A 72,089-nucleotide genomic window follows, 5' to 3' on the forward strand; every position below is an offset into this window, starting at 1 on the left:
TATATATATATATATATATATATATATACATATATTGATAACTGATCAATCATGTACAGTAAATTATCTAGGAAAGTGACAAACAGTATCTGTTTCCAGTTTTTTTCAGTTTCATATAATTGTAAATTGAACATATTTTGTTGGCGATCTGAAGACATCATCTTGGCATTTTTCACTATTTTCTGTCTATATGGCATTTTGTAAACTCAATCAATCAATCAAACAAATAACAGCCAAATTAACTGAAAATTAAAAAGTAGCCCGAGATTGAAGAGCATCGTATTCTCTTTGACTCAAGACTGCTCCTTCATCAGTTTGTCTAGAAAGCTGGCTTATTTAAATTTGTGTAGAGTTTTGTGCTTGTGAGTATGCATATAATTAAGCTAGCTAATTTGCTGATATTTTACCCAAATAGAGACAAAAATACAGATAAATAAATCTACAGATAGAAAGTAAAAAGTAGCAGAGACACAGTAAAGTTTAATTATAAAATAAATAATAATATAAGAAAACTCACGGCTCTCTGCTCAGGTTGAATTTAGACGGAGTTGTCCTGGGAATTATGTCATCAGGTCATCAAGCTGCATGTACCATTAAGAATGATAAAGACGCGAGTTGTCCCTCCCAAACAGCTGCGACCGATCTAACAGGAGAGAGGGGGAGTTGTTAATCAAGCAGAGTCTCTACAAAGAAGAGGTGTTGTTAGGCACAGTGACTGAACACACCTGTGCAGGTATAACACGGGAAAACAAGGACTGAAATATTAATACCATAGTTGATTTATCAATTGGCAAACAGCTTATGTTTGAGGTGTCTTGTGTTTAAATGGACACCTGCCAGCTAATCAGAAATGAGTGTATATGAAGTGATTTATGGAACTTGTATATTGCAAATATATATATATATATATATATATATAAATTAAATTATATATAAATTCAGATAACACATATTTCTTTCTTTTTGTATGATTGTTCCACAATAGTTTCTGACACGAATAAAGACACAACACAGTTTGCTCTCTCAAACTCTCAAATGTGGCCAATTACGGTGTTTCTGTGGTTTAAAATGCATTCAAAAAGAAAGTCTAGAAGAACTCTAAAAAGCTTCTAACAGTAACGTAAGTCTACTTCTACTTTCTTTCAGTCCTTCACAATCATGTACATATGTTCTCTCACATCAGATACAACTGTGGAGTAGCAACTTGTTTTGAAGCTTAAATACCATCTCCCAGAGAAAAAGATGAAGTTTCCATTGCAGGTCCCTGGATGAGCTACTACTCATCGTGTTTCACCAAACGCCTGCTGGTGTCTGTTTATCTGTAGCTCTGATTCAGCAGCACTGATTTATAGCAACAGTTGCGGTGCTGAAGAGAGATTGCTGATTCTTCCAACTCTGTGAAGTTGGCTGGTTCAGCAGCTTGTGATCAGTGCTGAGTCACACACATAATGCTGCTCTGGTATCCGGCATCATCTGACATCTTGTAACCATTTGGTTTGGCGGAGTAGGCTATTACCTGTGCCAGCTGACAACCTACTTTGAGGACATACGATGACACGTTCTCATATCATCCTTTATCAGCAATCAAACAACACGGTTATTCACAATGACAGATGATGACAATGATACCCTGATCTTTGAAAATAAATCAATAACGTCATGTTTATCTACTCCCAACTGAGTCCAGACCAGATAACGGCAGGTCTAGTTACTGTCAGACTGATTTTCTCAGCTACACAAAAGATGACAACCAAGTGACAGGGCCTCGCCCAATAAACACGAAACAAGCAATTAACCCAACTATCACCCCATAATCATGAATCAACTGTGGAGCTAGCTGGTTCCCGCTTTGCTAGCAATCGTCCCCCATTTTGGCAGCAGAGCCTTTTGGAGGGAAAACATGGAACATCTGGTGGAAGCAGACAGGGGCTGGCGCTACACGATGGGAGAACAAGTGCCTGAAAGCTTCATTATGTCCCAGCTGTTGGGCTTGCTGTTGCCCTCAGCAAAAACAACCTCTGCAGGATGATGTTCCTGGCAAATACTCTGCAGATTATTTGAAGCAACCGCTTTTTATGTGGTGTTTTGCAGGTAAACGTGAGCTTTGAGTTTTTAAGGAAGCAATACCAACATGTACCTCAACATGGACACCCTGACGAGGGGAATCTCTCTTGGAACGTTTCTCCCATGGTTTCTTTCTTTCTTTCTTTCTTTCTTTCTTTCTTTCTCTGAGGAGTTTTTCCTTTTTTTCCCTGGAGCTCGAGCTGGTCAGGAGACCATGTTGTGGCCCTGTACTGCCCATCGAAACATTGTGCCATAGCTATGTGAAATTGTTAGGCTAAACAAATAGTCCTGACTTGACTAGAATAGCTCAAACTACTTTTTAGAATCTTAATTCTTACTTTATCTCTTAATACAAGATATTTTAACAGTTCTAGTGGAAGTTAACATCAATCTGTCAGTTGGTCCACCACTCGGTCCTGACTAAAATATCTTAACAATTGGATGCATTGCCATGAGTACAGTCATTCATGCTCCCCTCAGGACAAACTGTAATAATGTCTCATCAAGCTTCTCATAATCAGGTCCAAAACACCAATACTTTGGTTTATGACCAAGTACCAGCAAGATTAATGATATTCTCATCAGCCTCAGCTGTGTTTAGTGCCACTTAGAAAATGTTAGCACACGCTAAACTAATGCGGTGCACATGATACACATTATACCTGTTAAACATCAGCATGTTAGCATTGTCATTATGAGCATGTTAGCATGTTGAAATGAGCATTTAGCTCAAAGCACCGCTGTGTACAGCCTCACAGAGCTGCTAGCATGGCTGTTAGCCTTGTTTTGTTATCTATAAAACAGATGATTGTCTCTCTGGGTTCATCTATCTATCAAAGATGCTGAGTGATTGTATCAACCTCTAGCAGACTCTTTTGCTAAAAATCCCAGCAGGACCACAGCCAGAACTTTAGAAATACTGAGTTCATGAGTCCAACAGTCTGTAAATCTTTTTTACACATATTTGTGTGAAAAATGTGGAAATTAAACTCCTCCTCGGGTTGTTAAAACCCCCAAATTCCAGCAGACAATACTGAAGACGTGTCCTCTGTGTCCTCATTGACCCTGAATCCCACAATGATTCACCTTTAAGATGACAGCTATGTGACACCACAGGTGTCAATGATGCCGCAAAATGATTGATTGATCCGCATCTGAAATGTACTGCTGACTACTTGAGTAAACTATAGCTTGTGTATTATAGTCAGTGATTGAACAAAGTGATTTTGGACACAGCGTGGAGTCAGGTCAGGTGTTCAGAGTTCAAAGGTTGCGATGTGAACCTTCTTACCTTGTTTCCCATTTCTAACTTTTCTTATTTCCTCTCCTTTCCAGCCCGGTGCTGTCCCGGCAGCAGCAGAGCCCACTCTCTCAGGTTGGACAGCTTGTTCAAGTCGAATGCTATTAGTTCTAGGTCAGCGCCTGGGCTTTCTCTACACCCCAACAACACCTTTTCACCAGGCAGGGATTCCAACAACCATTAATCAGAGTGGTGACAGCCCATGGATGTCAGTAAATATGTTTCCCTCACTGCCTCTTTTTCCCACCACTTTCCTTTCCCGCTCTCTCTGCTGCTCCTATGATTGTTCTTTCCTCCTGTTCTTTGGGGTTTAATGTTGACCTGTTCTTGCTTTTGATCTTTATTATTAATATCCGGATTCAACAATGGAAGCATTCCACTACACATTTAACTTAGATAGTTTTAGGTGCATGCTTGGTTTTGGTATGGAGAAAAACTGAGAACATATTGACAGGAAAAAAAAACTGCCCCAAGGAGGTGAAAATTGCTTTGAGGGGCAAAATTAAAGAGTTTGGCTTGTTCCCTGCTACACCAAACATTGCCTTACAACCAGCTTGCATTTGAATATTCTATATGCATGTTTTTTTGCACTGAACATAAGTGTTGGCCAGGTGCTTATGAATGTTGTCGGAACAAAACGTCTACTCAGTGGAGACGGTGTGACAGTTTCCTCTCCTGCACGGGTGGTAAAGCTGACAAGAGGAGGATGAGTGTTGGCTAGCATGGTGGCTGGTGTGTGTGTGTGTGGGTGGCTGACATGCAGGCAGAGGGCCAACGGCAGCCAGTTGGAGAAGTGGGTGCCCATCTCGGTTGGCATGCAGGGCCGGGTACCTGCTGCTGTCCAGAGACAGCTGTAATGTAGCCACCCGTGGCTGTGCAATCAGGTTGGTGGCTTCTGAATGCTGATAATGCTGCAGTCTGCGCTTTTCTCTGCCTGGCAGACGGAGCTGCGACCAACCAATGACAGGCATTCCTCATGAAAATAACTCTGGCTGGAGCCAGATAAGTAAACAGAGAGCAGGAAAGAGCAGGAAGACAGTGGAGACGTAAAAGGAGAGATGAGGAGACAAAGAGAGACAGAAAGAGAGGGAATGCCTTAAAGCGAACGGTGACCTTTCCAAAGATGGATTTGTTTACCAACAAATGTTCTCACTGTCAACACCTGCTCCAGAGTGACCTTCACGCTCAGACAGCGCTGACGGCACTCATCTGTTCATCTTTGTGCCCACTCCTCAACGCTAAGTCAATCGATGCATGTCGATGCATGGAGCCCTGTCATTCCACTGCATACAGTCATGTTCATTTAAACACTATTAGCTGTAATCACGTGGCCCAATCAGGCATCGGGCTCATGGTGATAATTCACTTAATTTATGGGTTCAAGTGATAAATGCAGGAGACACTGAACCTATTCTGTTCTGTTCTGTAACAAACAGAAACAAAGTCAAGTGTTCTGTAATCTCTGTAATGCTAAATGAGTTCAATATTTGTGCAGTGATTGAATCTGCACCCTAATATTATTCATTGTACCATAAAGTGGTGTGTGTTGTCTTTACTTTTGCCTTATTTAAAGCACTTGCCCTCTTTGAAAGGTGCATTTCAAATAAATGTGCCTTGCCTTTAAGGCCAACTGGAGATTTAATAGTTAACTTTTAAAGGTCTTGATCAGTTTAACTAGAAAACACTAGAAAAAACTGCCCATGTTTACCTAAAATACAAGAAGACATGCCCTCATGTAAACTGTGTCTGATGTTTATGTGCATCTTTTGCTGCATGGACTGTACGTGCAAACAGGAATACTACTGAATTTCTGTCCTGTTAAAGTGCTACAAGTTATAGTCTTACATTCAAACTAATAATAGTGTGGCGTCCTGGAGGCCGATGGGTCTCAGGTGTTGACACTGTCCCATGTTAGAGTCCAGTCAATAAATCCTCTCTTTCTGCTTGACTTCCTGTCACCACTCTAGTGTCCAATATCAGATAAAGACACTGTGCATTATCGCGTCAGTAGAGTTCACTTTGTGTTGGGCCCATCAGTAATACCTGCAGCCAGCAGATGGCAGTATTGAGCTAAAGCAGCTGCTGGTTGACATTTACTACTTCTTCAATTAGACCAAAGTGAATGATGGTGTTACCAGAATGGGAGCATTTATATTTAACTGAAAGTGATGAAGACCAAACAGACACACATATACTTTTGATTGCACCTCCTCTGTGAGTTTGTCTTTGTGAAAGTTCAACAAAACAACTGACAACTAGCATAAACTACAGTAATTCCAGTATGGTTATATTCATAGGATGATGCGGGCAGTTATGAGGGTTTTAACAGAAATGATGAGTGAAAACATTTCAAAGTTAAAATGATTATAGATGTACTTAACCTGAACACATGAACCCCTCCCTCCGGCTCTCCACTCATTTTTATAATGGTTTGTGTCTGGATCTGGTCTGTGTGGAATAAATCACGAGGCCATGATTTATAAATGATTTTCAGTGAAGCTCGCTCAGACGGGACCACTCCCCAGTTTCTACGAACAAACAGTATCTACTATCTGATATCATCTACTCCTTGATTGTGATTTATTGTACAAAACCATGGACATGATGCACCCAGTTCTTCATTTAGTTTAGTGCATTAACCAGAAAATATCTTATATTTACTATCTTGAGCTATACTTCAGAAGAACATGACTTTCTGACTAGGAAGTGTTTACAAAAAGCTTCAAAATGAAAGTTGGCTTGTGCACCTTGTTACTGTAAATATGTTTCCATGCTTAATTACGACTAATAATCTGCCTAATATAATATCTGCTGCTTTGAGCAACAAATCTGCCTCCTATCCTTTTTTACTGGGGCAGCTCCAGTTTTGATGTATACACATGCATAAGTACACATATTCATTCTCAATCAATGATTCATATTTACCCTGCGTTTGACTCTCCTGGAAACCGCTGATTTAATTATTAAATGCTTGTGTTGTCTGGAATGAGGCTCAGCTCTAACAGCAGGAGACATAATGTAAAGCTGTCTGTGTAGAAGTCGCTGCTTCAGCCTTTGATGTCATCACACAACAGAGGCACTCTGTCCTACAACTATCTCACATAGTACAAAAATGTTAAAATATTCACGGTGAAGACTCTTGCTATTGTATTGAACCAGCAGATGAAACACCATTTGGCTTTGATGCTGCCACCCTTCACTAACTAACAATTGATTCTCTCATGCACCCAAACTATTTGTCACCACAGTGAAGTGGTTTCTGAAGCGCCCAGCAGGTTGTTCAGCCCTCTTTACCTTAAGGGCATCAGAACAAAGCCTGCATTCATACTCAAAGCCATGTCGTGCCTCTGTGACAGCACAAATGGTTATGGTTTGCATTAGCGTGTTACGTAGCATTAAGTGAAGAAACAAGAGAGTGTCTGCTTTGGGCCTGTAATTACTGTTTCTGTCTGCTTCTGAGGACAGCGCCAAACAATCCACCACAGACGAGGAAATCCCCAAACGACAGAAGAAAACAAGAGTCTAAAACCTGAGAGGCCTGTAGAAACTGCCTTTAAGTACATATAATGCTAACAAACCATGTTGAGCTATAAAATCAAGTTAGTACGGTAATTCTGATTTCTGATGTTGAATTATTCCATATTTGATGCGTTATGCTCAATAAAGTGAATCAGAGTGGATACAAAAATAACCTTGATGGTTACCAGATTACAGATGTGGTTTGACATTGAAGATTTGTACCAGCCAGCATCGGTTTCCTTTCTTTCATGGCATGTCGGCCCCAGTATCACCACAAGATATATATTTTATTCATAGACCAACAATAATAAACAAAAATATAAAGCATCACATCAACTTTTTATAGGCAGAGAAAAATAAAGGGTATAATTTTATACAAGACATCTAAAAAGACCAATTCAGAGCACAAAAACATGAATCACGACTAATAATAACGATTAAACAATTGAACAATTTAAACAAGGGGAAAAAGCACAGGCATTATAACTTGAAAAGTGTATAAAAATGACAAATTTGCTTGCAAAATATTCACTACTGGGTAATTACATTGACCACGGGGTTAAAGAGTCCATTAGGATCAGGACTGCTGCGCTGAAGGACACTAGAAGCTCTACAAAGAGCTGTCTCGTCTCAGATTGGTAGATGCTACTGTTTCTGAAACAATCCCACACTACAAGTTGAAGGTTTTAAAAGTCATCATCATTTAACAGAAATCAAAATCTACCAGCTTTGAGAGTAAAATCGTATGGCTTCGCGGTTCTCTTGTGTCCCTAAAATGTTAAAGATTAGCACCACTGGGCTGGCATTAACATCAAAAGCTGGCTTCATGTAAATAAGTACTGTAAAAAGATTCCAAATATTGTCCATGTTCACCCACTGTGTCTTTGTCTTGTGTTACAGAACCAGAAGGAAATCGATCCACTTCCATCACAGTGGGCGGCTGAAAGGAAACGGGACCAAAGCTGAGACTATGCTTTTCTATTTCAGCAATAGCTTCTTTTTTTTTGTGCTTCCTTTTTTGTTCTCCTGTTTACAAAACCATCAACATTATAAAGGTTAACGGTCACGTTATAACACATGTATGTACTACATGTACATACACCTAAAAAAATAGGGACATCAGATTTAGAGAAGCTACTGTTATTTACATGCCTCTATCTATCTAAACGTTTCCCTTTGTAAAAAGCTGTGCTTTGTACTGAAACTGCTTCGTCTTCACAGGCTGAAAAATACAAGGTTAGCATCCTCAGACCTGCTAGCAGTATTTTTCTGTCATGTCATGCAAAAACACTTGGAGTGGACAAAGTCGTCACCACGTTGTCACCTTATTGTCCTATAAAAATAATTGGTAGTAAAACAGACTTTAAAGTCATGCGTCTGTCCTTTTCACTGGTTTCTGTACAGATTTTTTTTTTTACGGTCCTGAGTGTGCAAAAAGTCAATATTACTGATGGCTAAAAATAAGACCAATGTTATGGACTGCTGAGAGAGAAAATTAAAAAAGCAAAGGCATCTTCCTGCTCTCTTTACACAGCCTTCTGCAGAGTACTCATATCACACACACACACACACGTATTCCGACTGTGTGTTTGTAATTTAACTAAAACGCTGCAGAATAGTACAGTATGTGAGATGTTTTCAAGTTCTGTGTAAATGCCTATTATATACTACCTACTACACAATACAATGCTGCAAAAGTATTTTGCAAATTGGCAAAGCTTCCTGAAGTTAATGCAGGATATATTTCATATAACCCTCTGACAAGAACTATGGCAGCCGTGAACTACAACTGCCATTGAATGTACTTTGCTAACATCGTTTTACAAGAATATTAACATTTTACAAAAGTGCATCCTCCTCCTCATGACATTTGATGAATGCCATTATCTTTAAGTACTTATATATGGGTTTAAAGAGATGTGCCTCCTGTCTGCTCTACGGTATCCTGAAGCATCAGACTGCTTTGTCAGATAATCTGGCCCACGGTTCAAATCAGTGTACGGTTTACAGCTATCAGGGGGGAAAAGTTTTATCTATAGTTTAACTAATTCCTTTCTTTATCATTTGTTACTGTCTGAAACTCAAATGTTTGTCTTGTCAGAGTAACATAGGCTGCATAAAATGACAGTATGAAAACCTAAACAAATATTCATGCTAAGCTTACAGTATATTTCTTCACACAGTGTTTACAAATGGAGGTTGAACATTTCCATTACATCATCACTGGGTCACATTTGTAAATGTCTTCATAACCTATCAAATGCCCAAACAAACAGAAACAAAGTCAAGTGAAATGCATTTAACACGATCTTACACCTGCTTTACAAAACTCTTATTAATGCTTAAAAAATGTCATTCAATTTTGAAATCCACTTTAACATCTGTACAAAAAAAATGTTAAAATCATGAAAAATAAGGAGAAAAAATAAGAATCTCGCAACAGCCTTTCTGGCACTTAGATGCCAAAGATTAAAAAATTGCCATCAAAACAATTCTGGACAAAAAGTGGAGATCATACTAACATGGTACTGCTTTACTGCACTTGTCCCCTTTTGCCACAAACAACATGTATATAAAAAGTGCTACTGACAGCTGGTGGGGAGGAGGGACTAAGTTACAGATTGAGGATTGGCTGAACGAGGGTGGGGGGCTCATCATCTTTCCGTACTCGTGTAGCCGTTCTTGCCCGCATGCAGCCTGTGTATGTTTAGTCACTGACAGGAGACGTGGTGTAAAGGAAGTGGGTGGATGAAGGGTTTTCCCTAAGAGACGCTGGAGCAGCGGATGCTGGGGGAGCCCATTTGTGTGAGCACCTTGTCGAGCCACTGCAGGGGGCCGTTCAGGTGCAGCTCGATCCAGCAGGGGGTGCTGGTCACCGTCTGTCGCCTGGGAGAGACACAGGAGAGCAGAAACAGATGTTAGGTACACAGCTGTTTAGAGCAGGACTCATGTGAGTAAACTTGTGAGTCTGGTTTCAGAAAAGTTAAACTACTCTGCTTTCAATTTAGCCCCCTTGTAAGGCAGACGCAAGAAGCTGGCCTCAACAAAGAAAACACAAAAACTCTCAGTGAGTTCCACTTTTAACATGTCTTAATGCCAGTTAGGACATCATTTAAGATCAGTTTAATCTCAAATAAGCGTAATAATAAAGTGTAAACTGAACTGAAAAATCAGCCCTCTCTTTTCTATACATGAAAGACCTGATCTATATTTCATGTCTACAATCATTTTGTTTCATATGGGTCTATTTTATTTATTCAACCTCTTGATCTCGATATCCTTCATACAAAAAGACTTACTACTTTTCCCAGAGAGAAGAGGAGAGGCAGAAGGGTTCGAAATAATATAATGTATGAGTGTAAGTGGAGTTGAGTGACAGCTCTTATGTGTAAAGTGCCTGGTGAAAGACGGACATCAGCTGCAGAAAACACTGCAGACACTGTATTACAAAAATGCAGTTAGTACGTGCTTTAAAAAGAGGGGTTAGATTTCCAAAAAGATTCTGGTTTCAGTGTGCCTCACCCAGTGAGAATCGTAGTTTTTGCCTCTGTGCTCTGCCACTGACTCCTTTGTGTTGTGCTTTTTTCCCCTGACAATTCACATTTGACACTACAGAGTTGTGTGGAGTGATGTGTGGACATGGCAGCAGGTTTAAAGGAAAAGATCTCTCAGTCAATGGCAACAACAACAGCAGGCAAAATGTATCCTGCATGTTGTCATCCATCTAATTTATGCATTGGCAAGCCAGATGAACAGAGACACAGCTGCATGATTCCCTCTGGTTTCTGTGGTTTGTTTCATGAGTACTTGAAATAACCTTCTGTCTGAAAAAGAATTAGATGCAACAATCTTTCATTCATCTTTATATTTACCTGTTTAGATTTCTATTTTTTTGTGAATTAAAAGAGAATATGTAAAAGGGACAAAGGAGTTAAAAAACAAAACAAAACAGCTACACACCTACAGTCAGCGTGGGAAAAGACAGAGAGGGTGAGGTGTGGGTGGAGGTAAAGAAGAAGGAGGGCCTGGAGGGTCCAGAATCCTGTTTTTAAGTGTCTCCACATGTCAGCATTTGGTCTGGACAGGACTGGTGAGCAGCTCACAGCACAAAGGTTTCCCCCTAGAGGAAACCTCCCGGGCAGAGCAAACTTTCAACCAATCATCTGCTCCCTGTTTCTTCTGTCTCCTCCTGTCTTATTATCAGTGAGACTGTGTGGAAAACAGGGAGGGGTGGAAGAGGGAAAGTCTGACATCTCTTTTTGACACAGCACATGTGTGTTTGTTTAAAAATAGTCTGGCGTGCCAACTGGGGCCTTTTTCTATTGATGAGGCCTTGGCGACGTCATACACCGGATTCACCAGAGTGTGTGCAGATGCCTGGGAGCGGAGGTGGCTGGATTGTGGGATGTGATTCACATTCTGTTTGTTTCTATTGTCTGCGTTTACACAAGGGCTTGCTAAGGACGCTTATAATGTCGCTGACAAGTTGGTTGTGGGTTTTGTCGTCTGCTAGATTTATCATCATCTGTTAGGCCGTTTAGGAAATGAGCGAGTGGTTGTCATTAACCCAAAGCTGATCTGTGAGTGCAGTTTACCTGTACTCGGCTCCCCAGCCCTTAACGAAGCTCATGCGGATGGTGCACATCCTGGTGAGCTGGTACACGGCCTCAAACCCCTGGTTGACTGACTGGGCCAGCAGGGCAGCAAACTCCTGGTTATTGAAGATCTTCAGGTTACATCCTGGAGGGAACAACCAAAAGTCAGGTCACAATCATTGTGTCACTGTATTTAGAGATGTACATAAGACTGGGAACATCTTTTTGGGAGGTTTGGCTCAAAGGCCTTTGGGAGTACTACTGCATATGTGAGAAATCACATCTGAAGGAGGTGTGTGTTTATCAGCGACATCCACTGCTGCAATTCTATATTCCTGCCCTAAAGACTACACTCAGCTGACAACTTCATACTGGACTTTTTTTCACGAACACACGGGAAAAGATACATTCAGGCATCTGCAAACCAATTTTGTTTTTGAATATGTTTGCCTCTGCCTTTATGGTAAATGCCTGCATTTATATAGCACTTTAAATTCATAGACACAGAGCTGACAAAAGGAGCTGGGGATCAAACCGCCAACCCTGTGATTAGTGGACGACCCACTCTACCCCCTGAGCCACAGCTACTCTCCATTTCCCGTTTTGACTTTCGATTTTTTTCTTTCTTTTTACCTCCCTCACTCCTCGTCTCTCCATTTCTCTCGCTCTCTATTCTGTCCTCTCTCCCTATTTGTACGTCTCTGTCCCCGACTTTCTCTCTTTGTCTCCGTCGGCTTGACACACACCTGGAGGGATCTTGCAGACTGTGGCAGGGTGCCAGCCGTAGCGTTGGTTACAGTTGGGGCTCTGGACAAAGATGGCGCTGTCGCTGAGACACTCAGCAAACACTTCTCCTCCGATGTAATACAGCCGCACACCACGACCTTGAAGAAAACAGAGACAGAACAACAAACTCTTCAGATAAAACTAAATGCCAGAAATTACAAATGTAGAGGAATGCCTTATTTGGTATAAAAAAGCAGTGTCGTGATTATAAATGAATTATCATATGTGCAGAGCAGTTCTAAATGGAGTCTTACCAATATGTCTGCGTGTTAACTCCACAGCTGCGTTGCGGTTGACGTTGGACAACAGGCCCAGGCAGAAACGCTCTGAGTTGGACGGGTCCGTGAAGCCATCCACTGTCAGCGAGGGCTGTGAGGCGTGGAAGGTCTCTCCTACTCGCTGGTTCAACTCGTAGTAAGAAATAGAGCACCAGAAGGCCGGCTCGCAGTATGTCACTGGCTGAAGGTCTGACACAGAGAGAAAGATGCAGTTGAGTAAATAGAGAATTGAGTACAATACTGTAGCTGTGAATAAATGTGAGGATGGATGAAATGCTTATAATACAGGAGTAAACATACAGTAACTGCAGACAGGAGTCAAGGTTAGAGGGATAAGAAGTGGGTGCAAATCAGAGATATAATGGTCAGAAAACAGAATAGATGGGAGAGAAAACGGTAATGCAGCAAGTAAGAGAGCAAAATGGGTGAAGTGTGGGGAGAAAAGGGGCTGAGGTGGATGTAGAGGGGGAAGAAAAACTCTACCAAAGTAAACATTAGGACCGAGCTTGCGTCACAAAATGTCAAACCCATACGTCGTTTCCCAGAAGCTTTTACCAGACAAAATGTGGAAACTCAACCCTCACTGGTGGGACGCTTGAGCCAAAACGGTCAAATTACAGGCTTATCCATGATCATTTTCAGTAACTTCAACTGGTTCTGGTAATTTGCTCTTTTTTCCCCTCAACATGACCACTCTCTAACAACTTCAACATTTTGTCCTTGGCTTTGAAGTCCAGAACAGAGCTGGACAGCACTGCCAAATGAAGCTGGTGTGATTTTGTTATTTCACCAGTAGCTTTCCTGGCCAAGCCCCCTGGCGTTTTTCCATCCTGATAGAATAAACGTAGGATATTGTCATTGATGTTAGTGTGGGCTGAATGGTATCTTGGCCTGTTCAACAGCTCACATGGTGCAGGGAAGACAAAGGCTTCTTTCATCACCTGGTTTCCTCTTACAAAAATGGAGTTAAATCAAACAGGGAATTCCCACTGGGGAGATACACTATTGAAACATTTGTCTGTAAGTGAAGGCAGACAGACAGAAAAGTACACAAACACACACCCACACAAACACACACTCACACACACACACACACACACACACACACACACAGTCCTTACCTAAGTTGCTGTGTGTGGGTGAAACGGGGTTAGGAGACAGGTTTGGGGAGCTTGTGTCCATGCTGTGGGTCATTTGGTGATCGCTGGTCTCTCCATCCTCACTGAGGTAGCCTGGTGGTGGCGTTTCTGAGACACACAAAGACACACACACACACACACACACACACACACACACACACACAGACGACAACTCATCACATTTGTGGCAACGTTCTTGAAGATAGATCAGGAGGAAATCTCTGCTGTATACGTTTAGTAGCTGATTGAAACACGACACAGGAAGAGAAAACAAATCTTTACAGTTAATTTCAAATACATCACATTTTCTCACTTGCTCACCTGTTTGTCTCGGTTTCTCTCATTAACTTGTTCTTTTTTTAAACTACTATGACATTAAATGAAAATCTCCTCCCTAAAAGAAACATGTGGTCACGTTTCATAAAAACATCATATCACTGTACATCTGCTCTGTAATATTGAAGCCATGTCGGATAACAATTGTTGACCCATTCAGATCGACTGCAAACATGTCTCACTGTGTCAGTCTGAAAGGTGCACTTAGCTCTAAGAACCACCACCATTTTCTGAATTTTGACAATACGTAGGGCACAAAGAGCTTTGAGCAATAAAGTGACTAAACAGAAACGTCAACAATGTAATGCTTTCCCTGACCTATGCATATGTATAATGTTTGTCAGCTTGACACTGGGATGCTGTGGATAATCGGACTTGGTATACAAGATTCACATACCAGTCTTGGGTATGAAAGGGGTATCTGAGTGTAAGTCATGTAAGGAAGCATGTTGGTACCTGGTATGTAGTTGCTCTGGGGCTCAATGCCAGCAGGGAAATTGGTGTTTTCAGGGATTGAATGGCTGTAGTCATCCAGAGGTGGGAACTCACTGGGGATTTCTGTGTGTCTGGGCACCAGCACAGGTGGGAGTACTGTATAATGGACATAAAGACACACACACACACACACACACAACAAGTAGTTTCTTAGACACTAGCAATAGTGATTTGTTTCATGTCTGGATAAAATAAATAAATATATTTGTAACACAATTTAATAACTAAACAATAAAGTTATGCAATAGAACAATAAAATATGACAAAGATATGTGCAATAAATCACAGGAAAAATATTGGATAAGCCCTCTAGATAAAAACAAGCCTATAAAAGTGTGCCTTGGAAAAAAGACGTATCGTTCCGCAGAAAAGGGCCCTGACAGCAAAGTGAAAAAAACGTGAAATAAATCTGGACAAACTGTAAAACTTCTTGGAAAGTTTTACTTTCCAAATCTTAACATCTGAAGAAGAGATAAACACGCTCCAAGCTGGAGTACCTGGCGTCTCTACTCTCTGGTAGTGGTACGGGTTGACACACACTTCATCCTTCTTCGTGTGGAAGGCATACTCGCACAGCTCCACCGCCCGCAGCTCATGGTGGGACTGCAGGTCGGGCCAGCGCCACAGACGGCAGTAGATGACGTGGGGCAGACCTTTTCTGTGGGAGACCTGCAGACGGCCATCCAGAGACCTGCAGAGGGGAGGAGAGAGGTTTGTCAAAGGATGTTTTTAACAGTTATTGATTGTAATTCTCTCAGGTGTTTTGGTTTGTTGTTACTGCCTGTGGCTTTAATATCAACATGTTATGTCACATTGAGGGTCTATGGCCAAAATGTTGAGTCTCTACTAAACTCAGTGCTGACATTGTATGTGGGAATACAACCTTTTCTTTCACAGTTTAGACCAATTAAATCATTTTTAAATTGGTCATATTAGAATTCAGCATACACAATTCAGTCCTCCAACATATCTCCAACACTAGGTGTGGTGTTTACTATTGTTGTTAAGACTGGGCTCTGACACTACCTCCGACTGACGAGAGTCCCAGATGTGTGTGCACTGGCTCTGAGGTCATGTCTAATAATAAACAACCCAAAATTACATTACAGTATGTATCACAGGAACTTCATTGTGTTGTGCAACATCTGCACTCATCTGCTATACAATACTGTTGGCAGGAGGATGATTTAGGCTGCCAGATAGTAATGAGCGGTAGTTTGACGCTGCAGATTGTCATAATGGGGATGCAGCCTGTAATCTCTGAGCACAATGACCCATGAAAGAGAGAAAAAAAAACCCATGCTCATCGTCTTATGCAAGAGGCAACAACCCCATATGTCCCTTCCATCTCTCTGTCTCACCCACTCACTCTCACACACAAATACAGAGTAAGGGTCAAAGGGAGTAAGCTAAAGCCTTTTAGAAGGACAAATGTCTGTCCCCAAATAAAAACAAGGCTGTACACGGTCCAACTACTGAGAGCTCAGTAGTGCCCCATCTGGGTCAACCATTGTACATCCAGCAAGCAGAGAATGGGGTTTTAATTTTTCATGGCAAAAGCCTTCATTCACTGCCTCTGTACTTTAAAAGGGGCTGGGGATTGTGTGTGTGTGTTGGAGGGAGGGGGGAGGGTGTCTTGAATTTGTAAATGGTGTCTGAGTACTTTGTGTGCACTCAAGCATACAGAGCCGTACAGTTGAAGAAGCACACTGTCACAGTAAACAAAAAAACAGTCGGACGAAATGACAGGACAGCAAAAAGAAACACTCATGACGATTTGTTGCTATGGTGACATCTTATTGTTTACAAAGAATGCAATAAAACATATTTCGCCAGAAGTAGCTGCAGAGTGAGCTCTCTTTGCTTTCACGCTGCCCAGGGTGAGTCTGAGTGAGATGGAGGCAGCGGCCCGTTCTGGTGAATTTACAGCTAACCGCAACTTAATATGATATAGGCTCTGGCTTTTGTTTGATATTTAGATTCGGCAAAAAACGTTGTTGCACATTTCCGATCCGCTGTTAGCGTAGTTAGCACACAGCTCGGAGGGCTAACTTGGCTGGTTTACTATATTACTGAACGTCGGTGTCACCCTGAACGTCCCGCCGAACCCCATTCAAAAATCTGGCAGTTCAATAAAGCGTTGCTTAATAGTCTGTATGGGGAAAAAAAGGAACAAATAGTCGAATATTCGTATTGAACAGCCACAAAATTCTGAGTCGGGTACAGCCCTAGTGGTTTGCAGCCTGAATCCATGTGAATGCAGCAAAAGAGCTGGTGTGTTAATGCCTAGCTGATGCCTCACCACAAATCTGCATCCAAAAGCCTAATAAGAGACCAAATCTTGTAAGAACATGTCGATATGATTGAGTCCCTTTATAGGCATCTACTGAATTTAGTTGCCGATATTTTTCACGGTTTGTAAAAAAGCAGCCATTTCTGGGGGCGTTTCACCTGAGCAGTTCAGTAGCCACCATTAGAGAACTGAAAGTTAATAGCAGAGCTGTCCTCAACCATGAAATGCCTACTCAATCAATAACACATAAAACAGCAAGTTTCTTCTTCATACATGTCACAAAAACAGAAATGGTGTCTTGCTCGTTGTACAATCTGATTATTATGTATTAAAGCTTGACCTTAGCAATAAGTCATCTTTCAGAGTGATTCACAGCAACATCAAGCAGGTTATCACTGCTGACACGTCAAAAAGGAAAGTGAGCAACATAATATGATTCATAATAATAATAATAATAATAATAATAAACATACTACATCATGACTAAGAGCGTAACAAAGTAATATGGCTAGAGATGGCTCATGATAACAAAGGCAACATAGACAAAAGTGTCTGATCAAAGAACTCCCAGACTTCAGGCTACTTCAGGCTTTTAAATCATGGACAAACAGCAGCGCTCTGCCCACTACTCAGCTTTTGATCTTCGTGTTGAGAGAAAACATTCAACAATACTGAGAGATTTGGCTGCTTCAAAAAGTGATGATCTGGATGTTTGCACAGAGTAGACAAATAAACAGGAACACCTTGAGTTATCATGCAATCAAGTACAAACTACTGCAATATATAATCTTTGTAAATCATTATCTTGTGATAATGTTCATTTTGTCAACATTTCTTAAGTTGCGTTGTAGCTTGTAGTGATGTTAAGTTAACATTTTGCATTTATGTCTTTCAGTTGGTGTCGTTAGTGTCACTGTTCCTCTTTTTCATTTCAGTTTTCCTGTTTGGCATATATTGTCATGATTTATTGAAGCTGTTTCCCCTCACCACGTTGCATAGTTTTGCTCTGTTTGTGACTGATGCTACAGCAACTCAGGCCTTTTGGTACCTCTGTAAGTTGCCTCAAACGTCACTTATTAAAGCTAATTAAAGCTAATTCACATCTAACTCACTGACTCACTTTGCAGCCCTGTTTTACAAGGGTTGACCAAAATAAAAGACATGAAGACAGTTAGTAGCTTTGAAGTAACTAGATTGCAGCTACAAAAGTGGATCATAGGACATTTTACCAAAATCCATGATGACACGAGGGAAGCACATGAAAAGATCATTTGCGAAGTGGAAAAGTGATCACATGTAGACACTCAACACGGACTGAAGGAAGATAATAATATAGTATAATAACAGCGCAAACTGTGCAATCAAAAACAACCATACAGTTGGAACACCACCTCTCTGACAGTGCATTATAATCCTCAAAGAGGTGGTATTTAATGCAGGGTTATTGTGATCATACTGTAGGGTGTTCCCTTGCTCTTCTGGAGCAGAAAAGGTTAAAAAAGGAAAAAGAAGACACCCTTTTTCACATGTGCTAAATGGTCAGACGGCGCTGATCTGATGTCAGTGGTATGTGTGTTAGGTCCCTGCTGCCGAGTGGGTGTTTGGTGGGGCTAGACTCTGCGTGGGCTGAGACAGACGTACACAAACTGCTGTGGCATTACTGGATATTTGGTGTCCTACAGTAGGTAGTGTCCCTCTCGTTGTCCCCTCGGTTTTTTAAAGAAAACAGTTACAGTAAAGGTATGATATGAGTCACACTAATAAGTTCAGTAGCTGAACTGCACATGTGCAACACAACAGAGGACCTACACTGAATTCAATGAAACAATGAATATGACTTCATATAGCAGTGATCACCAATCCTCACGCAGACAGCCATGTTGGGAACACAAATGCGACAAGTTATATCCCCCACTTGGCCTTTATTAATTATTCAAAGTTAATGGAGATTCAAATCAAGTCAAGTATTTAACACTGTATACATGCAGTACAATGTCGCAGTGGGGTTTGTAAATGCACAAAAAACTACACTGTGTAAACCAGCCAAAAATCTCCACGAAGACAAGAAAAAAGTACCCCAAAACCTAGGGAATATGGGAACAAAATGGCAGACATTTGGGCAGAGGTTGATTATCTAGAGATTATCTATTATTTAGTGAGTGGAGGTTTAGGATTAAAATCTCCAACCAACCACTCGACTGAGCCTCACGTTTAAACATGTTGGATTTCTGTGACAGGAGCCTCGACACATCTTAAGTTTTAACTGACTTGATGTGTGATGCAGAGTGTTTTCAGTTAGGTTTTAAAACTAGTTTGTCTCAAAGGTCACCTGTGGTGTTTTCTTGTTGACAAACAAAATATTTCCATTCTGTATTTCTTAGCAAAACAAATTGTGTATATCCTTGAGGCCTAACAAACATGTTGAGTGCATTTCCTTCCTCATAAAACATTTAGAAAAGCCAATTTTTAATATTTTGAATAGTTAATTAGGGCTATAACGAATTATTATTTTCATTAAAAGATTCTGCTGTTCTTTCTCAATTAATCAATTAATCATTTGGTTAGTAAAATATCAGAAAATGGAGATAAATGCCCGTCACAATTTCCGAGGGAACCCCTTGTAAAAACTCCACAGCGCTACTAGTGGTAATTCAGTTAGTAATAAAAATAAATAATATACTCTAAAGCATATTACAGAGGCCATGCCAGTTTACTCTCTTATATGGTAGTTTTATTTTAATCCGTTTACCTACAGAAAAAAAAGAAAAGAAAAACAAATGGCAACAGTCAAAACATGTACCCATGAAACATATAGACAGGTCCAGACACACACAATACCCTTCTCAATGTGAATTACTCACTTTATTGAAGGGATTTATGACGACACCCTGAATGAGACTTTAATGAGAAACTCCCTGACAGTAAAAAACACTCCTGCACCGCCATCAAGCCTCAGCCTGTTGTTTAGAGGAAGAGCCAGTAGCACTGTCCAAACAGTCAGATCCTGCAAAACACTTTAAAATGATTTGGAGCTCAGAGGGCTTCAGCTATGTAACAGGGGGAGGCAGAAGGGGGGAGAATCATGACCCCAAATTCCCTGCTGTGTGTGTGTGTGTGTTTCAGACAGAAGATTTGAAGGACATGGGTGGGATCTGAATGCTTCCAAGAATTCAGGCCAACAGTTTTCAACCTCCAGCTCCTCCCTACAGCACCAGAAAACTGGTCAACACACAGACTGATTTATTTACAGATAAAGTCACGACTCACCCTGAGAAATTAGATGGATACAGATGGCAAAGAAATAGCTTTATTTTATTTGCAATACTGACTGCATACTGAATACTGTGAAAATAAATAATTAAACAAATTTGGCTTTCAAAAAAGTAAAAAAAAGTACAACCTCAAAATTAATAGTGTACAGTTTGAGGCTGGAGAAAGTCAACTTCAGCATGTGTAGCATGTGTGAGTATATCCAGTAGTGTACTATGTGGTATAAGGACTGCTACTAACTAAGGATCAATCAGCCGATTATTTTCTCAGTTCATCAATTATTTGTTTTTTTTCAAAACAAATAATTGTTTTCTCTTCAAATGTCTTCTTTTGTCAGGACACCTGTCCAAAACCAAACGATATTCAGTTTGCAGTGATTTAAAACAGAGAAATTAGATTAATTATTCAATTAAATGATGAATTGTTTGGTCCATAAAATGTCAGAAAAGTATAAAATGTAGTGTCACGTAAGACAAATAAAAGCAGCAAACTATCAAGAGTCTAGGACTGAGGAACATTTGGCATTTTTGCTTGAAAACTTTGATTAATTATCAAAATTGCCAATTATTTTTCTGTCAGCAGAGTGATAGACTAATCGTTTCAGCATTAGTTAATGCAGACAAACATTTTCGAGTTTACTGCGAGGGCCAAAAACCTGAAAAGGTCAATCAAACGAAAAACGTCAATGCAAGCAGAACTGCACTAGCAATGACCTGATGCCACAGAATAAATAACATGAAGAAGCCTCCAAACCTCCCTCCACTTCTGCAGGCCTGCATTGATTTTTATTTCCATCTGTAAGGACAACGTGTCAGGCTAGTTCAATGTTCTAGTGTGAGTTTCAGGTCATCTTTATTCCCTTTCTGATTGACAACAAGACCCAAAGCGCAAAGATTTCTCTGTCAAGAGACGGTCAGAGAGAAATTGATGTCGAAAAATGAAAGGGACAAATTGGTATAGATTTTTTGCCAAAGGCTAAATTGTGTCAACATTATTGTGTTCCATGACCCGAAGCTGAGGCTGAACCTGACCTTTACACCCAACCAGCTCTGTTTGTGTGTGAATGGTAGGGAGTGCAATCTGTGCACACACACGCACACACACACACACACACACACACACACACACACACACACACACACAAAGGTATGAGCGAGAGTGAGATAAAATAACTACACTTCCAAGGGATTCACACATTTAGTAATCATTGTGTCAAGGGGTGTTCGAATGGAAAAGGATGTGAAGATTGTGATTGTGAAGAGGAGTAGATACACACGTTTTAGATGTATGTGTGTGTGTGTGTGTGTGTGTGTGTGTGTGTGTGTGTGTGTGTTTGGCTGACTCATAAAACAGACTCAGACAGAGCAGATTGAGCTTCACTGAGCTGGGGAGGAGGAGAGGGGGGAAAACAAACACTCTGAGGCATTCCCAGTTACGCTCAGAGACACAAACATATACACTGTGTGTGTGTTCAGGCTGGCGATGGTCCGAGCAGTGCTGAACCAACACACACAAACACACACACACACACTCTCTCGCTGTGGGCTCAGACCTTTTGACATGGCCTTTTTACAACTCTGTGCCAAGCTTCAAACTCAAATAAAAGTCTAAGCGGACTAAAAAGATGCCAGCAAACACTGCATCAAACATCAGAGATGGTCCATCCAGTGTTGGTCATTAGGCTGCAATATATAAACTTATATAATATAAACTTTATTTAATTGAATTAAAATATGATTTTGGACATTTTAAGTGCCTGCAAGTGCATGTAAACATCAGGACCTCCAGTCACAATCTGTCCAATAAGTGCATGGCGGGGGGAGGACAAAGTGGGATAAAGAAAGGAGGGTGGTGCTGGACAATGGGGCTGACAGACTGTCTCAACAGCTCAGGGCAGCTCAGAGTGTCTGTGACCGGGCCCCTAAAAACCCCCCTTCCCTCTCCTCCGTCTGTCCCACTGTCCCACTATCCCGACCGCCCTGCCTCCGTCCAAGTACTGAGTGAGGGGCAAGGGAGGTGGGGGTGTAGGGCTGAAATGGCCTTTGTGCCTTTCATAAAGTCTGTGGCCGGTCTGTCCAGCCACGACCAACAGGGCTGCAGTCCAATGACATTTAGCAGAGCTGTCTTCCAATAACAACGTGTGAAGACACAAATCATTCACTAATTCTGGAGGAAGGGCTGCATCAAAGTTTTGGTTTTGAAACCTGACACACGGCTACTTCACCGATCTGTGAAGTTCAATGCGTTTCAGGAATTAGTTTGCAATGAAGTGTTGGAGAATTCATTTTCCCTCAAACTCCTTCATGCCCTTCTACTGCAGCTATCCCCTTTTCATACAGGACACCTGTGTCTCGCGCAGATGTGCACTGACCCTTCAATTCTGTCACTGATGTGGGTTTAATCCATGTCTGAATTAACAAATGTGTTCAGACCAAAAACAGCCAAGTATTAAAACAATACAAGGGGCTGTATTGATGGTGGGGACAAGTTGTTTCAGATACCAGTGAAACAATTAAATAATCCAGAAAAGCCAGATTAGTGAGTTAGTGAGTTTTAAAGTCTATCAGAAAGTTTATAATAGTATGAGGCAGGATTTTACAACATCCTACATCTACAACCATTTCATTTACAATAAATAACATTTGTTTTTGGCCAATCCAACAATGGATGGATGGATGTTTTAGGCGCCCCATCACAATGATGCAAAAATCCTGCAAATCAAATATTCCTAAATGTCTTCTTAAAATATCACAACCAGAAACATTAAAGAGATACCTTTCTTAGCAGAAAGTCTGGTTGACAATTTTCATCATCTCACTTTATATATTCTCAAGTCATCCAACTCTACTTAAAACTATGTCTTGGGGTTGCATTGCATTCTGGTATAGCACATCAGTGGAAAATTGATTAATTAATGAATCTCTTCTGGTGCAAAACCGTAAGACTAAAAAGTAATTTCAGACATTTTTCAAGCAAAAACTCCAACACTGTCCTCAAAATATGTGGATTTGCAGGGTTTTTTTGTCTTATGTGATATTTAACTGAATATCTTTCAGGCTTTGGACAAAATTAAGACTTTTTATAGACCAAACAATCAAACGATTACTTGAGAAAACAATGGAAAAGGCTAATCAATAACGAAAACAATAATTTGTTGCAGTCCTGGAAAGACATCCTGGTCTTTCAGGTGGTAAAACATTAGTTTTATTTTCACATGGACCTTTTCTCAAAAAAACCCAAACATCTTTTGTTTCCTATTTAGATGTTCTGGTTTACTGAGATATTTCATCATTGTGGGCCAACAGCGATCAACTTGATCACAAAAACAAAAAGTTCAAAGTGCACAAATCTCGGCTTGTAAGTACATTCCAGCGTTGGTGCAGCTCACACAGAGGAACATATTCCACACACACACCTCCCACTCTCTCTGGAAAAGCCATCAGACTTCTCTTTTTCTTACAAAAGAAGAGGGAGGGGGGGTGAAGGAGGAGAACCAAGAATAGAGTGTGAGAGAAAAGCAACTCTGACTGTGGCCCACAGGTGATATCATAGGGCTGGAGTGTGCTGGGACCAGTGAAGGAGGGCCTAATGTGAAATGAGAAACCAGCAGCAGACAGGCGACCGGCAAGGCTAGACGACAAATAACATAGTCTGGACTCTGGGGGGACGATAGAGGACTGGGAACCATTCGTTTTACTGCTAATAGTCAATGAGCTGAGCAGCCTGTCTCTCTCTTTATGAATCAAAATGATGAATGACTGAAAATATTCCAGATGCAAGTCATCAATACTTTTTCCTCCACAGTCCACAGTCTCCTACAGTAGGGCAGAGCGCAGACAGGTCTACTAGTCCAGTGAAATTAATTACTTTTAAACAGACGTACCATCCGCCACCTGGGTATGAAATCCCACAAAGTGAAATTTCTACAATCAAAACAACCTACATGTTTGCAGTATGTTTGAGAGTTGAGTGTGATTTGATAAACAGCTGATATTAACAAATTACAGCTATTACTTACCATGTAAGTACAAATTTTGGCACATTTGTTAAGGTTTCTCCATGCTTGATAATCAACCACTCCTGTGAATACTAAGACCACTATTGTTGACAGATCAACAAAAAATAATATTATTATGCTGCCTCAGTTTTCCCATTCTTATTATTACTTTTATTGGGCGAGCATACAAGTTTCTCTCAACTGCAGTCAGTAAACAATATTTGTCTCCATTTTCTAAACTGCTTATTCAGTATTGTGGGGGTCTGGAGCCTATCCCAGCATGCACTGGGAGCGAGGCAGGGTATGTCCAGGACTTTTATCGGGTATCGTTTGAAATTGTTTGATCCTTGTACTGATTTGAATTGAATCCACAAAAGCTTTTATTCATTTAACAAAAGAAGCCAAGTTCTCAAATGTTAAATGTTGCTAAACATAAGCGGCCATACAAGAAACTAAAAAAGCCTTTAAATTGCAAGACTTGGATTTAAACCAGGAACTATCTGATCAAAGAACAAGTAAACAAGATTACAAATCTAATAACGAACTGATAACTGGACCTACATCGGACAGGTCAACAGTCTATTACTGGGCTAACACGTATAGACAAACACATCCGCCGTCACATTCTCACCTTACGAACAACTTTGAGTCTCCAATTCACCTAACCTGCATGTTTCTGGACTGTGAGAGGAAACCGGAGCACCCAGGGTTCCCAGCAGTCCATCCAAAATAAGGCACTAGCAAATATCACTACTACGTCACAGCCTAGAAGTTGGCCCATTGGAAGAATGCAATGTATGCAAATGTACATTACAACAGTTAAATACTACACAAATCAGGACAAACTCGGTTACTGAGGTTACTGAGATCTGGATTCGGATCCACGGTCTTGTGTGTTGCTATATTTGGTGTCCTTAACGGTAAAGTGTCTGGGGAACTTGAGTTTCTGGTTCCTCTACTTTGGCTGAAGCGGTGCTCTCATTTTAAGAGTAGATTCAAGGATGAATATTCATGATCATACATAAATGATCAACAGATGATGCCCTTTTTAGTCCTGGACCTTTTTGGTATCTTTAGTGGTGGACGCTGCTTATCTCAAACAATACCTGCCAACTTTTACCAACCTTCTCAGCCATGTATCGCTCTCTTTCTGTATTTTAAGACTTTCACTTGTACTTGTGGCTTAAAAGTAATATCCCTCTCTCCTTTTAAACCCCTGCTCCTTCGTGTCCTGTTGTTTTCCCACACATATCCAGCTGTAGACCAGCACCGGTAGCAGCAGCAGCGGTGGTGGTGGTAGTGGCCAGTGGAGCACAAAGGCAGGCTTGTTGTCTGGTGAATGTGTCTGTGTGCGTGTGACTGACTGTGTGTGTGTGTGTGTGTGTGTGTGTGTTTGTGCGACATGCACGCGCACTCCCCCGCAGATAGTGAGAAGGAAGGCCAGGGCCAAGTCGAGGCAGAGCTGTCTCTCTAACCCCCTCCACCCCTAATGCAAGCCGAAAACCAAACAGCAGCCCACGCCCTCCTCAAGGCCCCGGCAGGCAGAGAGAGCATTCCTCTAAGCTGACTAACCACACACACACACACACACACACACACACACACACACGTATGATGACATAAAATCCATTTGATATTAGTTTCACTAATCCCCTTAGTGAAGCGGCCTGAAAGCAGTAATCACATCAAGTACATAATGACAATATGGCTTTCATATAGAAAACAACATGGTAAAAAAATCTGAATCAAAAGCTTCCAACATTAAACTACATGACATTTCATTTGAGCTGCAATGATTACTTGATCATGACACACACACACACACACACACACACACACAGCTTCTTAAGGAGGATTTGCTGCTTTTCTTTGTCGTTTATGACAGTAAAAGAAGAGTCTTTCGGTTTTGGACTGTTGATTGGACAAAAGAAGCAATTTGAAGGCTGTGATGAGCATTTTTCACAATTTTTTGACATTTTATAGACTAAAAGATCAATCGTGACAATAATCGGGAGATTAATCGATAATGAAAATAATCGTTGGTCGCAGCCCTAAATTTCATGTAGTTCAATGTGATTCAATGTGATTTCAATTAAAACCATTCCAACAATTGTCAATACACTATTTCATACCTCATCACCAAGTTTTTATATATAACATAACAGTTCATTCATTTAAACATCAGGAATAGATACATGTCATAATATCACATTATTATAATACCATTACTATATGATACAATTCAATTACATTATTACTCAGCAGTAGCAGCCAGGTGAGCTTTGACTCATTCTGGTTTTTCTAGGTCAAAACTCTTTGGTTACAACAAGGTAAACACCATAACACAGGCACTGCAGTCTTCACACACACACACACACACACACACAAACACACTTGGTGCACGTATCTGTCCTCTTGGCCCACAGCAGTATCCCCTTTCTGTCAAGCAAATCAAACAACGACTGCTGAACCCGACTGTGGAGGGAAACTTCTTACCATCATTAGAGCAGCCAACCACACACAGACAGACACCACACATAACCTCTCTGTGACCTGCCTTGTATCACGTCCGTGTCGAACAATGCTGTCTCCGATGAGTCAGGTGTGATACTTGACATGAAAGCTACCTAAGTGAGCGGGAGACAGTGTGTGTGTGTGTGTGTGTGTGTGTGTGTGTGTGTGAAAAGGAGATGGTAGACTTTTGACAACGCTGAAGCATAATTAAGATAACGGTGAGAGAAAACAACAAAGAGATCTTCCAATATGACACTGTATTGATTCTTAAGGTGCCAGTTAAAGTATTTTGATTATGCCATTTTAATCAATTTTAATTGCTGGACTTTTCAGTGCAATGTTCAATTATTTCAAGTAAGTTGTCAGAAAATTAATCAACAACCTTTTTGACAATCGATTAATACTTTAAATGCAAGAATTTGTTGCTTTTCCATGTCCTAACTTTGAAGCAATTTAAAAATCTTTGTGTTTTGGTCTCTTTTTTTGGGGGGGACAAAATAAGATGTTTGATGAGATCAACTTGGACTATAATAAATTGTGATGTGCAGTTTTCACTGTTTTCTGGCATTTATATAGACCACACAATTAATTAATTGAGAAAATAATTAGCAGAGTCATAGATTATGAAAATAAACTTTCGAATAGAATTTATAAGACTGTGTCAACAGTATACTGGCTATGTCAACTACATGCTCGGTGCATTATAACAATGAGTGATTTGCCATGACAGCTTTTAAAATCAAGCTCTGGTTCAACTTGAAATCCCCTGCAATCCAAAATTGAGCCCAAACCTGGATTTAACCTGAGCAGGTGTTACTTAAAGTAAAATCTTTGTGGGTGTATAATCATCACCCTCCGTGTTTGGCTTTGCTTCACAAACAAATACCAAATTCATTCACATTTCTTGTCTCAGCATTTCACTTGCGGCGTCAACAGCACGCATCAAATATGATGACAATTAATTCAAGTGACATAATAACAATATAATAATCACTAGGAAGCACAAACAAGCATCAACACATACATACACGCACAAAAACTATTCAGACAAACAGCTGTACTATGCTAAATGACAGGATGTGTAGGACGGCTGTGCATAATGTATGTACAGTATGTGTGTGCGACATTCAAGCAGGTAGAGTATGAAGCAGTGCGACTGTACATAATATCTTGTAGACACGGTAGCTGCAGTGTGTGCGTCTGTGTGTATTTGATGTAATCTGTCATCCAGACACATGCAGACACACTCGTTTTGATGTTGAACTGCTGTCTGGATGGAAAACAAACTAGTTCTATCTCAGCTATTAGCGAAGTCAAGCGAGTTTCTTTTTTTGCATGCCAACCACACAAACCACAGTCTCCCTCTGATAAGCCTGAGAATCCAAAACACTGGCTCTTGCCAAATATTATGTCTCCTTCTCTTCCTTCATCTAAACCCTTGGCTTTCTGGTTTACCTTTCTCTTTCCCCTTTCTCATCTCTGTTGCTTTCCCTTTTTTTAATCTGTTTCTTCTGTCTGTCTATTTATGTCATCCTCCCTTATTAAAGCACGCTCTCCCTCTGCGATGACAGGCCTTCCCCTCCAGCACCAGACACAACACTGGGAATCCCCACCTCCTCTTTATCGCTCTGTATTCTCTTTTTATCTCTTGCACACACTTTCCCTCATCCTACCTTTGTCCCTCTCTCAGAGCCCTTAACACTACAGCATTAACCTGGCTGATAAAAACTTGCACTTGTGTGTTGGTGTTAAGGCATCATTTGGTCAGGGTCTAATCCCAACCAGGTTTTATTGTAAGTGGTGTGAAATGGTGACCATAAGTTTCTATAATTAAATGATTACCACAAGGCTACTATGAGATTGCTAAAGTAAATCTATTTTTAGCTCTTTCAGTCGTGAACTGTGCTGTTCTGGATCACAAAGACACCTCTACATGATTGTGGCTCACCATTTTTAGCATTAAATTCTTCATGGGCCGACTAAATCAACAAAAGAAATCCTCCATGAATCTCAACAACCCTGTTAAGCTCTGACATGTTTGGAAACACAGTTGTGGGCCCGGGTCTTGTCCTGTGAATGGCAACGTTTGTATGTGAAAAGGATTACGGTCTCTCTGTCCTACTCTGCTTCCTCCCTTCTCTCATATCTTTGTCATGGATGCAATCCCTCTCATTCTTAGTCCATATTCTTTCTTGTTTTATCACATCTTTTATTTCTGTGCTCTGTTCTCCTTCACTCCCTCCTTCCTGCCCTGACATGCAGCAGTGTGAATCAGACTGCAGTATGGCTGCCAGGAGGGATGTGTGTGGACAAGACGAAAGCACTCCCCAGCACTGGCCCAAACTCAGAGTTAGTTATGGTGGGAAGGAGTGAGGAATCCACTCCCCCGGGCTCTGTGAAAAGACATAACACACTAATACACGCAACACACACCTTGGACAATTTCTTTCAAAATACCACAGGTGTTCACCCACTAAACTGCTTCTGGATTCCCTCATTAGCTGACTGCTCTGTAAGCTCCAACCCAATTAACTCTTAAACCACTGTTAGACATAGAACCTGTAACATTAAAGTGCTTGCTCATGATGGGAACTGTTGGGTCTCTGTAATAACATTAAGAGTCGGTCTATACCTGCTCTATTTGTAAAGTGTCATGAGATGGCTTTTGTTGTGATTTGGCGCTATATAAATAAAATTGAATTGAATTAATGGGTTTATCTTTCTGTTAAGGACTGTTTGTCTTCCATACACACCGTAGTTCTCCGTTTAAACATGACAGGACCGTTACAGATGAGCACACAATGTCTGTGTAATAATTTCCATCTAGCACGCAAGACTAGACAAACACTACTTGTGATTAGTTTGCACAACATGAGTGCCAAATTGATTTGATATCCTGATATCCTATTGATTTCCAGGATATGAATCAACAACAACTTTAAGAATCGGTTATTTAGGTCACTTCAGCAAAAATGCCAAACACTTATTGGTTCTAGCTTCTCAAATGTGAAAGTTTTCTGCTTTTATTTGTTTTATGTCATTATAAAATGAAAATATTTGGGTATGGACTGTTGGTTGAACAAAACAAACAATTTTAAGGCATCCCCTCAGGCTCTGGGAACTTACAATGTGCATTTTTCACTATTTTCTGACATTTTATAGGCTTAATTATAAGTATTTACAGAAAACAGTGAACGTCTGCAAGAGGTTTTACACAAGTCTGCTTTAGTGGTCTGCCTGCTAATTACAATAAGCATAATGCTTGCTGAGGATTCATATTAATATTGCTATTCCTTATTACATCAGAAATTAATAGCCTACAGTTTTTCAGTGAAGATGCATGTCTGCAATAACACAAAGCTAGTGTCAGGGTTTAAGTGGCAGCCAAGTAGCGCTGTGATGCACTTGACTAATTAACTGTGCCTCTGACTATGATCAGTCTCCTTTGGGTAAACATTTAAGTTTGTTTGTAAATGTAAACTTAAGTAGAGAGGTCTGTGTGTCAGAAGTGTATGCAATCAATTTAACAGACCTCATATTAGATGTTGAGGAAGTGTTGAGAAATTTAGAAACTTGCAGTATGCCACAGTTGCACCACCAGTAACGGCTGGCGTACGGTACATAACAACACTGAGAGTCAAATAAATATATATATTACAGTAGGAAGTTGATCAGTACTTGACTGAACAGTTAACACAACTGATACATGATGCCGGAAGGATGACATTGAACGTTAGTGCATCCCAAAACAGTCACAAATCCCTTTTGCAAGAATAAAACCGTGTCCTGATCTGACACCGCTATGGTTAAGGCTTGGGCAGGTTTAGGCACAAAAAGGACTTGGTTGGGGTTAGGGAAAGGTCATGGTTTGGGTTAAAATAACTCACTGGTTAACCATTGTGGTTTGGGTTAAAATAACTACCTCCTTAAGGTTAGGGGACCTTCATTGTCTTGGTTAAAGTTGGGGAACAGTCATGGCCATAGCTAAAATGAACTAACATGGACTGTCGGTAGGCAACAGGAACCAAATAGCAACCAACCAACCAACCTGACCTCCTCCCTCTAATCCTGACTTTGTAGCTGTTTCCTAGACGAACAAGAGTCACGATTCCTATGACCACTGGAGGGCTTTGTCACTTCAATGTAAGAATGTTTAGTTATTGGGCAGCTACAGTACAACCACCTGAGATGTTTACCAACCCCCAGGTATAACTGAAACAGACTTGGCTTCTGTTTATAAATGTACCAAGAGTCTCCTTAAACAACACAAGGAAAGTCATTTGTTAGTCATCCTTTCACGTTCAAGCAGCTCAGGCTACCACACTTCACATCCACCCTCAGCCATCGGAAACTGGTACACTTTCATGGCTTGACGCACTTTACACACCAATGTTTGTGACTAACCCAAAGTTTACAGCTCATAGGAAGAGAGGATTTTAAAAGGAGAAATGGGGAGAAAAAGAGGGAGGGAGGGTAGGCCAATACCACAATTGCTCGTTGTTGAGTGACTAAGGCTTGAACTTGGAAATAAACTTTGGCATTCACTTCGCTTATTGCTCCTCAAAAAAGTAAAAACAAAACCACAGTGACCTAAACGTCAAGTCAAGCAGTAGCCCTGCCCAAGTGATAGACAAAACCTGATGTACTGTAAAAGCCGCTGTGGGTATGCAGGTCAAAGTGACTATGACTAATGCTTTTTTTTAATGGGACGTGGGCTTTATCTCCAGTGTAAACATATGGGGACATACACACACACCACCCACATTAACCACCCCCACATCACCAAAATAGCTATGTCTCGACCAAACTCACCCAGTTGTGATACCGTGGCTTCTAATCAGAGACTATCGTGTTATAAAATCAGACAGCTGGCTTCTAAAAACCTAATTTTTACCACCTGACAAGCTGAACAGTTGTGTGGCAGGTCTGACACACAAAACTTACATGACAAAACCTATAAACATCATTCACTTTGTTTGACATGACTGGAAAACATTCAGCTTCTGGTATTTGGCCCTCCAATGAGTAAATCATCTGTTTTCCTCTTTTTCAAGCAATAATCCTACCTTAAATTACCTCAACAGATACCTGATCTGCTATCCCACCACCGGATACAACTATTGACTCAATCAATGCACAGTGCCTGCTTCCTTCAGCACTCAGCATCACGGCAAATCTTCATCAAGAGGGGTAGCTATGAGCCTCATCAGGGAGTTTATGTGTCAGAGAGATAGGAGCTGACCTCCCCATGGACAGGCCTGAACACGCAGGCAGCTGCTGTCAGCGAGCCAGAACGTAGGGGAATTAATAGAAACAGCAGCTCTCCAGGGACACTGTTAGTCCACACTGACAGCCAGCTCTGATCTGGGGTCATCTTAATGCACTCTGCCTCTTCCCCTCTGCATTAGTGGTGGGAAATATGAAACCTGGATCACGGCAAACGTTATTCAACTTTCCGGGTAGGCTTAACTCTGAGCGCTGGCCCAGGTCTGTGCAAGCTGTGATATGCACACTTGTGGCAATCAAGAATGTGGGAGTGCCCTGCGTGGGGGTTCAATTTTCATCTGACACACAGTATGCTATTAAATCTAAATTGCCCACACATGCAAGTGAGATTTTGTGGACACAAGCAAAAGCTGGAGGCCTTTATTTGTTACTTACAACTTGCAAAAATACACTGTTGCCAGTTAATGAGTTACACCTGACTGAAAGTTTAATATGACAACCATGCAATAAATCCTACTTTCATAAAGGTTATAATGTTCACTTTGTTGAAACTGTTATACAGAGGTGTTGATTCAACTTCTTTGTCATTTTGGAGGCTGTTGAATTCTTTTGCACTATAGTGTGAGGTCTTTCAATTATTTAGACTACCCTCATTTAGGGCAGCAACTAATGATTGTTTTCATTACTGATTAATCAGCCAGTTATTTTCCATTTAATAGATTAATTAAAGCCCCAGGACAATCCCACATGATGTTTAGTTTACTATTATACATGGCAAAGAAAAGCATCAAAACCTCTGCTGAAACCAGTATACAGTACATGTGATGCACAAAATTTAGCTAAGTGAACTAAAAAAAACTGGCAACTGGGTGTATGTAACAGGTTATGTCCTCTTATATACTTAGACATGCACTTATTCTTATCCTTACCCTTCCTTATTCCACATCACTCCTGCTAATATGATGAGACACATTTTAGGAACTGGGATGAATTAAGACTTTTGGAGGACTGTGTTTACAAACAGCACCTCACAACCTGTCTCATCCTTTCATCAAGGGAGGAAAGTGACTGCTTATAACGAAGTTTATAAATGCCTTCGTTGATTATTTGCTGTAAATAAGGTGTTGATAAATAAATGGCTGTATAGAAGCAGTGAAAGGAGAGCCACCGCGCCTACGCACTACCACTAACCCACAGCGCTAGAAAGCCTCCCAGATTAAGGCCAAGTTATATAACTTGGACTCCATTTGTGCTTTTGCATTGCATGTGCGCTGCTGGCTAGTCAATGCACACACTATGCCCCCTCTCCGACAAAATGACTCCAGTTAAATATCAATTTTGTAAGAAAGAAAACTGCTAAAAAAGCTGCTTCAGTGACTCAGTCCACTTGCAGTAAAGTGTGCATATGTGATGGCATGGCAGCTAACTGAGATGTTTGAGCGATGGTTTGCTAGCTTTCATTATGGACCAGTGTTAGCTCGTATAAGCATAACATTAGCCGCCGTGTTACTGTATAATAAACGTAAAGGAAAGCAAGAGTTTGAAAGAGTTGACGCGAGACAGGAAGTGGAAATGTCAACTTCTCGGTCAAGTTAAGGATGCCGTACATGTGTAAGGTGAGCATGCTACAGTTAGCAATCACTAGGATACAGTTTGCTGTAACAAAGCTGTAATTAATTAAACGTCTGTTTAAAAGAAAACAGAGCAGCGTCCACCTCAGCTAACTAACTAGCTAGGATGCTGGTGTCACGGTCACCATCAACACAACTCTCCTTACCTTGGTATAGTGATGCATTTTGTGTTGATATTCTGGGTGGTGATGGCTTTCTCCAGTTCGTCCAGTTGTCCCGTCTTCTTCAGCTTCTTCACCAGACTTTTCACCGCCTTTTCACACCACTTCTCCTCCTGGCCGTTCTGCTCTCCCTTCTTCCAGCCCAAAAGTCTTTTGACAATGGGGGGAGTGAAAGGCAAAATTGACATCTTGAGTTCAGTTTAAGTCCTTCCAGTGTCGAGAAGTCCGTCGGTTTGGACAAAACACGGGGACGAGTGCCCTTCAAACGGCCCAAACAGTGGGGAGGAAAGCGTTGTTTAGCAAAAGATAAATTGTTGTTGCTCATTAAACGCCACACAGAGGCATCCCGGAGTTAAACCCTCCAGTTTAAGCGCACTCGGTCTGTCTGGCTCGAGCTCAGCGGTGAACTGTGCACCGGTAGTCTGTTGCGCTGTGGATTTAGTGCTCCTCCGCCAGGAAACCTAGTTCCGTCTGTACTTCTTCAATCCGGAGCTATTTTAAATACGCCCAATTTGAGTCACACACAGACTACGTCTTTAACTCGAACAGGGTTCAAACACCGAAGTGAAAGCAGCTTGTTAGCGTTTTTCTCCCGATTCTCTAACCTTCGTTCAGCAAAGTTTTGCTGAGTTCAGAGTCATCCGCGGTGCTGGGTCCGCCGGCTGAAGTCTGCTAGAAGTCTGCATCAAATGCAAATGCAGGAGCTGCTGCTGAGAGTCTCTATTCAGGCTTCAGACTGCACAGCAGACCTGTGAAAGGCCAGTCTGAGCAGCTGGCCAAGTGTGCTGCGCTGATATTGCACAACCCCTACCTTTCCCCTGCTATTGCTTATGCTGATAAAATTGCATGTGGCTGTGCCCAAATGAGCTGTCACAATCACATATACACAGATCACTTGATTTGGTTATGTAACACTGGGCAAACCATCTGATTGCATGTGAGTGCACTTAGGAAGTTCGATGAAATTAAGTCCTGGCATTGATCTTTATTTTTGTGAACCATGTAGAATATAGCTATCTGAAAATCTGATCTGTAGGCTCCGCTTAAACTTTCCACAGATTATGTTCTTTACTTATTCTTTGTGAATTGTCTTGAAAACTCCCCAAATGAAATCATCCATCTGTTTCAGTTTATCTACGCAACATAATTATAGTCCAAAGAGGGCCATGATGTTCTTACCTCCTTATTTCCCTCCACAGGGTAATAAAGTTTTGGGTTTTAGGTCTCATTTTTTCTTTTCCATTTTATTTTTGGAAATCCACACATTCTTAATTATCTGACCGGCAGTCGTGCAAGTGCTGTTGTATAAGGATACATTCCTGTGTGTGTTTATTGCACAAAGACTTGCAGGGGTTTGACATTCAGCATCTCCAACACAACACTTTCCAGTAATTGCTACTGGGTTGTTTGTTTCCACATTGGTAAATAACTGAGGAGTTGCTCTAAAATGGAAGGTGATAAAATAAAGTCATGCACACACACACACACACACACACAAGCAGAGCCACCAACTTGCCTCAGCTTGTTAGAGATACGAACATAGACCGCCTACTCAACAAGGTGGCAGTTTGATTTGCAGCGTGGCTCAGCCCCTAAGACCACAACTTATACACACAGTCACGCATATGCATCCCCCCTCCCTCACACAGTCACTGGTCCACACACACACACACACACACACACACACACGCACACACATAGTGTCAAGGAGTCAAAGTGCCAGATGTACAAAAGAGTGTGTAAGCACAGCTGAGCTCACCAGAGAGAGAGAGAGAGAGAGATAGCGGACAGTTTAGGGTGTGAGGCTGCCTTTGTTCTTCAAGGTTCAAAAGAAATACTTTATTGCATTCAAAAGTGGTTTCCAAACTTGGGTGCCTTATTTGCAAGCGCTTGAAAGAGTTGTAAAAGTTGTGAATGCTCTGCACAAAGAAGCTGTTGCACTTGCTTTGTTTCCATTTACAAACTCCAATTTCTAAAGTAGTGTAATCCACAAAAGGCAAAAGCAGAACAACTAGACCCCCAAAAAGGCTACCCTGGAAAATACACATTATTTTTACTAATCGCCATCTACTGAACTGTGATTAAGGAATGATTTTAACGTAAACATAAACTATTGTCAATTGTCAGTGTTCCCATTCCCATACCTTATTTAAAAGTGCAAACCTTTAATCAGTGCCTCCATTGACAGTTCACACTCATACACGAATAGTAGCAACGACCTGTGGTTACCATTTTGGTATGTGTGTACAGGCACATTGACCTGCGTCCAGCAGCAGTCCCCCTCTCTGTGCACAGTGTGTAGTTTGTGCTAAAAATACAGCTGGCTTTAGGCTCAGCAGGACAGACCCCTTCGCTTTTATCTATTTTGGTTACACAGCAAAGTATATTTTTACATCTGCTAAAGGCATGTCAAGGTTCTTCCTTCATGCTTCCAACCAAAAGATGTCATGCTGCACAATAATGTATTCAAATACAAAAAGCATATACAACTTAGTAAATCTTCATTAACTATATTAAGTGAAACATTTTTCAACCAGTTCTATCACAAACATTTACATTAGTGACCCAGTGAGAAAGTTTTTTATATACAGTGGTTTTTGTGCTCTTAGCCATCAACAGCTCCTTGTCTGTGGTAACAAGTCTACAGCTGTAAAACACCCCACTCTTTCTGTCTCTCTGGTGTGTTGGCAGGTTGGAGGAGAAGGCTGGAGGAGCGTGCTGCCATGTGTCACATGCTGAGGCCCTGCGGCCCTCTCGGCACCTGTTTACGCCCCCGGGGACACGACCGGCCAAGACAGCTGGTTTGTTTTGGAGAAGTGTAGGGCTAGACAGGGCGGATATGGGGGTGCAGGATGGGGGATGGGATTACAGCTGGGCCGTGGTGGACGGGGGGTAGGACAGGATGGACGGGGGGACTGTGGGAGGGGGGGGCGGTCTTCTGTGAGAAGAATTACTGAGCACAAAAGGCACGTCAGCAAGACTGAATAGGCAGTGACCACGTACAATCCGATGGATGATAATGACATTGTGCTGCCGGCGACCTCAGGGGACTTGGTCCAGTGTGTGTGTGTGTGTGTGTGTGTGTGTGGGTGTGTGATGTCAGCTGGTGTCCCAATGGAGCTGAAGGGTCAGAAAGAAAAGAAACTGTGGGCCCCTGGATGGAGGTGATAAGGACACAGATGACTAATGTTTGGCCAATTTAAAAAGGGAATTACAATTAGACTGATGAACACAACATTTTAAAACGTATCTTCAATATAAATAAAATAATTACTGTGTTAATAAAGTGTATTAACTACTTAATTTTATTCCAATATTCACCTTAAAGTTTCCCTTAAGTAGCTTCAAAATGATATTGAAAAACATTCCCACTGTTTATCAACATCTCATTTATCTCACTCTACACTGTGAAATTATATCACACTTTTTTGCATGAAATATTACAAATTTTGGATATATTAAACTCCACTATAAATCTAAAACAGATGTTTAGATGTTTTGTGCATTCTTTTATACATGACGTACACTATTTGGTGTTCTGTATTTGACAGCAATTGAAGAAGTACTCTGATCTTTTACTCAGGTAAAAGTAGCAGTACCACAAAAACACGTGTTTGAACAATACGTGTGAAATACAAGTGGGTTTTTTATTTCAGGCACGTTCATATGTGAAGGGCTCGGGGCAAACTGTTGAGATCCATGTGAAAGTGTTTTTCACCGATCTCCTTGGCAATAACTTGACGCCTTGTTTTCTCTCTGAGAAAGCCATCAATCGCTCAACAGCTCCTGACAGCTCCTCCAGCGGCTGGTAGAGAGCACATGGTGTCCCGGAGGGTCGACGTCATAATAACCCCGCTACACACACACACACACACACACACACACACACACACACACACACACCCTTCCACATGCTCCTCCCTTCTCACTTCAGTAGTCTTTACATGACACTTTGTCTTCTCTCTCTTTCACTTTTGTTTGCACTCCCTTCACAAACATCCCCTTTTTTTCACATCTTTATACAAACTTATTTCTGCAAATGTGTATTTATATGTGGCCATTGTTTACATCGGATAATCCACTTAAGCAGAGGAAACAATTCTCGGTTCACAAGCCCTCTGTGACAAATCATCTAAAACTTCAGGCTGTTGCACAACTCACTGTGCTATGAATAACAGGAAGACAGCTATTTTTCCTCTCAGTGTAATTGCCTGTCACTCAACAAAATTCACAGTGGCGCTCTGCATAAATTCAAACCACATATAAAGGTAGGCGTTGTTGAAATTACATACCATAAACTGTACATGACGCTTTGGATTTAAGAACTTCTGAGATTAGTTTGACTTTGTTTGTTTGTACGGTACATGTAGTGCAAGAGTGTGCAGTGCAAAGCATGCTGGAACAAATAATGTACGTGATAAGATGGATAGCCTATATATGTACAGTATATACAGCAGCACAATGGACTGTAAAAGAACATTGTGTACATAGTATTGCACAATGTGTATGTTACACGATTTATGTATATCTATATATAATGCAATTTAATGTCTTTTTTGGATTATTGATCTGTTGATTTAGTCATTCAACTGTTCAATTACAGGTGCTGTAAGTTACATCTTCCAACATGAAGGCCCAAATACTGTCTTTTTTTGTCAGCCTAAAAGTTGTCAAATCTAAATATTTTAGATAAAAAAACAGTGGGATCTGCCGATGAAACACTCCCATGTGTTATTGTTCTATATTACCCACAGCTTGCTAAAACGGTGAAGATTCCCAGAAAAAAACAAAAAAACAAGGACATGACCTTGTGTTCTTAGTAGTAGCTCCGGCCCTGACTCTGTCACAGTAGTAGATTTCTGGGTCAAGAGGGCGACCCCCTGTGAGTCCTGAAAACCCTCAGAGGGAAATGGGTCAGTATGAGTGTCCTGTGGTAACAGACTGGTGGAGTCATATGTTTGCTTGTTGCTCATCAGCGCTGTGTGACTCTGCTGATGCGACTTCTCCCTGATACTATGTGAACACACATGACTGGATCAAACACATGACTCATGGCATAGGTAGGTCTATTCTCGTCCCTCATATAGTCAGTCTCTTTGTGGCTGCAGTGAACATTTTACCTCCAGTTAATCTCCCCTCGAGCTGCGACTCATCATGGGAAACGACAATCCCTCAGATAACCTAGTGTTCCTGCTGCAGCTGATTATAAACTACAAGTTGGTCTTACAGTGCAGTCTGAGGCACCACTGCCATGACTTACCTCTGAGTCACGAGTCACTATAAATGGCTGTTGGTCAATCCCTGTGAGAGCAAATTTCCTGTTGTTAGCATGCCTGCATAATCTCATTGATAGCAGACAGGATATTGAGTTGAGGTCATTCAGTTTGAGATGGTGTGCAAAGGCAAGCAGCTCACAGAGCATTGCACCACATATGAGACTGTCATTTGGTATCATTTAACAACACATGCTGTATCAGCATACTTGGACTCAAGTACTTTGGGATGTTGATTCAGCTGAAGTTATAAAACTGAGGAGCGTTAGAGTAACAGCCAAAACGAGTTTTTAAGAAAGTGTGTAATCTTCTCTGATGGAAATGTTTCTGTTATGTACGGCCAAAAAAAAATCCTTCTTACAAATGACTCAACAGCATGTTCGCTGATGTACATAGATTTCATTACAATGAAACAGTCAATAGAAGCTTCCTCTCTGAAATATTTCATCATAAGATAAAATAAGATGAGCCTTTATTGATCTGCAGAGGGGAAATTCAGCGCAAGGACAAAAACAAGTACAGATAAAGAGAGAAAGTGAAAAAAATGAATAATTAGAATCATATAAAATGAGAATAGACATAGAAATACAAACCATACAAGAGCAGACATGGTGTGATTAATAGCAGCCAGTATAGAATATCAGAATCATATATAATATGATTAAGTAACGATACTTATTGTCTGTGTGTATTACAGAAATATAGAAAACAGTATAACATAATATATATAGTACAGCAATATAGAATTGAATAGAGTATAACATATAATTATAACAATATAATACATAATAAATAATATAGTATATTCCACAGTGACCCCTCATTGTGGTATATATACATAAAAAAACTAAAGAAAAAGCAATAAAATAAGTGGACAGCAACACTTGTATCCCAGTAATGGGTAAATACAATGGTAGATATTCAGTAGTTACTTAGAGTGATTGATTAACCTTTTGATGTTGTTAAATCTTCGTCACCTGGATCTCCTGTCAAACATAAAGACACTCTCTTGGGACATCATCTCCTAAACATCTGTTCTTTGAAATTGACAGATTATGATTAACCACACCTTAAATCAGACAGATTAGTTCTGTACACAGGGCTAAGCAAAACCAAACATTTCTCAAAAACAACATATAACTCAAGCAGTCGCTACACTGGCCCCTCCAAATGTACACACACATTACATTAAGAGTAGTAGTCAGTTCCCCTCCCAAACTAAAACAACATAAGAAGTCACAAGACAAATCCATAGAGTCACGAGATGATAAACAGGATGGGAAAGCAGTAAAAAAAACATTCTGCTGCTCTAAATTACTCAGACTTTCAACATGTGACTTACCAGATTATTACACCTCTAAAATGATTCAAATACAATAAGAGTGTACAATTGGATTTTACTGAGGTAGAGCTAATTTTACTACTTTATACACTGTTGTACAATCCATCATATTTCATACATCGATCATATGTTTTTTAAGTAAAATCTGAATCTGTTGAAACTGCTGAAAGTAACTGTCAAATAAACGTAGTGGAGTAAAAAGTATAAAGCACAATACAGTTTGAATGCTCAAGTAAAGTACAAGTACCTCAAAATTGTACATAAGTACAATACCTAAGTAAATGTACTTTCCACCACTAGACAGAACTTTGCCTTAATGGGGCCACAAAGTAAGCAACATTGCACCAGTTACTTCTAAAACCTGAGTGAAATAAACATGTTTGTTTGGATTTATACAAAATATGATGATTTCTCTGCATGTGATTGTGAACATGTGTAATTCTTGATGTCCTATTGAATGCAAACAGTTAGATTGCGCCACCCAGTGGTAACATTCATTCATTACAAGCATTTGCACTTCTCAAATATCTCATTCCCTGTAGCTGAGACAAAGGAGCAGTTTGACCTCACAGACTTTTACTGAACAAAATTAAGTACATCATCAGAACTATCATATAACCGACGAAATAATTAGACTTCATGAATTGCAGACATCAAAATCTTGATCATGTTTTTTCTGAAGGAGATGAACCACCAGGATGAGCGCTGACTATTACTGATTACATGCTATGTTAAACGAATTATGTCTAAAATCATACTTCTGTGTGGGACTTGTATGATACTGTCCACTGCACATCATACTTAACAGAACACTAAAGTGGATTAGATCGAGTAAAAAATCCTATTTGAACCATAATTGCACATTATATCCCTGCATACCAGCCTCCCATTTGCATTTATATGACAACAAAACCCCTCAATCTCAGATAACATATGCATAGAAGATCGAGCATTTGGTCACAGACCATTGCTTTTCTTTGTGGCTGATATAATTTCTCATTCTCCTAAACCCTATTCACACACCCCTTGACAATATGCAAATAATGTCCCTGGGCTACCATTGTATTGCTGCACTTGAACAATATGAGCGAGAGGAACACTGTTGTTGCTGGAGTTGTTATCAAATTCCATGAGCCTTTAAAAATGGCTGCTGCTGATCATAATGTAGGGGCATAAACAAAGAGATCTACGGGATCGGCCTAATGTTGTTTGGAAATGAGAGTCCTGTAATATGAACAACATGGAAATGAGATACTGACATTTGTACATCTCATCTAAATTTATTCCACTTTTTTTTTCTATTCTGCAAAGATATTTGATCATTTTGAGATAAAGAGAGAGAACAGGATTAAGAGTGATAACTGAAACAAATCATCTTATCAAGACAAGAGAATAAAGCTCGACCATCTTAAGAATATAATGATATAATTTCACTAAACTCATTATGTAGCATCATCGTCTTTCATTATAATACCTCGGCTGATTGTTTTTGGGTGCTCTAGTGCGGTTGCTTCCAACCGTTTTGGCTTGTTACCCCTTAAAATGAAACAATGTTGATCCCTAATCAAAGGTCATGGCCTCAGTCTGGACGTGAGCTGTGAGTAGTTCAACCAAACAATGATTTTTATTTCTCAGATTGGAGGTAAAATTGTATTTCACAATTTTGTCTTTATTTTGTGACCCCTCAGATTTATCTTGGGACCCCTTGTGGGTCCTGAGCCCCAGGTTTGGAAGCACTGCTTAATGAGATCCTCTGTAGTTTCTTCTCAAGGCCATCTGAACGTAATTAAATACTTTCAAGTGTGTATCCCCACAAGAGTAATTATTTATTTTAGGGCAAAGAGTTTGTTTTAGATTAAGGTTTGAATTATGAGGAGCTAAACGTTAAGATTAAGGGTTGAGTTAAGGGTGCATTTGTTGTGGTAAACGGTCAAATTGTACATGTTCTCTCAAGTGTTGTTTAGACAGTCTGAAAGTCATAAATACATTTATACATACTGTATGTACAGCAGGGAGTCTTTGTCGTCCAATTTTTCTGTATTTTTGTAAAACACACAAATTCATTGTTTGATTATATTTTGATGTTGAAAAAGGAGGTCAGGACAAGACATTACTCAAGTACAATTTTGAGGTACTTGTACTTTACTTCACTTTCTGCTACTTTACACTGCTAGTCCACAAAATACCCAGGAGAAAATTGACAAGCTATACAGCAGTATATAAAGTAATATATACATAAAAAATATAAAAATCAATTTAAATTAGCTCCACATATACCAGCTGCAATATTAAAGTGATATATACATTAATGCATCAATAATTACAATTCAATATCATAATATACATTATCCTGAAATTGGCCTTTCTGCAAAATGAGTACTTTTATTTTTGGTACTTTAAGTATATTTTGATGCAAATACTTTTGTACTTTTAAACAAAGATTTAATGCATGGCTTCTACTTGTAACCGAGTATTTCTACACTGTGGTATTGCTACTTTTACTTTAGTAAAAGATCTGAGTACTTCTTCCACCGCTGCGCTTTCCTTCCTGAATGAAACTCAAAAAACGTGTTACACTTGTGCCACAAGATGGCAGCAAAAAACAACTATGTTGACAGTAAAACTTTGAAACCCGACTGAGCCAAGTCCATTTATAAACGAAACCACAAAAACACTCAAGAGACGAAGTTAATTATGAAATCCACAGCAGTCTTATTTGTGATTGTGTTTCTGAAGAGAAAGTAATATGGTACAAAGTCTGACTGTGTGTCCAGTCATCCTCTGGAGCCAGACAGTCTGTCTGTCTGTCTGCCTGTCTGTCTGTCCATCTATCTGTCCATCTGAGTCACTATCTGTCTGTCTCTCTGTGTGTGGTCAACACTGTGTCATATTTACGTCACAGCAGGAAGAATCAGATGCTTTATCTCTGCCACAGTGTCCTCTCCCATGGCAGGCGTGTTGTTTGTCTGATTAAGTTTGTATTTCTGAAAGCCAGCGAGTTCTGTTTACATGATGTTAACAGGGAATCAAATCCATTTTAAGGTTCTGTAAGAGGATGGAAACGAGGAGAGAAGAGAAGAGAGTTGCTGTGTTTATTTGTAAATATATTTATATATATATAATATATATATTTTTGCATGTAATATTAATCACAGTATATGAACCATGTTTTAAATGTTGTGATAAGATCAGTGGTGGAAGAAGTACTCACACCCTTTACGTGAGTGAAAGTACTAATACAACAATGTAATAATACTCAATACTGTACTTTTGTTTTGGATCAGCAACATGTACTTAAATATCTATTGTTAGATACTTTAAATTAAAGCTGTGATTTTTTTTCAGAATATACAGAATTTCACATTTTATATCAAAAAGAATAGAATTAACCTAAACATTCAATAGCAATGAGCAACCCTGTTAACTTAACAAATTAACATCGTATTGCTAACTGAGAAATTGAGGATTTTAATTGAAAAGTTAATCAGTTTTCTTGAAACACCATCATCCTGTATATTGGTTCAAAAGTCAGATGTTTGCAGAAAACATTTTCGCTGTATTTACTGTATACAAAAAATGTTTCTTCTCAGTGAGAATACTCCCATGCATGGACGTTTTATTTCCTTAACATATTGTTTGCATGTGCTGCATTCACCCTCTTACATTACTGCAACTAATGCATTCCCTGACTGCAATACAGCAATTGGAAGCCGATGGTGGGCTGGAAGATAGACAGTCAACACATTCAGGTTCTGAACTAAATTGACCAAAACATTCAAAGATACTGGTTTGTTCTTTCAAGTGACTGAGTATGTAACAAACAATATGAGAAAGTGCTTAGTTATTCTTCTTTGAATGCTTGAATTTTCAGTCTAGACGTGACGTAAGAGCAATGACATGTCTTTGGAAAATTCCTGTGAAAAATACACCAAAATTCCTCAGATTCTTTTATCGGAGTGTGAATGCATCTTCTGTGTAAATATCATACTGTATATGTAAAGGAGACCTAGCATGTTTAATCGTATGTATAGTATGTTCATAAGGTGTAAGGAAAACCCCCAGGGCAATATTACACCAACGTTTCTGTAGTTTCTTCTTCATTTCTGTGAGAACATTGGTACATTTTAGGTTTTGGGGAAGTCTTGTCTTTCAGGACTTTCCAGCGTAACAAAAGGAACAAAACTTTGAGCAAAGAGAACAAAATTTTATTGCAGCAGCGAAGGCCAACCGTAGCCCTGCAGGGCATGTGTTGACAACTCCTCCAACAATCTTAAGAACATCAGTAGTCGTTGTAATGTTGCCTTCAGGGCTCAGGCTAGTACCTGCAACACTAGCACACTGACAGGCCGACATAGCTTTCTCACCTCCACCTCAGTTTGATTGACAGCTTCACACAAAAACTGAGAGAATCCCCATTAACAGACGTCAACGGGGCAGACACATGCGCAGGGACTTTTGATTCGATGCTTCACTCGCTGCATCTCTTGTTCAACTCCCAAACGGTCCTTTTGAAAGACTATCTGGTTACTGCTGCAGGAAAACAAGGCAGTTTTATCTTCTCTTGTCAATATGATGAGCTGAGAGTGAGTTCTCTGAAAGTGAAACCTCTCAGTTCCAGCCTTTTATTTCTGTGTCTTAACACCTTGCTTGAGACAAAGGGGGGAGAGATGAAAAATGGCTGTATACTCCTGACTGGTTGAAGAGGAGGTCAGACAATAAGGCTCTGTGGCTTTAGCTAGCCGCCACGGTTCAATAAAACGCTTTGATATGAGGAATAATGTCTGTGTGTGTCAAAGAGAGAAAGGAAAGAAGAAAGGAGCAGAGATGAAAGAGTCACGTTTAATGTCTCCAAACAGTTTGGGGTTGTCTGATGTAGACATGCACTTTTTTTTATGTTGAAGTACAGTTTAGTCTCACAAATAATGCTGATACCACAGTCTGAAGAGGACATGCGTACAGCTGGTTGGAGCAGGTGTAATTACACTTACAGAGATAAAAGGCTTCAAAGCTGCTCCATTACCTTTTCAATGTATAATTAATGATTTTTAATGATTTTATGAATAGGTTGGTCTATTACAGGGAAGACATTTTAAAGGAACCATTCAAAAATGTAATTCATCAGGATTAACTTAAATGTTCCGGACATTCATGTTGGCCTCAGGATGAGCTGGAATAATTAAATAATTAATGATCCCCTGACTTTTCATCGGGCGCCATCATCAGCTCAAATGTTTGAGTAGTAAAATACCTGCCTCAGCATTAGCAAATGTTGGCATGCTAACATGCTAAACTAAGATGGTGAACATGGTGAACATTATAGTGCTAAACATCAGCATATTAGCAGTGTCATTGTGAGCATTTTAGCATGCCAGTGTTAGCATTTAGCTTAAACTAAGCACTGCTGTGTACAAAGTACAGCCTCACAGAGCAGCTAGCATGGCTGTGGACTCTTAGCCTTGTTGAAAAGTTTATTCTCCTGTTGTCATTTATCAGACATCTGAGGGCATACACCCACTCAGTTTTCTTGGCATTTATCGCTGTGGGTTTGGGCACAAAAAGTAACTTTCTAAAATACATTCACATCTGTATAGATCTGTGAATATATTTAAAGACATATTTTTGCCTTTTGTGAGTTCCCTGTCCCATCTTAAAACCATTTGTTCTCCCTCACAGGGTTTTATGGAATAGATAAACTAGCAGAGACGAGTCTAACAACTTATTATGTTGTCAGGTTCGTTAGGGTGTAGCCAAAGGCCCATTCTTTACACTGATTCCTGTCAGATTTAAATGCTATTTCTACGATTTCCAACACTGGGACCTCTGACGGGCCCGACAGTGCTACTGCTGAATAATGCCGCTGGCAAGGCTGAAATACACTGTGTCTACATGATTTCTTCTCCTTCTTACTCTCATTATGTTCACGTCTCTTTGCTGTTTTCTGTTTTTCTTGCTTTTTACCATGTCAGTACATTTATTTGCATTCATCTGTGTTTTTAAGTTGTGCTGTCCTTGCAGCTCCACTTCAGTTCGCCTACTTTCAGCTAAAACATTGTTTAGATTACGCGTATGTTGGTACTGAGTTTACCCAAGATCTGGTTTGCAAAGGGAAAAATGGGTTAAAAGATGCCTTTGGGTCCAGTTTAGTAGCATGCAGTGCCCAGAAAGAAATAACAAGACTGTCCTCAAGTCAAGCATTTCCACAAGATGTGAAATGAGCTGAATGGACAGCAAGGGGAAAATACTGCATTCATGTGAGGCTGGAGAATCAAGAGAGGGCGGAGACTCCTGAAGGCTCTCTCCCAGTGAGAGGAAACCTGAGCAGGGTCGGTACCGCGCTGGAATCTACCGCACTGGCATCTGCCAGAGCCAAAACCTCATTCTGGAAGTTTGGAGAGCAGAGTGGAGTGACAGCATTTCCTGCATCCATTTAGAGTCCCACAATATTGAAAACATTTAGACATCTTAAAGAAGAAAAGTCAAGTCATACATTGGTTGCGTTGTGATTTTTTTTTTTTTCTGGTGGTATTTCGGCTAAATGCAAGTTTTGCAAAGGAAACCTTTTATCTGCGAACAATAACAAATTGAAAACAGAAGGGGAGTTGGTTTGATACTTGATTGTGTGGTCTCGGGGCAGAACTGTTCTTTGTTATGGATTTGTAAAATGAATTATATCAGAAAAGTCTATTAAAATAGTCAAACATCCTCTGTGTCTCTGGAAATGTGCTGCAGCTATTGTCTGGGTGGTGTGGCTCTGTGCCACTATAACCAGCCATGATATTTAAACTAACCACTATTGGACCACTATTTAACCACCATATGTTGTGTAAATTTTCACTGTTTTTAAAACTGTAACTCCATCCTTTTCAAAAGTATGTAAGGAACACAAAAATAACAAGTCAGTCCAGGAACCCAGAGATAAAAGCTTTCTGCTGTGTTATTTAACTCCTGAATCATTCCTACTCATTCCTGAATCATGTTTTCTACATATGAAATGGAGTGTGTTTGGTGTAAGACAACCCATTCACCATTAATGAATATTAAACACTCTCCAAATGAGGTTCTGCATAGCTCATCAGAAGCCAGGTCCATAGTATTATAAATAAAGCTGAAACAGTAGCATTTTCACCTTCACTAAAATGTAAAACAATCCAAAATGACTAGATGAAAACTGGACGTATGGACACAAAGATTATTTCTGAGCTGTTATCAAGGAGACCCTCAATTAAATGTGAATGACTCTACTGACTTTATTTTGCGGGCATTTTTGTCAAAGGCTTATCACATAACTATCACACTTGAAAAGCTACATTTCATTGGTCTTCTTTCAACTTTCAAAAGGCAGCCAAACTGGAGAAAATGCTTCAGACATGGTGTCTGACTGCATATACACTTCCCTGTTCAACATGAGTTTGCCTTTTCAAATCTTCTTCCTATTTTAAAATGAGATTAAGTTATGTAAACTCTTAATGAGTGATGTATGTTATGTTCTATTAAATCTAAATTGGGCATTTGAGCATACAAACCCTTTCCTATTAAGCCTTTTCTATGGTTTTGGCAACTATTTTCAGTTGTATTGTCTTTGTTTACATCCGTACAGCCAAAGACATATACATACACAACTATATCTGTCTTCTAAAATGATGTTCATATGCAACTATTTTGCAATAGCAAACATGTTTATGAGGAACAAATGCAATTTTTTTAAATCCACATTATGATGAAACGTTTATATTGAATGAATGTGAAAATTCACCCTTCAATATCCACTCCTGGCAACGAAAGCATTATTAACACAGTTGGGAAACTCCAAATATTAGATTAAGGTCAGGACAGGATTGTAGTCTTGGTATTTGACAAAATAAATGAGTAGCATATAAACATATTTTGTAGGAGAGAGGATTTGTTCTGAACTTGGACATGTACCTATATTTTCTGGAAATTACCATGTGTCATGTCACTTGTCACTGGTGTTACGTCACAGTTTGAGATACAAAATCTTCCCTTTTATTCTTATGTTATTATTTTATGCAATATGATTCCAAAACGTTATTTTCATATCATATTTTGACAAAAACCTCAACGTTAAGGTTTTGAGGGAGACACAAAAGCAGGGAGCATAATAAGATGAAGATTAGAGATGACATGTTGCATATTTCTAATAAAATGAGGCCTTCAAGAAGCACAGTAATATGCTTTGTTCATATAGAGCACTTATATTTGCTCTAATGTGAAAGTGCTTTTGGGAATGACCACAAAATATTAAATCAAGTCTTGTGACAGAGGAATAAATAAATTCAACTGTCGGCTGTCAAGGGAAAAGATTAATGATGAATAATGGTGCATGTTAACTGAAAGCAGTGTGTGTAAATGTTTCATGACTAATTAAAAAGTTCAGAGATGGACATTTTGAGACATGACAATGATAATCACTCTGGAAATCTTCAGTATATTTATGACTGCTTAGCTCATAAAAAACATTCCATAAATCATACTTCAGTCGCTTTCCGTGACCTTTTCCAGTTTGCCTCTCGGATCAGAACTATTTTGAGGAAACCCGTCAGGTGAATTGGAAGAAAGAGCTCTTTGGGTGATCTAAGGGGTTAAACGGGAGTCGAAGAGTCTCTTGGCTGCTATTCAGGAGGCGAGCAGCTTCAGGCGGTACTGGTCGCGGCTCACAGCAGCTGAAAGAGAAGGCTGTCTCCAACCCCTCCCCCCCTCCTGTGTCTCTGTCTCCATATAATTACACTATGGCTGACAGACATGGTGCTTAAAGTAACAAAACAAAGACGGACTGGAAAATAAACAGCACCTCAGTCATTCATTGAAAGGGCGAGCCTGAGATGTGTACATTGCTGAGTTTTATACTAATAGTTTAGTGGAGACAGGAAATAGTTTACAGTGAAAGCAAAGCGACGTCTTTGGAAACCATAAAGGTGACAGCCAGTCATCCTGTTACTCGTTTCCATGTATTAATGAGGTAACAAGACGCTCAACCACAACTGTTACTATTGTTTTATTTCCTGTGACACAAGTGAGTCATGCTTTTTTTTCAGTTTGTTATTAGTTCATAGTGATTTCATGCTTTAAATTTCAGAAATAAGATCAACACGACTCTGGATGGATGGATGCGAGTGTTAATGTCTGGGTGTTCAGTGTCTGAGATGGAAGGAGAGCAACTTGACAATTTTTGCACACAGATATCTTGAACATTCAAATAAAAATATGAGCAATGAAAAGAAATACTGCTGTCCCTGAAGGGACACCTTATTATACTTGACAGCTTGAACATGACCGTAAGGCATCAGCAAAGATACTGTATATTTTCAAATTATAGATTAATGTGAATCTATAATGTATGTCAGTGGCAAAAATAAAGGGATTAAGTTTGGTTAATCAATCAGTTAGTTGATAAGTTAGTTGAAACAGTGTTAATATAACTGTTACTGTAACAATTTTGTCATTTATTTTGTGATTAATTTCTTTACATTGACAGACTGACTGATTTGGTTAATCAAACAAACAAATAGTAAACTCATATCTTTAACACGTCTGACATGTCGCAGTAGGAAAACGACTGGTGTAAATAAAATGAATGATGGCTGAATTCCATTTAGCTGCTTCAGTTTCCTGGTATTGTGCACACTCTTCATCCAGTGCATTTGTCTGGCCTTTGTTTTATTGAAAGTTCCTGAGTTAATTAAATTCATTAAGCCGTAGTCTGCTTTTTCAGGCACCACATCTAACCGTCATCCCTGAGGTTCAGTGTTTCTTATTCGGAGTGGATCAAAATTATGAAACGTTCAAGTTTACCGGCAGAAAATCCAGTAAAGCCTGACACAAACTAAACCATTTACTCTCCATCATACAGGAAAAGGCCGTACAAACAGTGGCGGAAAAAGTAGAAAAGGCACCAGCTGCATGTGGTGGGGCACCAGCTTGCAGAAAGTCACGATTATTTACGGTGAAACAGTCCTGGTTGAGATTAAAATAGTTTTATCATCATGTGACTCAAATTTAGTTTAATGGAAAATATCATTTTGAACACAGACTAAATGCTTCGATTATATTTTATGGGTGAAGTAACTGAAAACAATAACTTTAATAAGTAACTGAAGTGAGCTTGAGTTTAGTTTGTACCCACGCCACGCTAACATTAATTCATTTTGGTATGTCTTCTAGTATTAAAACGACTGATGAGATAACACTGACTCTTTAAACACCTCTGACCTCAGTGTCATGTAACCCTCCAATAACTTTAAACTTTGAGTTGTCCATTGGAGAATTTATTTGTTGCTGAGATCTGTCTGAATGTGAGCATTTTCCAGGTGTGTGTAGTTTAACAGACTTCAGGGCACACAATGTGTCGTTTTTCAACAAACTTCCACTTGTTTATTTCCTGGCTTCGAGTTAGTAAGAGACTACTTAGGACGTGTCCGTCATCATTCTTTGGTTGTGAGGATGACATTAATAAACACTGATGTGCAATCAGCAACAAGACAGTGAGGAGATGTCTGAGCCGTCTGCGGTTTCACACAAGAGGCCTCGCTAACAGCAGAGGCATCGATCCACATGCACTCTGAGCTGCAAAGTGACAAAACACTGTCAAGATGATGATGATGCTGTGATGAGGGAAGAAGAGTGTTTCATCACTTGCACTGCTTCAGATATCTGCACTCACGGGAAGAGCTGGTTTTTCATCTGAAGGTCTGGTGACGACTCTCTTTGGACACTTAAGGTGGGAAATTAGTTTTTTTATTGTATAACTTAATCTTATGACATTATTGTGTTATACGGACTTAACAAAATTAAGAAAATTAAATGACATTTTAAGTGAACTTAACACGGATTCAGACATAAAGTAACTTGAAACTGATATTTATTTACCTTTTTTATGGTTTCCTAAAACTTAACACCTCCTCTGCTGACTTGAAGTGGCTGCAGTGATGTACAGATGTACTCCAGGACACTGTGACATCACTGTTGGGTGTGGTTACAGGTGCAACAAAACACATTTCTGACCACAACAGGCTTGAAATTTTCAACCAGAGAGGGCAGCAAAATGCTTCCTTTCAGGCGGTGTTACAGTAAGTCCAGTAAGTGACCAAGCCATTTATTAGTTTCTACTAATTCCCATACATTTTGGCACTCTATTAGCATCAAGTCTGCTCTAGTGCTTGACGAATTTAATTAATATAATTATCATTATAATATATTGTAGTGTAGAGTTATCAGATTAATCTGCAATTAAATTGCTTACCACACAATGCAGACTTGATGTTCACTGTGATGAATTACACAAAGCTAGCAGGTTTCAAGAGTCTGATAATTGATTTTCAAACTATGGGGTAATAAATGGAAAGCAATGGTGGCCTGAACATCTAAAAAAAAGTAAAACTCTACATCAGTGATTCCCAAAGTTTTTGGCTGGTGACTCCTTAAAAATGAAGCAATGTCTACTTGTGACACCCCGTTACATGTCTTCAAGTTGCAAGTAGTTCAACCATTTTTTTGGGCTTCATTTAAATAATTTTTAAATGGCTTGACACTTAAGTATCCAGTAATTCACAAGAAATAAGGCAAATATTAGGGGAATGTCTGAAATATGTGCATCACTTTGGGAGCGGACATTTTTTTTTCTGCTTTCTCATCTTGTTAATCTTGTGACCTCTCAGATTTAACTTGAAGCCCTTTATAGGGGCCTCAACCCACAGGCTGGGAACCACTGCTCTAGACCATACATTTGAAAATGATAATAAAAACATTTTGCAGTTAAAACTTGTAAACACACTGGCATCGTGCTTCAAGCGATTATTCATCTTGTTTGTAGCAAAAACAGAAAATGTCTTCCATTAATTACCCATCACTGATGTATTCATTAACATAATTATAACATCATAATCTGGACAGGGATAATTATACGGTGAAGGGGTGGAGCTCGAGAGCCAGCGGCAGAATTAGCCCATTTTCCTTCAGTTCACAGTGAGGTCAGCACACACCGCAGCCCTGAAGACGAGGGCCAAAAACCCTCCTCCGCCGCTCGCTGCCTGGGATCCATTTCATCGTCTCCATGACTCTGAGTCCTGACAAAGGAAAACAATTAAGACGGGAGACTGGGCAGGGGTGTTTTCAGATGAGAAAACCAAAGAAGAGATGGAAGAGAAACATGGTAAGTTTTTGGAGTTAGTCCTGCCAGCAGCAACTCTCCCACCCCAGTCCCTCCTCTGAATCCTTCCATTGTATCCTAACCACAAATCCCACACTTTGCCTGGAAAAGCAGAGAGGAGACTTGACTGAAATATACAGTGGAATTTTCGGAGAATGTATAGGAATGCCCAAAGCTTTTATAAAAGGTTTCACTCATTTATATATGTTGTTATATACAAATAAGAGTTTAAAACTAAGATACTGTGCACTGTAAGTGGGACTGTTTTTTGTGTCCTTAATGCTGTGACATGTATTTTAAGCTCAGACTGCGAGCATACTGTACCACTGGAGGGATTTCTGAAGTGCTGCAGCGTTTCATTTTTCCTCAGGAGTGCTGCAACTTTGTGATCAACCCCTCTTTACTTTTACAGCTAAAGTTAATTACAGGTTTCAGCAAGCAGCCTGCAGAGGTTCAGGGTCAAGACAAAAATGCCTGACTGCCTGAGCTGAGCGAGGTGCTGCTGCTGCTGCTGCTTCTTAAACACACGTCTCCGGGAAGGTTATAGCTTACATTGCTTTTTCATCTCACTGTTCTTGCTCTTCAACCTCTTCCTCAAATATAAGTTTCCATAAATAATTGTGTTGTTGAAAGACTCAAACAGGATGCCATTACGCTGTAAACACAGAACTTTCTCCTAGCAGAGTCGGTTTGGGCCCGAGTGCCCTGCTGTGGTTTGTTGAGTAATCTCTCAGCTATGCACTTTACTTTCTTACCACTGGCACTGTGACGCCTTTCAATGTTTTCCATTGCCACTGGTCCCTTTTAATGCCAAGAAGATAGTTAAACCTTGATTTTGATTTATACAGTTTGAATCCATTTTTAAAGTATGTTGTGTATGCGTAATGAAACTTTTTGGATACATACAGACACAAGACAACAAGACAATTGAGCATGACAGTTAACTCTTGACCTTTGGGAACAGTTTAATCTAAGCTCAAAGGTCCACTTACTAGCATTTCAAAGCTTTTAATTGCATCTCACTGTCCTCCATTTGAGTGTACCACTGCAATACTAGATGTATTGCAGTGTTGTGCTTTAATCATATTCCACACAATAACTGTTTTTACATTCTTTCATTTACTTTGTGATAGGAGCGATGGTGGGCTGCGCACATACTTTAAGAACTGGAGTTACATCAGATAACCTCTATTTTGTCTTGTCTCATAACTGAAAGAAGACTGATGCCATGTATTCATTTCATTCCCCATGATAGAGACTGGTGATCAGTGTGTTGCAGTGCAGATTTGTTAGAGGTGAGATAAAGAAGATAATAAGTGTTTTGTCAACTGTCTTTATGTCTTGTCTTGTCTTATCTATCAACAATCTTTAGTGGAATTGGAAATGTTTAGGAAAAACCACAAGCAGCCACAACAAACAAACAATCACAGTTCTTGTGATCTCCACGTTGCACCTTCGTAGCCATTACATCCCCAACGTGAAGTCACATTTCTGAAGAGCCGCACGTGAGCTACACGGTGTAGTACGTTGGCTACATGCGTAGACTCTCGACACTATGCGCCCTAACCTCTTAACTAAAGATTAAAGATAACAAGCGGTCACAGTGTCAACAGGAAGAGAGTCAGTGGACGGCTGGAGAAGGATCAAGGAGGCCATTCACTTCCTATGAGGGAGGCCATCCTTAAACAGAGACTTCAAATATAGCACCACCTGTTATCACCTTACCAGAGTTCAGTCAAAGGGTACCAACTAATCCATAGCTCCGTTAAAATCACTTGAAACCACCGCAGAAACCTTCATTTAATACAAATACTTTATTGACAATGTGTGTATGGCATACTTTTTGATGGAATTGCTAAACCATGAGAACATGAACCAGGTTTGTCTTATTTTTACAGTTTATATTAGCAAAATGACACTGAGAAACTGTAATGCATATATAGAATCAAAAGTGCATATCCTTGTTCCGTTATTTTGTCCATATACACATTACACTATACATAAATAATTGCATTGTAAAAATGACTCAAGTATTTACATGTATAATATATTTTATATAATATATAAATTTTATATTAAATCTAGGTAGATTACAATAAGGATACTGGGTCTGGAAACCTCATGTGAGTCTGTGAGTGTGTGTTCATGTGCTATCTGTGGTTGTTGAGTAGCACCTCCAGCCAGCACGGACAGGAGGTGATGAACTGTCTGGAGTAGCAGGGGCCCCATCCTTTAGCAAAACTGATGCGAACACTGTGGGGGTCCCAGGGCCCCTCCTGGCACTCAGGCTTCACGCCGTGCTCCGCCATCCAGCTAGAGCGCTCATAGTCAAACACCTTGAGGGAGAAGCCCGGCATCACCCTCTTCACGCTCAGCCCTCGAGCGCTGGGTGCGTCCAGAGTGGGTGAGTGGACAAACACCGGGTGCTGGCTGCGGTTGTACACCCACACGCCGTCCGGCTCCTGGCTCAGCACGATGCCGTAGCCGATTTTACTGCGAATCTGTTGTACACTGCTGCTGCTGCTGCTGCTATTCCCTCCACTTCCATGGCTGTGATGTCCGTGGAGACCCGTCGTGCCGTGGCTGCCCGGGTCGCCGCGGCGGCTGTGGTAGGCGTTGGCGTGGAGCTGGCCGAGGCAGAGGCCCGTGCCCTGAGGTAGGTCATAGAAGATGTTGAGCGAGGGCTCGTAGGCTGGATAAAGGCGACCCACTCGTGTGCGTTGCTCCCAGTAGGCAACGCTACACCAGTGGGAGCGGTGTCCGCCGGAAGTCGAGGAGCCGAGGGAGGTACCAGTGTCTGAGGGGAAGAAGAGAGGTGGAAGAATTAATGTTTGCATTGGTAAGTGCGCTCATTTTTTTACGACAGCAATTCCTCTTCAAGGGAGGAGAGTGATGTTATGATAAGGGGGAGGAGGAAGGGAGGATGGGAGAGGAAGTCTTTATGAAAACGTGAGCCAAACGTTGGGATGCTCATTCTTTTCTGTGTTAACACCGAGGCCAGAATCATCGATAGCATTACCAGCACTTCCATCATGTAGTGGAGAGACGTGTCATGAGTTATGAGGAGAATGTATCATTAACAGGCTACTTCTGAATTCATTTTCTTTACCACCAAATGCTTTGCAACAATCGGCGTGTCTTAAAACTTCACTCTTAAACTTACCTAAAAGAGTGACCATTGATAATAGTAAATAACAAAATATTTACTGTACAAGGTGATTGCTGCATGTGTGTACTGCAGAGAAAAAAATGCAAGACGAGTGTTCATGTGCCCAGAACTGGGGAAGTGATCTGATGGCTGCAAAGGCTGTAGTATTTAAAAGATGAAAAAATACATGCATACTGTTACTTCGCTCCTACTTCGCTTTTTCAGATGGGGTGCTGCAAAGATTTTTTTTTGCATGTTCTGATGATTGCCCTATAACATTTCCATACACATCAAACCACTCAGTTTATGCTCTGTGTGGAAGCATCTACATTCACTGTGTTTCTTCACTCATTTATTCATGTTTTTCCTCCAATTTGTCACTCATCCGAATATTTTGAAAAGGTGGCTAAAACTGCCAACCCTGGACAGCCCACTTCCTCCTCTCTGACATCCCTCATCATCTCCCTCCATAACACTCCTTGAGTTAAAGAGGAAGTAGAGAGCAGCAGAGAGGGGAGTCGGGGGGGTGGGGGGTGGAAAGCATTCAGCTCTCTGTCAACCTAGCGCAAGCCCGTGAACCCTTGACCCCCCAGCCCTCATGCTATCAGCTCACATTAACTCCCACACAGAGTGATGCCATTATTTTGCTCCAGAGACTCTATTGACACAGAGGATTTAAAGACCCATGTGCCTGTGGCCCCATTCCTTTCATATTCTAGCGAGCTCCCCCTCTTCATCCAGCAGGGGCCGGTATGGCCGCGGCCCTTCTCCCATTAACAAGCGTGCTTTTGGGTGAAACCGGGACCGAGATTAGGCTAGGTGTGTTATGTTTGCACAGCGGCCATTTTCATTTCAACGGGGCTGGGGTAGAAGAGGTGGTGGTAGTGGTGGGAGGCTGGGAGGAGGAGGAGGAGGAGGAGGAGGAGATGTGTGTGAGTGTACGCAAATACAAGCACACACACACACACACACACACACACACACACACACACTCACTAGATGATGAGATAGGGCCTCACACAAGCACATGTACACACACAAATTGGGCCTTCTGATCCAAACAGTATGACTGTAACACACACACACACACACACACACACACAAAATTGCACTTCTCATCTGAGGCCCACGTGTGTCATTAGTGAATTCCAGGCTGGCAACTCCTGCGGTCTGGAGTTTTTACAGCTCTCCAATAAGAGAGCAGGATCTCTCTCTCTCTCTTTCTCTCACTCTATCTCTTTCTGATTCTCTCTCTCTCTCTCTCTCTCTCTCTCTCTCTCTCTCACACACACACACACTTTTACAAGCCATGCTCTTCCCTGTAATAAGGCAACACAAACATGTCTGGGGAAACACAGAGAGACTTTATGAGCTCATGATCAAATTAATTCCCAGGACATAAACCAAACTGGGACTTTTTAGGGTTTTTTAGACGTAGTACACTTTAATTTCTATCACATAATGAATGACGCTGCATGGAATATAGTATTAAATCCTGGCTTTTAAGTTTCTAATGCATCAAGTATTCATAGCACAGGCAGTATATGAGAGACCGTCTACAGAGAGACAGAGAGAGAGAGCATCTATAGAAACCTACACTCAACCCTAACCCACATATCTGGATGAAAACCCCAGAAAACTTGAGATTTTAGTGTATGTTTAATTTCTGTTTTATCTTACTCTTTTTAAATCCTATTTATGTCTTTTTATATTGTCTTGTGTTTCTTTTATATCTTGAAACACGATATACAAACAAAATTCTTCAATACTTCTTGCATATTTCAACTGGGTTCAGGGGTCCGGGTCAGGATCCAGAAAGTCTAAAAATTCATCAAAAGCTGAAAGCCGAAAATTGGCAAATATGAACATTAAGCATGACCATCACCATCTTCTGAAGATTGACTGATATGTTGTGAAGTAAGAAACACTCAATCAGGATTTCCAGCAGTGTTTGACAGCGCGAGTGTTCCAGCGTGCCATGTTTAATGTTTGAGTCCTTAGTGTCATCATGCTCAGCCTGGCTGCCATCCAACTAAATGTATAATGATCTTGTGTGAGAATGACGAAGAGGAGCGGGGAGGGAGGGAGAAGGAGGAAGGAGCGGGTGGGCAATCGACTTCAATGGAATTTTAAAAGACGGGTTCAAACTGGAGGTTATCAGTATGTTTATGTTCGAGCGGAGGAAGTCGAAAAAGCGGTGTGTTGGTGTGTGACTGTGTGAATGTGCATGCCGGCATCTGTATGTGAGGGCTGGTAGCAATTACAGCGTCCTGCAAGCATTTAAGCCAACCACCATTTAACAGCTCTGTTTACCAATTAGATAAGTAGCCTTTGTTATTTCATTTCAAAATCACTGTCTCTTAGTGCCAATCTCATCGAAAACGCCCCGTACACTTCACAGTTGTTTTTTATCCAAGGCCTGAGCAAAGGTGGGAAGATGGATGGAATATTAAACAAATAACTTGCTGTATTTCAATCACAATAATCCACAATTTAATGACTTGTTTTGTTTTTGGACAGATAAAAAGGAGCGGGACCGTCGAATCTGGACCTTAAACAATGACAGCACCGACTCATCTTTCCTCTTTTTTTCTCCTCCCATCACAACTGAATAGATGTTAAAGGAACAGTTAGACATTTTGCAAAATACCCTTATACGCTTTCATGCTAAGAGTTAGATGAGAAGATTGATATCACTCTCAAGTCTGTATGGTAAATATGAAGCTACAGCCAGCAAACTGTTAGCTTAGCTTAGCATAAAGGCTTGAAACAAGGGGAAACAGCTAGTCTGGCTACCACCACTTCTAAAGCTCACTAATTAACATGTTATATCGTAATTGTTTTCATTTGTACCAAAAAAAACAATTTGTGGTTTTGTAGGGGATTATGTACCAGATTATTTACTGGCCAGAAGCAGTGACTTCCTGGAGTTACTGTGATGACAAGACTTCAAATCCCTTTTCACACTTTGGTTTTTGTATGAACAACAAGGTACAACATTTTAATTAGTGACCTTTAGAGGAGCTAGTAGGCAGATTTTTACCTTTGGATCGAGCCAGACTAGCTGTTTCCCCCTGTTTCCAGTTTTGATGCGAAGCTAAGCTAACCAGCTGCTGGCTGTAACTTTACACGTAACCAACAAACAAAGTAGGATCGATCTTCTCATCTAAATCTCAGTTAGAAAATGAATAAGGATGTTTCCCAAAATGTCTAGGAATTCCTTTAAACTCCCTGCTTTTCTTCTCTCCCTCTCCAGTCTGAGCAGTGGAGGCTTCCTCCTGTTAACCTTAACCTGCACAGAGAGGAAGAAAGTTTTGGGGGAAAAAAAGGGAAGTAGAGGAGTAAAAAAGAAAAGAGAGAGAGAGACTGGGTGAAAGAGGGAGCGGGAAAATGAGAGGGAGAGAGGGAGAGAACCTGCCAAGCATAACCAGCATCCACGGAAAAAATGAAGAGAGAGAAAGAGACTGTGAGAAAGAGAGGGAGGGAGACCCTCGTCTTTCATCCAGTGCCAAGGATTAGATTCCCCTCCAGTTATTAGACTCTTCCACTGTGCTGAAAGAAGTGGGTGGGTTGGGGAGGGGAGGGGAGGGAGTTTAGGGGGGGCAGAGGTACGAGAGGGGAGGATAGAATTCAGCTACTGACCATTGTCGGCCGCCTCTAAGATGCTTTGTTTGGATTCAACTTCCTCAAATTTCCTCCCAAAGCTCAAAAAAAGTAGAAATATAATAAAATAAAGGAGAAAAAAAAGAAGAAAACACCCCTCCCTGACTACAAATGGTAGGTTCTGTGTTGTTTGAGACAACTATCATTACAGGGCAACTTCAATCCAGCAAGCCACATTTAAGCTGGCGTCTCGACTATCTCTGCCATCAGAGGGCTGCGTTATCGCCAGACATGGGCTTCACAGTCGGACACAACAGGGCTCTCGCTCACAAACACATACAAACACACACACACACACACACACACACACACACATTCTTGCACACAAACACACACTCCTTCCTTCTCCCTCTTTTTCCATTGTAAAGTGGATCTTGTGATGTAGCCTGCTGCACTGTGCAACTAGACATCTTTCTCTGCTTCCTGTTTAATAACACAAATAAATACAATTCTCTAACACCAATCCATTATTTCATACTAACAGAAGACCACATTCCTTGAACCTGCAGGGCGACCGAGCCACAGGAAAGTTACTGTGTGTTCCAGTAAAATTCCTAGGGAGACGTGTTTGGAGGGAGTTTGGAAAGCTCCTCCAAGAGGAAGAGAGAAAGTAACCAGTTTCCTGCATTTTTGCTGCTACTTCAAAGTGCCAGACAACTTAAGCCAAGGAATGTCTCAGGTTTTGCATACATCATTGCATCCTGGACAAACTCTGCTGTCATGTCTTATATCATCCACGAAGACTCCAAGTTCATGTTGTCATTGTGGACAAAAACACCGGAAAAAATGTTGAAAAAAGTTTCCGCCTCAGTTTCATGATTACAGTTGAAGAAATTCTCCTTATGCTTGTGAAAGTTATAATGACGGCTATTGTTCTTAGTTCCTGGAAAGCTGACACTTTGGAAATGAAAGGTGGTTTCAGGTGATATGACGTACTGATTATATACTGAATTAATGAAGTGCCATTGTTGACATTTGTTCCTCTGTTGTTTAGTAACATTTTACATTTGAAATTGGCGAAGCTTTCACCCTTTTTAGAAAACACATCTACATAAGAACCGTAAATGGCCGAGTGTTTAAAACGCAAACATGTAACTCTACAGTTGGCCTATCAAATAAAGGGAAAACGGCTAAAGAGATAATTAAAAAAGGTAAAAAAAAGAAACATTTAAAAAGTGTAGATACATTCCAATCCAACATGTGCTTTTGTTCAGACTTTACATTGCCAAGTTCACAAATGTGTCAATATGCACCAGTATGATCTTTAGACTAGCTACTTAAATATCTCAAACATTAGAAGACAAATCAGTGCTCCTTGGGGGAAACTGTAGGTCTGTTGTTTTTGATTCAATTTCAATAAACTCAGAATGAGGAAAATGTACAAAATACTGCACAAGTTTCTGCAAAGTGACATATCAGTTTACATCTAATCACTCAGCCTCCTCTTGTAGAACGTGCACAAAGGCGCATTTACGCCGCTGGTGTTTAGCTGTTGCTCAGATTTGGCTTGAGTGGCTCCAGCACATGATAACAGCTCTCACTGAGGCAGACTGGGTTCTTTACAACAACATTGCCAATGCGGATTGTGAATTTGGTAGCAAATTTAAAAAATGTCTGCAGGTGGATGCTAGAATAACACGAGCTGCTCTGACGCATAAAGCAGTGCTGTAAAATCTCCCTTAAAATTGAAGATTGGAGCACTGCAATGCCCATGTTATTATCCCCTTTTGAGATTTTAACTGACTGATTGGATTTTGTGTTATTGTGTGGGGGTCTTGAACTCTAAAATCATCCCTGATCTGATTCTTACTTCCTTGAAACAAGTTTAGCTCCAGTGCAACAATCCCAACTGTTTTTAGTGCAACGTAACCAGCTAAACAGGAGGAAGGTGGGACTGAAGTTTAATTATACTCCTACAGTACATTAAGGTATCACAGCAGCTCAGGCATGAAGTGATTTATTGTTCTGTCTCTTCACTGTTGTAGCCCCGTTGTTAAAGTAGATTGTTTCGATCGATGCCTGTGCCTACCAGCTGTTCCTGATGTAATCATGTTCATGTTCGTTCATACTTAACTTGCGACACAGAGTGGTGAAAACAATCACATCAAAGTCAAAGTTTGCACTGGAATCGGCTTTTCTAGACGAGGATGAGCTAATCTGTCGGCCATTTTTGATAAGGGGAGGATGAAGACACTATCAACAAACACAGCAGCCCAATCACAGTTCATGTGGTGTCTGTGCAGCTCCTATACATGCATACATTTACATTTACTTACAGAGGTACCGGAGACACACATACAGGTATCATGGCGCTGCAATCAGGCTTGAAGAAAGGTGGTTTATTGTAGCTTTAAGAATAACTGGCCTTTAGTATTTTTACTTACAGAAAGGTGATTCAAATCTGAATAGAGATACAAAAGCAGACACCGCCAAGCAGAGCTCTGCAGTTGACAAGCCTCCCCTCCCAACACATTCCTGGACAGGCCCTCTTCCTCGACACTTCCTCCCCCCGCTCAGCCAGTCACAGGGGTCAAGTTGACAAGTCTCTCATTGAGGCTCACGTGGTCCGACTATATGGCCTTCACTCCTCACAACATAATTACACACATTTATTGGTGGAATAGATCCATTTGTTCCAATATGAAGAAAGGAATTATGAAATTCCTTCTAAAACTTAATTTGGGAGAATGTGAAACTCCAGTGAAGACGCACTGATGTAGAAAAACAAGACGGTGGACTGAAAATACAACACAACCGCTACCCATAACTCACACAGTCAGGGGGGGGGGGTTACATAAGGACTGCGAGACTGCAATAATTTACCATAGAAAATGTGTATAATAACAAGTACAAACACATGCATGACTTACATTTTACATTCATACATTAAATCTGCTTTAATTTGACAGTGAAGAAACACAACCTGACATACTATCACCTTATGTATGGCCAATATTCAATATGTTTTAGTCTCCAGCAACTCCTGATAGAAATATCTGTCTGTCATTTAGTGCAGGTAGCGTGCAGTCATTTTTGCAGGAAACGGCTACCTGGCCCAGCTAGAAACGACACTGTGAGAGTGCACAGATAAAGTCATGTTGCAGGCAGTAAAACCTAAACAATGAGCTGAAAGATGCTGTAGAGCTGAGGGGAACTACAGAGTCGTATGATCTGTGGGTTCGTCACCACTAGCAACCCCTTTCACATGACACAATAAAAAATGAATGCAGCTTTACCTATGAAATTGTGTAATCTTATTTAAAAATGTGTATATTCAACGCTCCATATTAAAAACAGATCTCATAATGATTGTTGTTTTGTTCATATGGCATTTAAACAGTATTTTGAACTGAGTTTGGTCCAAGAATCACATAACGTTTTTTTGCTTCTGTGGTGTTAATATTTAGCCACTGCAACCCGTAAATCATCATTTGATTTAAATCAAACAACTCAGAACATCATTTCAGTATGAGCCAAGATCACTCATCCATCTTCTAGTCATCCAGTGTTCAGCCCGAGCATTTAGTAAAGCTAATATGGGAGTTAACAGAGAACTATTGCACATTAAACACTTCTTTTTTTTGGACAGAGCAAAAGAAGTAGCATTTAACATCTCTTTAAGAGATTAAATTAAAAGATTATAACTAACTTTTAACTATCAAACATGACTGAAATCCATGAGTTGGCGGTTTTCAAGAAATAACTGGAAAAATCATTAATGGTTTCTGAAAGCTCTGTGTGTGAAAGAAGAGTGTGTGTATGTATATATTTATATATACGGCCTTGCATTCTTCATCAAAATCTGATGGTGAAGCTTGAATACTGTATGTGTTTTCCTGTCAGTGTGGTTTCCAATGTCATGGGTGAATGCTTAGCACAAACACACACACAATTGTTCTCACTAACAACGGGCAGCTACATAGCCTGAAAACTCCTGAAAATGTTGCTTCCCTCAAATAAACTTCAGTCTCGCTGCAGAACTTGCAGCGCAGGCGACAGTCAGAGTCGGTCGACATCTGCAAAGAATCTTTAGGTTCAGCAGCATGGCAGGATTCCATTAAAAGCCAAATTGCGGGTTGGCAAAAACTCTGAGGGAACAACGGAAAGCCACAGCCAGTCCTGTAATTTAAACCTTATTTTAAATTGTGATGGCCTGACAACATGGACTGGAAGAGAGGGGGCGAGAATGAGAGCTACAAAGACGAAGAGAAAGAAAGAGAGCGAAAAATGTGTGTACAACAAACAGAGGCTACAAGGGCAGAAGTAGAATTAACACTGAGACAAAGAACTGAACAGACGAGGGTTTAGTACAAGAAGGGAGCAAAGCTACATTATAAGACTGGGGGGACTTCACGCTCTCTCACCTTATTAGTTTTGTAAACCTACACAGTTAGCGTGGTTGTTGGAGGAGGTTCCTTCCTGGTCCAGCAAAAGGTGCGGCTGAGGGCTTAAATCTTAAATCCTGGAGCCAGCTCATCGGGCCAAACCATGTGCTGCCTTGTCATGGGGGGGGGTTTGGGTTTAGGTAAGTTTTGCTTTGTATTTAGTTGTGTACCCCTTGCGTTTTACTTCGTTTGGCTGAGCCACTATATATGTTCCCTTGTGTGTCATTGTGGCAGGTCGGTTTGTTCAGTTAACACCTTGTTTAGTTGTTGTTATATTGAGTACGGTTGTGTTGCGTTGACCTGTTTTATAGGTCTAATGATCAACACCTTGGTTTATTACGTTTTTGCATTTTTCGGCTAAATAAAAAACCCAGTTTTTCAACTCCTGTTTCCTTGTTGCCTTACTGCTTGGTCCATGACAAAGACGATCTCTACTTGACAATCAGGATTGTTTCAGTAGCGCTTCTTAAATCCATGAACAGTCACTCACAATAAAATGTCTGACAATGTAAATGCCTGAAACATACCTCTGTGAACACATTTGTTTCTGGCTGCATACCGAACAAAGACACACGAAGCAGTGTTTCATCTACCAAAGACCGAATGTACGAAGAACCAAGATCAAACACTGAAATCCCTAAAAATAAAACGGAAACGAAATGAATGCATTTGTGCTTTTGCGTCTTTCTTTTAGTTTAGTGTTGGAGGAACACTAATGAGATCAGATATCCTTTGCTGCTCAAGCACCTCAGATACCCTCAAGTACTTGGTGCACAAGTATTTTAGAGGCATGTTGACTGTTTGGGGGCGTCTTCAAGCTACATTCAGCCAGACAACGACACCTATATGTTTCTTCACTGACAGACATTTCAGCATTGAAACGTTTGAGGTGACAAGACTACTGATGCTGTCAAAATGTCCTCATTCACAATGTCAGTTCAAAAGACTGACTGCATTAGAAACACTTCTTCTAAATGTGTTGCTAGTAATTTAACTTGTTTTTGGAGATCAGTTTTATGATGCAGGGAAATTAAGTTTCTGTGTTTTTTGTGTGTAAAAGATTACTGACAAGTTCTGGGATCAGCTATCAGAGATCCAAAGTAGTTTTATGTAGAAGTTAGTCTATTCAAACTTGTTAAAGTTCAACTTACTGTTCCGTTCCTTATTTCATTTTATAAATTTTTTTTGATTTCCTGGTCATTTGCTGGTAAAGACATTATGCTTACGGCAATATAGTGAGTTACATTTGTTTGTTTGTCATTTTGGGAATTCAGTAATCTAATCTTACTCTACTGTTATTGTGGTTTTTCAGATAATAACAAACTCTGCCTCCTAGAAATTACATTTATATATATATATATTACGAAATAGTGTTCCCATTTATGTTGTGCTGACAAACGTAATCTCTGCCTGGATTATGTTCAGAGGCAACTTTGTTCTTGAGTGAATGAAGTGCTACATTTGAGTGTAGTCCCGTCTGTGGTTAGGTTTAGGCAATAAAAGCACTTTGGTTTAGGTTAGGGAAAGAGTGTTGTTTTGGTTAAATGTTGATAATCATTTTATTTAAATCACTGCATACTTCTTCTTTATTAAACCAGACCACAATCTTTACTTAAACCTTAACCATAACCATAAAAAGAAATAATAATAATGCTGTCGTCACTAGGAGCGGATACAGCAAGATGGAATATTTTGGGGAAAAACAAATGAAATACATTTTGTTGATACATTCAGTATCAATATTTTTGTAACTTGCCATTAATCAACAGCATTTCCTCATTGTATTGATAGAAAACACAATCTGGACGACATTACATGTCTTTCAATGTGTATTTGCTGTTGAAAATTAGTTGTATATAAACTCAATTTTCAGGGTTCTAACAACAGTGTTAACATTCTGGCAGTCAGTCTAAAATGTGAAAGAAAAATCTAAAACCAACTGAAGGACTGGGTTCCTCAGCTGCGTACCCTGCTTCTCGTGAAAAAGCGCCGTGATGGAAAATATTTGAGGAAATGGCAAATGGTTAATGGGCCAGCACTTGATGTTGAATTCCATAGTCTAATGTGTCTCAGTGAGGCATAAGAGCAAGTGTTGTACGCGTGCCAGCAAACAGGCTGGAAGTTCAGGTCACCGAGAGGACCCGTCCAGACTTAGACGGATAGATTCTCACTGAGCGCAGTATAATGTGGGTGTTTACGTTTTGTCTTTGCACTATCTTTATATCCCAAGACTTTTCTGCAATGGTGTCTCGTTTAACACTCATGCTTCCGTGACTCAAATCTTTACTGGAGACTGGTAGAGCCTCAGTAGATCAATCACAAAACCTTGTCCAACTGTGTGAACCTGGACCGACCTGGAAAGCTTCACATTTTCTGAACTGAACCCACTAAAACAGCACGGTGCCAGCAAACTCTTAAAATTGTCCTCCAAACATCCAAGAATGTCGACTCAGCTCCGTGTTTCTTAAGTATTAACGGCGATATGTTCAAACATGTATCAGATGTCACTCTCCAGAGTCAGACCCCCTTATCCCCCTCCCACCTCTTTCACTCCGAGACCCTACTCCCCCTCACCTTCCCAATTTCCCAACATTCCTGGGCCGTGCCCCATCAGTCAAAGGGCCAATTCATGGGGTTAATGCTGCAGCGAGTGCAGACAGGGCTTTGAGACAGGATGTTTGGCTGATACCTTGCTCTGCTTAAGCAAACAAGCCACCAAAATATGATTACTGAGGGCAGAGAGGGAGCAGTCTTCTTGTCTTACTTCAGTGCATCCAGGCCATACTAATGTCCACTAAGTATCATTGCTCTACTTGTTTCCACATGTTCAAAAGCCAGAGCCTAATGACAACAAGGTGGGCAAATGCCTGACAAGCACAATGATGTCATGTGGTAAAAGCTGACAAGGACAGACATCGCCAACTCTTTGGCATTGTCCTTCTAGACTCTCAATCCCTTAAAATAAAAACAATGCTACATATACGCCTCAACAATCGCACAGAGAAATGCTGGTAAAAACAAATGCTCAATGCGCGACACTGAAAGTCCACAGACATCAGGCTCAGCTTGTCAGGCTCAGACCTACATGTCATACTTAACTCTGAAGCTTTCATCAGGCTAAGCTGTGCTTTGTCAGTCTCGTAGTGTTGGTAGACTCCGTTGTGCTTTGAGCTAAATGCTTCAGTCACATCACGTGTGTCAACCTATTGGAGGTTGACATATTAAGATTTTAGCACACGCCATTTAGCATATTAGTATGCTAATGTTAGCATATGCTAATATAGCATTACCATGTAGCATGTTAACATATGTAAAGTTAGCATGTTAACATACGTAAAGTTAGCATAATAACATTTAGCATGTTTGTTTGACATTGTAATGTGTATCATGCTAACCCGCCAATAATAGCATGGTAGCTTAACTTGCTAATCAGACTGAATCGCCATTTCACTTCATTTCATCTTCTGCATCATGACCACTACCAAACGACCAACAATGCCACACTTTGCGTGTTCTGGCAACCAGTGGTCATGATTATAGCTTTATGTGTTATTAGCAAATTTCATCAAAGTTTTAGTAATTTGTGAATAATGCACAGAAAGACGGATGCAGTAGAAAACAATGCACATAATCCAAAGAATGTGTATTTAGAGAAAAGGCAACACAAGCTTTGCCAAACATAATATGCAGCAGACATGCAACTTTTAGTTCAATTATGAAGGTAAAACAGCAGAACTTCGCCTCCCTTCCAACAAATCGCGTGATTGGTGAATGTGTGTTTGCACATATGTGTGTGCGTGTGTGTGTGTTTGTCCTGATAGAACCCCTATGTGAGTACTTGGAGACGATCTTATCACTGAGTCAGACAGAAATTCCTCCCTTTCTCTCTCCCTGTCATACACACACACACACACACACACACACACTGACAATAAGCAGCTGAATGACACGTTTTGTTGGAGTAACAGAGGGACGCTCCAAGTAGATATAAGCCTACCAAACACCCAGTAGACATTTCCCTTTTCAAAGCAGGACTGTTTGCTGTGGTTTAAAGGGAACGTTAACTGATCGAATGATAAAAGAGGCCGGGGCAAAGGTATGTATGGACCACACCCTGCTGCAGCCTGTTTTTCCCCCCTTAAAGCTCGGGTACATAGCTGGTTTAAAAGGAATAAAAAAGATGCTGAAGTGCCGGAGCACATGTTCAATGCTTATATTTGTTCTAAAGAAAACATCACAGGCTCTGGACGATGTGCCAGAGGATCACCTGCACAAAAAAGATTCATTTACACTCTTGAAAAGATCTAACCAACATCAAGGGTTTTTTTTTTTTAAAGCTACAGACAATTCTTTGATACAAGCTTCATGTTCAGCTTATTTCCTGTTATTATACCAGCCGTAGCTCAAAGGGGGAGACTTATAGCCCGTAAAAGTTTACGACAAAAGCTGCATGCAGATTTCTTGGCTACCTCCGTTTAGCCAATGTCTCTTTCCTACTCATGCTCTTGGCCTGAGCTCCAGTTCTCGGCTCCAGCGTTCTGGTGTGGGGGGGTAGGGGGGATCACAGACCACACACACACACACACACACACACACACACACACACACACACAAACATAAAGACTCACCCAAACACGCCACAAACCAAATCTTGTAAGAAAACTGATCTATGTCAGACAATAGGAGGAGGCTCAACCTAAAACTTGACTCTTGATTGACTTGTGACCTTGACTGAACAGACTTGATGATTTTTGCACATAGCTTCCAATAACAATAAGGTCATTAGGCAGATTTGTTTGCAAGTAAAGAAAGAGAGTGGTTTTTTGTATTAAAAGTATATGTGGATCATTTATCTCAAGCCTTTCAAACCTGTCGTATAGCTGCAATTTTGGACACGTCATGTCGCCTGCATTTTAGGAGGGTTTTTTTTACCCTGAGGGGAGTTTACATTCTACAATTAAAAACTCACAAATGGTACATTTAGGCTAACACAATTAAAAGGAAATAGAGGTTTCAGTGTTTAACCCCCAGAAGTTTCTTCCTGACAGAGTGGAGAAGGCGTTTAAAAAGCTTTTAGACCTTCATGTTGGGAAATAAAATAAAATAAAGTAACTAAAGCATCTTCTTTTATTATTCATAGTCAAAATCTTCTGAAAGTAGTGAGGTGTGCATTGAGAGGACTCGTGACCTCAGTATTTCTAAAATGCTGGTTACGGCCCGGCCTCAAAACATATAAAACATACATAACAACTCAATAAGTGACTTCAACTTTAACAAATGGGCTAAAGCTAATTTCTGGACACAACAGACAAACAAATTTCTCATTGGTGTGCTGCTGATTCTTCAGACAGGTCTGTGATGCCGTGACAACACTACACAGACTTCATAGGTGCCCATTCACCTTTCAACACCGTCCACAAGTGAGCCCAGGGAGGCTTGATCGAGTGGGTTTGTGGGTTTCTTCTAACGCTACAAGGACCTCTCCACCCGACCCCAGCACGTAAACAAATAAGGCTCCAGTTTCATCATCTAGAGGGGGCTGTTTCCTGTCCAAATGCAGCCCTCAGCCCCCCCCCCCCCTTTTCCACATATACACACACGCACAGAAAACTCTACACCTCCGCCTCATCAGAGCCGCTCGGCTCCCCCGCCCCCAAAATGCCAGCCTCTTTCCACTGCTCAATTGCCGAGAGGAATGGAGGGATTTGAGGGAAGAAAGAGGGAAAGAGGGGGATGGGTGGTTCGAGAGGCAAAGGGGATTGGGAGTATGCACGGGGATCTTATTGCAGCTTTATCCCGGTTAAATATTTTGCTGTGGAGAAAGCGTAGGGAGAGAGAGAGAGAGAGACAGGGAAAGAGAGACAGAAAGGCTACACTGCTGTGGCATCTAGATAGTGAGAGACCCCAGACCCCCACCGAGCCCTCCATGCCTCTCTGACAATAGAAGCTTTATGCAGCTGAGTTTTTGGTTGTCTTAACAGCCTTTGAAAATAGGAAGGAAAGCACAACATAATAACACCAGTAAATGTAATTTACCCTTTTCTGTAAACACTCAGAGAGGACGCATGCTGTGTGTGTTTGCATGCACCAGTGTGTGTGTCTGTAAGTGTAAACACACTCATGCAACTGCAAAACTTTTTCCATTTGTGCTTCCAAACTTATTTGCGGGGAAAGTTCCTTCTCCTGGAACACAAATCAACTTTCAACATCACACGCTGCTGAAACAAACATCTGCCTGGTCACATTGTTCATGTACTCTTGCAGTAATGATGCAAGTTACTCACCTGTGTAGTCTCTTGGCGTAATGTGAGGCGGATTGGAGAAGGCGGGGGGCACAGTTTCAGTGTAAGACAGAGTTGAGTCTGGTAAATTTAGAAAAAGCACAAACAGAGTAGAGGAGTGAGATCCAGATTATTATATAACAGCAATCGATTAATCGTTTAACTCATTTATTCAGCAAACATTCTCTGGTTGCAGCTTCTTAAATGAGAGGCTTTGCTGTTTAACTTTGATATAATTCTAAATATCATGTCATGCTCATCAAAGGGGAAGATGAGCACAAGTAAAGCCCGACTAACTTCTGTGTTGCATTCAACTCAAGCGGCTTTTCACAGATAATATGTGTTTAAAGTTTAAAAATACGGTGGTGACGACACCCTCTGTGTCATTTACTGGTTTGTAATGTGGCTGCCGTTTTTTCCAAACTCACCCAGTGGCTTGTGTTCATCCGAACGGGACAGAGAGTATGGGGGAGGAGGTGATTCTGGAAATGCAACAAAAATGAAGGTTAAGTTAAAGGCTGTAAGATCTGAGAAAAAAAAGGACCGCAGTAATCATGCCTCATATAGTATTAGTTCCTGCATGAAACAATCAAAAACTTATACAGCTGTGTTACCAGCTGTAGATTTTACTGTGTGCTGAACATACAAGTGCACAGCCCACATGGACTCATAAGAAAAATATGACTTTTTACACATAACATTACATTCAAAACAAATAACTTTGTCTTCTGTCCCACGTTCAACGAATACAATCTGCCACAAAGAAATGGTTTCCTTGCTGAAACACAGCTCAAGTTTCTTCTAATCATACATCAAGAAGAACTCAAGGACATTTTACTAAAAACTGTAGCCTTTTAATTATCATATAATGAAAAAATTTAAATTTAAATGGACTTCAGTCTCACCTAAATCACATAAAGTATTTCCTCTCTTCGGGTAGACCATTAAACCCACCTGCTTCTATAGCTGATGCTATTGTAGATGTAATGTACCTGAATGTATTTGAGTATCTTTGACTCTTGACTAAATTCTGCTTCACATAAGGCTTGTTTTTCACGATATGCTCATAATTTAGGTTTGTACTTAACAACAATAGACCATCTCTCCTTATATTCAAGGAACAATTTGCTCTGAGTACACGATTGCACAACTGTAAACACATCTAGTCTTTATTCTGAACTATAATTCAACATCAGAACCGGCAAGTATTTCATCCCAGATACTGTATATTTCTTTTTTAAGAGAACTGCATTTGCATTTTCTCCCCTGCTTTGTCTTACATCTTCATTAAGTTTCAGCTGAGACGTTTTCATTCACACTGTCTCTCCGGATGACTTGAGTGTGAAAGCAGCGCTGTAAACTGAGCAATGCTGCTGCTGGGATAGTCCCTTCAGCCCTAAAGTGGACATGGGTTTGTGGCTGCGGCCCCTTTAAGAGCAGAGCCAGTAATTGCCGGAGTCCTCAGTCAGTCAGATACCCAGCGAGTCAGTCTGGCGCCAGCACTATGCAAACTGTATATTATCGGCACTCCTTCACCTAAATAACAAGAGGAGGACCTCCTTGTCAGAGAAAAAAGAGCCTAAGTGCAACTTGAGAGCGACCTTCAAATGGATGATGTGGAAAGCAGTTAAGTTTTTTCGCAAATTTAAATAAGAGATGTGTTAGGAAATGTCGAGAGAAAACCAAAGTAAAAGCTGAGTTATGAAAATATAATAAAACTGTAGGGCAGGCACGAGAAGAGGCTGACATTTACTCTCATGGGGGGGGGGGGGGGGGGGGGGGGTTCAGTGTTGCATTCTCAGCTATAATATACATTGAATCAGTCAACACGCCTGTAAATGTAAGATGACTTCATCAGTAATAATTGAATAAAAATAAATTCTTTTCGTGGTTGTTTGAGACTTTAATCAACAATAACAGCGTTATTATAACATTAGCTGCATGCCTCAGGCCAACAACATAAACCCCATTTATTTAATGCTATCTACTGTTTATGGGCCATGAATCGTTATGCTGCATAAAGTCTAATTCGGTTCATGAATCACTCCACCTTTTTTGAGATTAAGTTAAGTCACTGTAAGGCCCTGACTCTGGACCTCCAAGGGTTCTGGAGGGAGTCCCAGGGACCCCCATGACGACGTGTGATAGGTTTATGTCAGTGTTAGAGGGGCAGAATGACAGAATGTGTATATTTACTGCTATCTCAAGTCGTTGCTCACAGTTGAAAGGT

At 40.5% G+C, this 72,089-nt stretch overlaps 2 protein-coding genes across 4 annotated transcripts in view; both read right to left on the bottom strand.

Moving 5' to 3' along the window:
* Positions 1-9,333: 9,333 nt before the first annotated feature.
* smad3a (SMAD family member 3a) lies at positions 9,334-33,817 on the bottom strand. 3 transcript variants are annotated; one of them, XM_070906484.1, is made up of 8 exons: positions 33,590-33,817; positions 15,010-15,203; positions 14,474-14,608; positions 13,664-13,789; positions 12,519-12,731; positions 12,225-12,362; positions 11,479-11,623; positions 9,334-9,769 (listed from the first exon to the last, which is right to left on the bottom strand). In XM_070906484.1, the coding sequence occupies exons 1-8, from the start codon at positions 33,790-33,792 to the stop codon at positions 9,646-9,648; spliced, it is 1,278 nt and encodes a 425-aa protein (XP_070762585.1). In that variant the 5' UTR covers positions 33,793-33,817; the 3' UTR covers positions 9,334-9,645. The 3 variants fall into 3 exon arrangements, with proteins under 3 accessions (XP_070762585.1, XP_070763337.1, XP_070764133.1); XM_070907236.1 differs by lacking the exon at positions 14,474-14,608; XM_070908032.1 differs by lacking the exon at positions 12,225-12,362.
* Positions 33,818-54,177: 20,360 nt separating this feature from the next.
* Positions 54,178-72,089, bottom strand: part of LOC139285750 (mothers against decapentaplegic homolog 6-like) — a 19,336-nt gene continuing 1,424 nt past the window's right edge. The window contains exons 2-4 of the mRNA XM_070906396.1: positions 70,288-70,341; positions 69,863-69,940; positions 54,178-55,179 (exon numbers count right to left, since the gene is read on the bottom strand). Coding sequence (XP_070762497.1) covers positions 54,533-55,179; positions 69,863-69,940; positions 70,288-70,341 — 779 coding nt within the window. The 3' untranslated portion in view covers positions 54,178-54,532. The remainder of the gene's footprint in view (positions 55,180-69,862; positions 69,941-70,287; positions 70,342-72,089) is intronic.

The sequence above is a fragment of the Enoplosus armatus genome, chromosome 1 (genome assembly GCF_043641665.1).
Source record: "Enoplosus armatus isolate fEnoArm2 chromosome 1, fEnoArm2.hap1, whole genome shotgun sequence".
Classification (NCBI taxonomy): Eukaryota; Metazoa; Chordata; class Actinopteri; order Centrarchiformes; family Enoplosidae; genus Enoplosus; species Enoplosus armatus.

Bases quoted from the DNA above. Each gene is read 5' to 3' on its own strand.
- smad3a (XM_070906484.1), bottom strand. From the start codon at position 33,792: ATGTCAATTTTGCCTTTCACTCCCCCCATTGTCAAAAGACTTTTGGGC. The intron at 12,732-13,663 runs GTAAGGACTGTG...TCTCTGTGTCAG, and splicing joins ACCCACACACAGCAACTTAG to ACCTTCAGCCAGTGACATAC. The intron at 9,770-11,478 runs GTAAACTGCACT...TGTCTCTCCCAG, and splicing joins GGCTGGGGAGCCGAGTACAG to GCGACAGACGGTGACCAGCA.